The sequence below is a fragment of the Enhydra lutris genome, unplaced genomic scaffold (assembly GCF_002288905.1).
Source record: "Enhydra lutris kenyoni isolate GAN:26980312 unplaced genomic scaffold, ASM228890v2 scaffoldscaffold7, whole genome shotgun sequence".
NCBI lineage: Eukaryota > Metazoa > Chordata > Mammalia > Carnivora > Mustelidae > Enhydra > Enhydra lutris.
In genome coordinates this window covers 33,042,557-33,114,645 of record NW_019154091.1, presented here as the reverse complement: position 1 = coordinate 33,114,645, position 72,089 = coordinate 33,042,557, and positions in this window count along the sequence as shown.

Here is a 72,089-nt window from a genome sequence, read left to right as displayed (position 1 = left end):
TTCTCCATACCATGTTTTTAATGTCAATAGTTTAGGAAGCAATATATCCCAAATGTAGAGAGCAAGGAGTTCTGGGAGTAATCCCCAGGGTGTTTACTACAGTCCCAGTAAATGAACTTTTAAAATTTTACAGTACCAGTACTTTGCAAGCTAATTTTTCAAATTAATTAGCCAATACCATTTGTGGAAAACAATGGTTATAGAATTTCTCAAATTATTGTAATTGTTATTTTTTGCATTACCTAAGATAGCGCTGTAAGACTTCTGCACGGGGGGACCTCATAACGAGATTCACTGGTACTCTCATTTTTATAAACATGGAATCTTGGGCTTAAATATTAAATAGGTTCACATAAAATTTAATCAAGGCCTCATAACGAACCCTTAGCAAATCCAGAGTTAAATCTGATATATTTTGATTACCAAACTGAAATTCTGGCAACCACATAACGTTGCTTTGACTTTTCCGTCTATTTTTAGAATAAAAGCTCTTCAAAAGCAGTCACTGACGTGTGCCAGTCATGCTGACTGAAACCTGGACTGTACTCGCAGTTTCTAGCAACCATGTTTCTATTCTTATATTTTTCTGTAGTTTCGTACTTTAGGACATTCAAGCTCTTCAAATGTGAATTACTTACATTTTTATCTGCTGGTTCCCAATAAAAATAATAAAGAAACCAACCTCTCACCTAAAGTTTTACTCTAAGCTTTCCTTAAGACATCAAGATTATTGCTGTGGGGAGGAGGTACATGCCAGCCACACGCACAGCTATAAACCTGAAGAGAAGGTTCAGATGCACCCCTACCCAGCCCAGATGGAGAAACACCCATCTCTTCGCACTGCCTTAAATGACGCTCATGTAGAAAAGCACAAAATTAGCCATGTAACATTGTTTGTTTATATATATGTATGTACACACACACACATATTCCCCCCACAAATGGCAAAAAGCTCCCCATTTGGAACTATACTATTATTTTCTCCCTCTGATTCATAAAAATCTGTTCTGCTATCTCCTATATCCCCCTCAGTAATAACGAGTACAATGAAGCAGTCAGGCCTCAATTTTCATCAAACCTAGAACAACAGATAAAAGTAAGTCCAATTACTTCTAACTATGAAAAGGCAATCCAGGCTGGGGTAAGTTTACCTATTTTTAAATGCTCCCCTGCACCCCTCTCACCACCAGCTAATCATTTCAATTTTATCCAAAACATTTTTTTTTTTAAAGATTTTATTTATTTATTTGACAGAAATCACAAGTAGGCAGAGAGGCAGACAGAGAGAGAGGGGGAAGCAGGCTCCCTGCCGAGCAGAGCGCCCGATGCGGGGCTTGATCCCAGGACCCTGGGATCATGACCCAAGCCGAAGGCAGAGGCCTTAACCCACTGAGCCACCCAGGCGCCCCCGAAACATTCTTCTTAGCCAAAGCTGCATAAGGGCAAGTAGAATTAGACATCTTATTATTATTAGATCTCTTATTTAGGATGTCAACTCCTAAGACAGTCAAGAACTTTGATAGAGAAGAAATATGGACAACTACAAAGTTCTGGGACTTAAGAGCCTAATTATTAAAAATTTCCTTCTGTCATTTTTCCTCAAGCAAAGACGTTGTTCGCTCTGTTTTCTTGAGCCCAGAGGTGGAGACTATAGAGATTACATCTTACTTTTCTTTATATATACCTACTCCCACTCCCCATGGTAGGTCAAAGAATGAGTACATGCTCAATGAAAATCTGCTGAAGGCATGAATGACCCAAGGGAAAAAAATGTCATAAAACTAGGATGTGCCTTTCTCCCAGCAGAGGCCCTGGGACAGTCTAGACCCACAAACGCAATGTGCCCCCCCTCCCTCCTTCATTCCATACCATCTGCTTCCTGTCCCCCTGTCCCATTACTGGAAGGCTACCGACAGCCTTCTGATGGTGAAACCCAAGTCCTAAACGTGATTTCAGCCTCATCCTCCATGCTCTGTCAGTACTGTCCAATACCGTGGAACATCCCCATTTGAAACTTCTCTTAACTTCTGTGATGCTAAATTACACAAAGTCCTTCTTCTGTGTCTTCTGCCTCATCCTTTATGTCCTCCACTGGCTTCTCTTCCTCGTTTCATCACCTCAAGACAGTCCCACCTAAGAGTGTGTCATGTCCTTGTCACTGGACACTACCTTCCTCGAGTACTCTTATCCATCCTCAAAACCTCAGGGATCACTCTACTTGCGATGACTCTAAAATCTCTCTTTCTAGTCCTTATTACTCTCGCAGCCTCCAGATCTGATTTCTGGGGGGTCCTCAATCTCTCCACCATCTGGATAATGTACTATTACCTCAAACTCAGCAAGGTGATTCTGAACTCATCATCATTCCATTCTCATTAATTAAACCAACACAACCTCCTGGCCTCTATTCCAACCAAAGTCCCCAGACCCAAGCTTAAAACCCCAGGATCATTTTTGACTCTTCCTCTCCTTCACCTACAGCCAGTCAATCACCTACTCCCATACATTTTGCCTCTATTTGCCTCTCTCAGCTGCCTGTTTTTTCACCTTGCCAATCTGTTAGACACGACCTTACTCTCATTTGTGCCTGTTTCTTCCGTTGAGCGTTTTCATTTTTTTGTCTTATTTCCAACTGATTCCACCTGGGATTCTGAGTCAACTTGACAACTGTATACTCCCCACAAACATACGGCATCTGTCCCTTCCCCCTTGCCGTGGACCGTACTGTTCCCTCTGTGGTATACGCCTTTCTACCCTCTGTGGGTTGTTATCCTGCCCACTAAGGGTACATTTCAAATAGAACCTTTTCCATGAAGCTTTGCCTGATTTCTCTAACCAAACATGGTATATTTTCCTTTGAAATCCATAATTTGTATTGTTGTTTTTCCCATCTCTCTTCCGACATCATATGCTGCCTTAAAGAACGTGTACTTCTCATGCCACCCCCTATTAATCTAAAGGCTTTTTTTTTTTTTTTTTAAGATTTTACTTATTTGTCAAAGAGAGAGAGAGAGTGTTCACACAAGCAGGGGGTGAGGGAGGCAGATGAAGAGCTCCTTCCCCCTGAGCAAGGAGCTCGATACGGGACTCAGTCCCAAGACCCTGGGATCATGACCAAAAAATCAAGAGTCAGACGCCTAACGGACTAAGCCACCCAGGCATCCCTAATATAAAGGCTTTTTAAAGGCAGGAATCATAACTTTATTTAAATTCACTTTCTCTGTAGAAGCTTTGGAAACAATCAAAATACAATATTTGTATATGTTTGTATATCTGTATTTAGTCTTTCCTCTTCTTGTTCCCAAAACAATTTGTATTCATGCACTAAATATTTGTTGAAATAATTTTAAAGACCTGTTGCTTTTCTGCTTACACTCTATTTCCAATTACTTTACTCTTTCCCACAATAGTAATCCTTCTTTAATGCTGCTATGTACTTATTCATTATAATATTTTTAATTAAATTAACCTAAAAGCAGTTTTCGTTCCCAATCTTTTTTCTTTTTTTTTTTTTTAAGATTTTATTTATTTATTTGTCAGAGAGAGAGGGAGAGAGAGCGAGCACAGGCAGACAGAGCGGCAGGCAGAGGCAGAGGAAGAAGCAGGTTCCCTGACGAGCAAGGAGCCCGATGTGGGACTCGATCCCAGGACGCTGGGATCATGACCTGAGCCGAAGGCAGCTGCTTAACCAACTGAGCCACCCAGGCGTCCCCCCAATCTTTTTTCTCTACTTCTCCTTTCTGAATCCTCTATATCAGAAGTTCTTAACCCCAGCACTACTGATATTTTTGACCAGATAATCCTTACTGGAGAGTGGGAAGAGGGTCTGCCCTTTATACCACTAAACATTTAGCTGCATCTCCGGCCAGTACTCACTCACTAGGTGCAACAGCACGCCCAGTTTTGACAACCAATAGTGTTTCTAAATATTGCTAAACATACCCTGGAGGGGGGCGGATGGGGGGAGGAGGATTCTCTGTGGTTGAGAATCACCAGTCTCTTGGGGCGCCTGGGTGGCTCAGTCGTTAAGTGTCTGCCTTCAGCTCAGGTCATGGTCCCAGGGTCCTGGGGCTCCAGGTCATGGTCCCAGGGTCCTGGGATCAAGCCCCGCATCGGGCTCCCTGCTCAGCGGGAAGCCTGCTTCTCCCTCTCCCCTCCCCCTGCTTGTGTTCCATCTCTCACTGTGTCTCTCACTGTCAAATAAATAAATAAAATCTTTTTTAAAAAGAGAGAGAGAGAGAGAGAGAGAGAGAGGAAACCAGCAATCTCAACCAGTACTATCATATAAAAATATAATCAAAGTTCTAAATGCAAACTGTATACGCAATTCCAAATATTCTAGGAGCTACATTTAAAAATGAAAATGAACAGGGTGCCCGAGTGGCTCAGTCCATTAAGTGTCCGACTCCTGATTTTGTCTCGGAGGGTCATGATCTCAGGGTTGGGAGATCAAGATCCAAGTTGGGCTCTGCTCTGTGCGTGGATCCTGCTTAATATCCTCCCTCTCCTTCTCCCACACCCAAATGTCCTTCGCTCTTTCTCTCCCTCTCTCTCTCCCTCTCAGAAAATAAATAAAGATTTTTTAAAAAATGAGAGAAACAGATTTAATTTGCTTTCATGATACATCTTACTTAACCCAACACATTCAAAATACTATCACTGTAACATTTAATTAATATTAAAAAGTTATTGATAAAACATTCAATGTTCTTTTTTCTTACTAGACTTCAAGACGCAATATGTCTTTTATATTTGCAGCGCATTTTAGTTCAGACTAGTCATACTTCATTTACTTCACAGCCATATTTGGCTAGTGACTAGTGTGTGAGCTCAGATCTAGACAGTTTTCTCTACACTGAGAACTCATTTTTCAAGAACAAAGAAATCTTCTCTTTGCTTGCCTCCTAATTATTCATAGCTATAATTGACTATAGCATAGTTCAGGATCCATCATAAACTCAGAAAATTTCAAAGGAGACAGATGCTGGGGGACCTGGGGAAGGAAAGTAGATGTGAAAAAAGAAAAGGAAAATCAGGAAATGACTGTAAGAGAATTCTACTCCACTAATCTCAGAATTTGATCATTAGGGCACAGAGAGATGCCAGTTTCTTTGTGTCTTCCACACCCCAAATTCCCAGCCCAGAAGTAATATCTTTATTATTATATAACATACATCTCTGCTCTATACAAGATGCTCTCAGAGTGCTTGTGAAAACCTGTTCATTAAGTATTGATCTCTCTCCTTTCCCCCAGGTCATGCATTACAGAAGTGGGAAACTTATTCCAAATCTTCTCATCCCAACCCCTTCACTCTACAAATAAAGAAACAAGGGTGTATACAGGCCTAGAAATTGACCTGAGATCTCAGAGCTCATTAATGGGAGTGTAAGACAGAACCCAAGTTCACAGCCCTCGTTCTTCACCCTTCCCCCACCCTCTCCTAGATGTGCAGTTTTTAATGAGTGACTTCACCTCTTAGACCATTGGTTTCATTACATCTGCAAAGGAAACAGTGATATTTACTTTGCCTGTTTTTGTGAGCATTACCTCAAATGAATTAATATATGCAAAAATATCAGGCACAGTGTTCTTATGATCCTAAGTACTTGTTGAATCCAAAAAGGATCGCCCATAATAGAATCAGAAGGTAAGAAGCCACTTGGAGATTAATTTTAATCCATTCTTACCCTTCAGGAGTATTATGCCTAATCTATCAAGGCTGATGAAAATTTAAATTGTTCTTTAACAGCTTTAAGAAAAGGTTTTAAGACCTCTCTCAACAATACATTCCAATGAGGGACAACTCTTAACATCTGGAAGTCTTCCTAGATGCCTACATTTTTCAGTCAGTGTTTCAAGAACCAAAAAGGAGCTTAATCATTAGCTTCAATCCACCTGGTCAAAGGAATCCTGCCAAAGGACACCAGTCAGCCCTGGAGGAAGAGTCCCCTAGTACCTGACGGGGTCAGGGTCATAACCTGCTTCCTTCTCTGAAACTTACCATGAAAGGATTGATCTCTATTCCCTAAATACTCTGCCTTTACTTGGTTTCCTAATAGGAAGTTTTACTGTGCCAGTATACATAGAACCAAATTTCCTCTCTCTTAATACAAAGATAAACCCAGTCACTCATGGAAAAGGGAGCTTGACTCCTTTAAATATCTGAAAAGCATGATTAAATTGTCCCTCAGCCGCCCTCCCTCAGAAATTTTAAATATTAACTTTCCAGGTCTGCAGAAAGGTGGGCACATGAATAACACCTTATACCAATACTCCGTTGTGTTTTGGTCCAATTTGAATTTGGTTGCAGTCCTCATCTGGCTACAAGGAAAGAAGGCCCCCTTTCCCTCCACACAGTTTCAGAAAGCTCCGGTTCCCGAGCAGGCTCTTTCATCTAAAGACATCCCTTTGAATTCTATACTTCCTGCCTAAGCCTTCCCTCAGCAGGGTGTTCTGAAGGAGGGCTTGCAGTTTGGAATTCAGGCCCTCCAGTTAGGGAACAAAGTCTGAATGTGCCTGTCCTTCAGGACACAATGAAACAGCCAGCTGTTTGCTTAGACATTTGTCTGAGTAGTATTTTATCAGGCTATTATTAGTTTTAATGTTGTAATTAGATGTGCAAATGTACCCTGAGGTATGTTTGGAATGGGAACATCCTACAAATCTGAATGGACAATGATGAACACAGCTGCATCGCTGCCAGTGATTAGGCATTTAAATAAGTGCTCATGGTGTGTCTGCTGGAAAATGCGACCCCATGGAGCGGAGAGGTTAGCAATGACGTGAGGCTGCCAAGGGGACGTCAAAATATCATAAAAACAAGCAAGAGCGAATAAATTGGATACCACTTGGAAACTGGAAACTAACTTCCCTAACTACCTTGTCTAAAATAGCTCACCTCTCTCACCCCGACACGTTATATACAAGTGGGTTCCTCGCCTGCCAATAGAAGGTAAGTTCTAAGCCAGCAGGGACAAGGTTAGAGCCTCAGCACAAGTACAGTGCCCCCGTTCTCCACAGAGGAGAGCCTCAAAAAATATTTAAATAAATAAAAATAAAGCATTTGCTGAAGAAATAAGTGGATAGAAATAAATAAGTGACAACATACACTGACAAAAGCTGGAGTAAATGACTTCTCTTCATGTTAGATTTTCATAAAAATCATTTAATGTTTAAATATGTAGGAATGATATCAAATTCCACTCCAGCACTAGAACTGGAGGCTGGGTTGGCTAAGTGACTTGTCCAAAGGCTATAACTAATTGGCCTGGACTCAGCCTAAAAATTAAGAAGCCAAACTTGTACTTGAACTTTATAGTTCTAACAGAGTAATCATCATGAGAACAGACGAGTGTTCTCTCCTGCTTACCTTATATTCTACTAAATGAGTATAATCACAATAATAGAGAATAAGGATGTCAGCCCTTCTGTACCTTCACAGCACTCATTGGTGGCATCATAATTAAATTTTTTTCCATAAACTGCTAGCCTATAAATCCATGGACCCCAATATCTTTTCTACTTATCATTTCAAGTCCTAAAGCCTTGACTTCTTTCAACAAGATATCCTAGTTATCTCCCTACCACCTTCTGCCCTATCTTTCTTAACCCCACAAGAGTATGATCCCAAAGATATAAACACACAAAATAAACATTATATCTATTTCTGGAGGCACAGAAACCCTATAGTCTTTAATAAGCATGTAAGCCAGTTTGGTGGAGAACAGGAACACACAGTTAAATACTGTACCAATGTTCTATGAATAAGAATAAAATATCCTAATGCTGATGCTATACCAAATAATGTCATCGTCCTTTGGAGACTCGGAAGCCAATTCTGGCACTGCCTGGAGGGCACTATTCTGAACCTCGACTCTCTATACATCGCTGTAGAAAGAAAATATGATTATTTGAGCTCTCGGATGCTGAATAAATGGAACTTTATAGCATTCTGACAAAGAGGAATTATGATGTTCTTCATATGAAGCAAAAGCAAATATAAAGAAAATGAGCTATATTTCAAACAAAAACAGGCAAAATAGATACTTATCATTTCTTTATACATAAAAGACTAAATCTAGGTCCTAAATTATTAAAGTATAATTGTATTTACCATGGGTTATGACCAGAAAATTCTACTCAAACTTTTGTCCTTAAGCAAAATGTTAAAATTGACAAATTTTATGTCATATTAGATTTCTGCCTGGTAGTGGGATTTTGTCCTACACTCTAGCATATTTGATCTAGATTGCTGAACATCAGGTCATCTACAACTTCATGTGGGTTTTTCTTTAAATAACTTTTCAAAGAGGGGATTTAATATGACTAAAGCTACTTATGCAATATCCTCAATATACTGAAATTGGCAAAAGCTACTTATCAACTTTAAATATTCAAGTTTATGAGAAACATAAACTCATCAACACAATTCACATTGACCATCTTGTATCTGTCACTATTGTGTGACTACCCAGTACGAACCTAGCTAATTAAAGACTAATCAATGACTTTTTTAAAGCTTCCTACATTGTTTTAAAAGCAGAAGGACTGGGGCGCCTGGTGGCTCAGTGGGTTAGGCCTCTGCCTTTGGCCCAGGTCATGATCTCAGGGTCCTGGGATTGAGCCCCACGTCAGGCTCTTTGCTCAACAGGGAGCCTGTATCCCCCCCCTCTCTGCCTGCCTCTCTGCCTACTTGTGATCTCTGTCAAATAAATAAATGAAATCTTAAAAAATATATATAAAAAAAAAAGCAGAAGGACTTCTAAGGAGAGTACCTACAGAAAGCTAACAATGGAAACAGGGAAGAAATACAGCAGAGGCATTAAAAGAAGCAAAAATAAGGACATGGGGAGAGGCTCCTGAAGGTTGTTCAGATCATTCTTGTGATCCAGCTCTATGCCCACCTTCACATTCCATGAGACATCTCTGAGTCCTTATGATAAATTTTCTCTTTTTCTTTTTTTAACACCTTTTTTTAAAAGATTTTATTTATTTATTGACAGAGAGAGAGAGATCACAAGTAGGCAGAAAGGCAGATAGAGAGAGCAGGAGAAGCAGGCTCCCCGCCGAGCAGAGAGCTCGATGTAGGGCTCTATCCCAGGACCCCGAGATCATGACCTGAGCCGAAGGCAAAGGCTTAACCCACTGAGACACCCAGGTGCCCCAATTCTCTCTCTTTAAGATTTCATTCCAGTTGGTGTCTATGGCTTGGGATAAATACCTTTAGCTATTAAAAGAGTATACGCCCTTCTTAGAGTTTTAAAATGTCCATTAATATAAAGCATCCGAGAATGCCCACAGTATTTCAGAAACTTCGTACACCAGTAAAACTTTTTTTCATAATATCTACTAACAACCTTTGAGCTAGTGCCTCATAGAATCTATTTTGAAAACCAATGACGTGGGGCTCCTGGGTGGCTCAGTCAGTTAAGTGTCTGCCTTGGGCTCAGGTCACAATACCAGTGTCCTGGAACCAAGCCCCATAACAGGCTCCCTGCTGAGTGGGGAGTCTGCTTCTCCCTCTGCCCCTCACCTCACTTATGCTCTCTCACTCTTGTCTCTCTCTCAAATAAATAAATAAAATCTTTTAAAAAAGAAAAACGATGACATATACATTAGTATAAACTTGTATAATGTGTTTTCTCAACTAAGGCTTTTCAAATTAAACCTCAAACTATGGCTGTAAAAGGGAAGGTTTGAGAAAGAAATCCCAGAAATAATATCACACAGGCATCTGCTTATTCCATCTCAGCAAAGGCAAATTCTGTATAAATCAAAAGGGCATTTCTCCCCTCAGAATTAGTTCAATTACCACAAACACATATTTTAACTTAGATGATCCATTATTGATTTTTAAAAATATGATCAATCATGGGGCGCCTGGGTGGCTCAGTGGGTTAAGCCACTGCCTTCAGCTCAGGTCATGATCTCAGGGTCCTGGGATCGAGTCCCGCATCAGGCTCTCTGCTCAGCAGGTAGCCTGCTTGCCTCTCTCTCTCTCTCTCTCTCTCTCTTTCTCTGCCTGCCTGTCTACTTGTGATCTCTCTCTGTCAAATAAATAAATAAAATCTTTTAAAAAAAATATGATCAATCAACACTTTAACATAGCATGACTCTATACTTGCTTCAGATCAATATTCACATATATCCTGAAGTCCTAGGCAAGGCCTTAATATGCACAACAGTAACATAATCAAACTCATCTCCAAATCTCTATAAATATGTAACAAGAAAAAGCCACAAACCACATACACATACATACGCTCTTGGCCTTTATCCCTAAAACAATTTTACAATGAAAAATCGAGGTCTTGAAAACTTAAAAAGTCATAAACAACCTTACTGAAAATCAAGAGTTAGATAAGATTTACATTTGGGTCAGGTGGGACATTTTATTTTTAACTGTTTGGGATGTTCCCCCAAAGCACAACTGTTAAACACCATCACAATTCAATTACTGCCCAAACACCATGCTTATTCTCAGACATCTGAAAACATGTTCAGATAAAAGGAAGCAGGCCCTGGGTCTTTTTTACATGCCACATTCTACCAGGCATGGGCAGAAAAAAATAAATTCTAAATAGTGACTCTTCTATTATAAGCATATAAAACGAAAATAAATTTGATTCAGACAGGCTAAAAGGCAGTCAGGCTAGCCACACAGTCAGTAGGAATTTGAGATCTAACACTGGAAAAGAATTCTGCACAGCTGGGCTCTCTAACTCTATTTAAGCTATAGCCAACACGGGTGCTAGTCAAAAGTCAATTAAGGCTGAGAGCTCCATTTCCAAAAAAGCATTGCAACACTGGTTCTGGACCAGTAGTTGGAATTCAAAGGAGTCTCATAAAAATGATTATCATTTCATAAAGATAGCTATTCAGAATCCTAGGAGCATGAAATATTATGGAGAAACTTCTTTCTAGATAACTGAAGGCTTGCTCCTTCCTTTAAGCACTAAAACATCTTACCAATTTTCCAAAAAGGATCCTTCTAGAACATACTGACCCTTGGAGGCCTTCTAAATGAGAGTGCTGAAAAACCTGATATGAACTCCTAGCGACTCACTATGAATGACAATTAGTATCAATGGCCTTTGGTGTAAAATGATGTTTTAATTTAGCTACCTGGCCCCTGGTTGTGGTTTCAGGTTTATGTTTGCTTTTTTTTTTCCCCCTTAAGATTTATTTTCTTTATTTCAGAGAGAGCAGTGGGGCAAGGGGGAGTACTGGGAGGTACAGACGAAGAGGGAGAGAGAGTCTCAAGCAGACTCCCTGCTGATCACAGAGCCCATGACCTGAGCTGAAATTAAGAGCCAGACGCTTAACCAACTGAGCCACCCAAGTGCCCCGTTGGCTTTCATTGAGCTTTCCTCCTCTGCTCAGTTTACTTAACCAGCTATTTGTTTCTCCCCACTCTCCAGCTGTTTGCCCACTGCAAAGCCCCTCCTCCCTCCTTTCTGACAGACAGCCTCTTGCACCGCCCTAACTTTAGAAACCCGCGAGAGCAAACAGGTAAGAGCAAAGCAGGCTAACTCAAGGCCCAGGTTAAAATCCATGATTTTTATGGCATCTGTGAGCCTTTTTCACATGTTCTCTGGCTATTAGCCAAGTTCCAGATAATTGCAAAGTAATTACAGCCAAGGTGGATTCTAGCCCACACACTGTCCCTCTCCAGCAAGGTGTAATGCATGAGCTCCAATAGTGCATGGCGAGTCCCTACCTCAGCAAGCTGAAATAATTCTTAACTCATATAACTAGAGAAAGGACCTGCCTCAACCTCAGACATAAAATACACCCTAACTTGTGCTCCTCAGTCTGTCAATAACATTTTCAAATGACCTTTCTGGGTTTTGCCCTAGACTCCATTCCACAAAGTCAGAAATCCCTATTTTCAATTGCTCTTGTAGAAACAAGTCACAATCTCAGTAAGCGAACAGACAATTTGAAGAGAATGCTCTTTGTACCTCAATTCAGATGTCCTTTCACAGGACACCCCAAAAGTTCTCAGCCCACCTGTCATTTTCATGTTGAAACTGAGATGAAAACATGGACTCCAACTCCATCACCACTGCCTGCATGACCTTGAGCAGGTAATGGGACCACTTCATCCCTAAGGCTTCCTCAGCTGTGAAATGGAGACACCAGATTGATAGAGCTAATAAAATACCTCAACAAGATAATGTTTGGAAAGAGGTGGCCCTCAAATGTGTTCAGTAAAGATTAGTTATTGTGATGGTTAATTTTATGTGTCAGCTTGGCTTGGCCATGGGGCCCAGATATGTGGTCAAACAATATTCTGGATATTTCTATGAAGTTGTTTTTTTGACTGATAAACTAATAAATTGGTGGACTTTGAGTAAAGCAGGCTACCCTCCACAATGTGTGTGGGCCTCATCCAATCAGTTGAAGATCTTTAGAGAACAAAGACTGACCTCCCCCAAGCAAAAGGAAGTTCTGCCAGCAGACTTCCTTTGGGCTCAAACTGTGGTTCTTCCCTGTCTGGAGCCTGCCAGGCAACAATGGACTCACCACACTTCCAAAATTTCACAACCCAATTCCTTAAAATCTCTCCTTCCCCCTACCAATCAATCAACCTCTCTCTCTCTCTCTCTCTCCATATATGGAAAACCCTGACAAATACAGTTGCTATTATGATAGGTATAATCACCCTGATTATTATGTTATTAAACCAAACATACTGGATATCCTCCAGTTTCAACTCTAAAGGAGATCAAAAGAAAAGCACAATGTCCTCAAACTTCTACAAATCGAAAAAGGATGAGATAATCCTCAGCAAACCCAGATTGCCCCAGAGGAGTTCACCTAGTATAGGAGCATGCCTTGGTACCAGAATATCACTTTAAACGCATTTGCAAATAAATCTAACAACTTTAATATTTCTGTCTCTTTTTTACAAGAAATTTTAAAGAGGAAAAGCCACAGCAAAAGATTTTTCAATTGGTAAATTAATCATTTTATGGTTTACTGTTGTACTTATGTGACACTGTAAGCCCCTTAAGAACACATACAATGCCTATATCTTTCTAGCAAAAAATGTTGCTAGAAATGTTGACGTGATTATTCACTTAGTGCCTACTGATTTTGCAGGCATATGCTTCTATGACCTAGGTTTTGCTCAAGAAACCATCATAAAATGAAACCCCTTTGTCTATGAAAGGTAATCAAATAAACTGGCTTCATGTCTTTGAAGTATGAAATTTTTCACAATCTCTTTTCATATTTTTTCTTTAGCAGAGGGTCAGAGGATATCTCAAAACCCTGTAATTTCATTCTATTGCAACTCGCAGGATATAAATATCTTTATTTCTCTGCCAGGCATTTCATTTCTTTACTTGTTCATTTCTCATGTGTCCTAAATTTCTAGTCTCCTACTTAGTTTTTGGCTTTAAGTACCTTTACTTCTTTAATCATCAGAAACACAACTCTGTGAGAGAGCAGGTTGTGAGTGCTCAGGAGTCCAGGACTGAGGCCAAGTTAATGGTGAAAGCAATTAGGAAGGTACCAGGCTGGAAGACTGAAGTGTCCCAGACAGTTCTGATGGGCAGAGGTGTGTCATACTATGAATCATGGGAGTGAGAGAAGTCAGAGCAACGGAGCAGAGACAGAGTGAAGACAGGGTTAGACTCTAAGTATGAGTGAGAAGGAAAGGATCAGTGTCCAGGGCACAACCTGGACAGGAACAGAATACATCTTTCAGGCAAGTTGCAAGGAAACAGGCAGAGAAGAGCCTCGCATGGGACAAATGGACTTGTCCACATGACAGCACGATTTGGAATGACAAAGGATCCCAGGGCAGAGCCATCTGCCTGCTGTCTTGGCTTTAAATGGCCTTGCTAGAACAGGGAGATAAAGGCTAGCAGGTGTGTGCTGTTCCAGGACAGAGGCCAAGGCTGGCTCGGCAGGTGCCAATGAGTGCAGCTGAGAGTGAGGTCCTCTGGGGAGCTCTGGCAGTTCCATTGCCATCCCTGAAATTGATAAAGCAAAGATTCTTCCTTTGGCTTTCATCCTCTTAAAAGCCAAGAATTACGTATTCATTTTTATTACATAGAGTTATCTCCTGGAGCCGGCAGAAAGGAGGAATGGCTCACCCCTGGAAAAAGTCCCAAAAGCTGCAAGGAGAACCTGGAAAGAATCTGAAAATCTTTCCACTTTCCTTAAAACCATTACTGTTCAATACCCAAATATCTTCTTTCCTTTCAAAGAACAAGAGACTGATCCCAAGCTCTTAATCAAAAGCAAATTATAACAGCCCCTCTTAAAGATACAACTAAAAGGGCTGAGACACAAAGTTAGAGATTTTTGTTTACTCAAAGATCAAACAGGAAGGCATAGCCCAGAGCAAAAGGAGGGAGCAGGTGACATCTGGCTTCCTGTCACTTAGCTTTTCTTTTATGTGCCCCATCGCTCATTCTCACAGTGGAGGCATCACCCTCTTACTCTCTCACCCCTTTCCCCAACAACCAAGAATCATGATGCTCTCTCCCTATGATGCTTTCTCCCTACTCACTACTAGTTAAGGCCAAACAAAACATCCAGAATCCAGAAAAGAGGTATGGGTTGTTTTGTTGTTGTCACAACCCCGGGATCATTGACCTAAGCCAAAATCAAGAAGAATCAGACGCTTCATTGACTGAACCACCCAAGCACCACCAGAATAGAGTTTCTAGGGACACCTGGATGGCTCAGACCTGCCTTTGGCTCAGGTCAGGATCCCAGGTCCTGGGATCAAGCCCTACATTGGCGGGGGAGGGGGGATCCCTTGCTCAGTGGGGAGTCTGCTTCTCCCTCTGCCTGCCGCTCCCTCTGTTTGTGCTGTCCATCTGTCTGTCTCTCTGTAAAATAAATAAATAAAATCTTTTAAAAAAAGCTTCTAAAGTCACAAGCCTATTACTGTAAGGCTGAGCATGTTATTCCTTAGGTACGTCTGCAATATCTGCATTTCCAGAAGACATAAGACTTGAAGTTAGAGGGGAAAAAAAAAGCAAAGAATAATCTCTAATGTGGAATTTCAAACAGTGAATAGATAAGCTATTTGGAGGGAATTCAAAGGCATTTCTCAGCCTGAAATGAAACAACTTATTTAGGGCCCACTCCACCCACGGGTAAGACTGACCCTGTGAGAACCCTTTATAATACAGCAATGAGTTTTTAATCTTAAGGGATTTGCCCTTAAATTCTGAAGAGTCAACTCTAAAAGAACTGGAAATTTCCCCCAGAGCTATTTCTGTCAGTTCGTTCCTGAGGGGTTGTGGGTTGGGGGGGTGGTGTGGAGGGGTGGTAGGGCATTTCTTCCACCAGTTAAATAATCTCTGCTGAAGGAAACCATGTTGCATTCTTTTAAGAAATGTAATCCAAAGAACTTTTCTCCTAAATTTCACATGCAAATTGCTCCCATCTTGAGAGAACCAGGATTTGTAGATACTAAAGAAGTAAATCAGAATTTAAGCTGCTTGGATTTACCCCTGATCGATCTGGTATTATTCCTCAGGGAAACCACTCAACCATTTTCTTGCTCAGTTCACCTTCCATAGAAAATTAAAGTGATTAAAATTTTTTTTCATACAGATTTTTCTAAGTGGCTGTACATTTCCCTTGAAAATCTTTGAAATAAAAAGCTACTGTGAAAATCTAGTAAAACTGTTATCATAATCATAATGACTATAAAATTCCCGTTGATTCCTAGGATGTGTTATGTATCACGACTGCTCTTTATCTCATTCTGCTGTGTGCAAGCTGACACTAGCTACTTCTAATTCTCCTCTAGTGACTGTCATAATGTTTGTTTTAGAATTTAAACAGATTCCAATCCAGAGTCATGTAATATACTATTCTGCAGAAAAAATTTTAAAACTCAAAGAATTCAACAACAAAATCTACGCCCTAAAGGCATATTGTTAAACACATTTTGCATTGTATTAATCCCAAAGGAGATACTGAGGTGTTCAGCACCATATAATTCTGGGTACTTAGTATGTGCTAAGTGTTTTCTGTATGTTAGTTCATTTAATCTCATAATAGCCAGATGAGAAAGAAATCATAATTATCTCCATTTTAACTATTCATAAAACTGAGGCACGGAGGCATTCAGAGACTGGCCTCTACGATCATACAGTTAACAAATGGCAGAGGCAGGATTTGAACGAAAGTGGACCATCGCCAGGGTCCATGCTCTCAACCCGACTTTAGCTCTGCCAAATGGAGAACATCAAACAGCATGGAGGGGACCGAATTTAAAATCTTATTTCAGGGGAAAAAATCAAGATGTGTCTAACTACACTGGCAAGAGTGAGTGATTTTATTCTCAGGTTTGTTTTTTGTTTTTTTTTAATAAGCAAGAAAAACACTGTTGATTCTGCACCAAGGGACAAAGAGAGGAATAAGGATAAGGATGGGGAGGGAGAAAGTGAGCAACAGAGAAAGACAGAGAACCTACATCAACTTTTGCATGGTTTTGAGGAAGCAGGGAAATCCTGATCACTCTACCGCTTAGATCCCAAATAAGAGAGTTCCTGTCTTCTTTGAGACCATTTTCTTTCTGCTGTGCTGGTCTTCCAACCCCACAGCAAGTCTGTTACAGGTTGCAGCTTTCCGGTAAGGGCCACTGTGAATGTCATCCTTGTATTTTAGTTCCCTGAAGGGAAAGGGAGGCACCTGCACACGTCTGGGTCCAGGACGGCAAACCCTACACTGCGAGTAGGCTGCTGAGGAAGCCAGTGTGAGACTAAGAGGATTCTGAGCACACTGAGGAATCAGTCTCACGTTTCATGCACCGTTGTAGCTACATTAAGGGAAAGGGTAAGATGATGTCTCTAGTGGTGGTGGGGTCAGTCTGGACCACTCTGTTTGGAGGCTGGGCTCGCACATGTGACCTTCGCACAAGGTGAGGGCTTTGACCGTGATCACCAACACCATCAAACGCTGGTGGCTGTCGACACTTCAATCACAGCCAAGACAGCCATCAGAGCTGCACCACTGAGGGGGTGACTGTGCTCACACTGGCCAGCCTGAGTAGGTAGGCTCCTTAGAAGGTGGACATTCAACCGAAACACAGACAACCAACTTTGCAATTCTAGGATACACATTTTGCTTCTGAAGTGTGCCCCTGTGGTGAGGTTGTCTTTACTAAGCTCTTCAGGGAGAAAAACGGTCCACAGAGAAGACATGCAGGTAGGGGGCAGCTGCCATTTTATTTCCTGATAAGACTGGGGGGAAAAAAACAACTTGAGCCCCCTCTAGTTGAACTCCCCCTCCCAAAGGTGGTCAGCCTCATAAAAGCCGGGAACTCTTCACCTCCTATCACAGGAGAAGGGGTAGGAAGGAATGCAGGACGGTGGTATGAAGAGCGGGGGCTGCGGAGAGGGGCTGTCTCCTCCAAGGCTGCACCACTTTGAGAAAATCCAAGAACGGAATCTCCATGATGGAATCTCATGTGAAGAAACGATGTTGTTGTACCCAATTCACAGCCATCTGGTCTACCCCAGATTCTGAATACCACCTAACTCTCTAGCAAGGGTTTTTGGTTTACCACTAACTCTTACCTGACTGAATTTCATGCGTATTTTAATAATTTTGAGCCCTGAGTTGTATTTTTAATTATTTATTTAAATTCAATTTAATTAACATATAGCATATTATTAGTTTCAGAGGTAGAATTTAGTGATTCATCAGATGTGCATAACACCCAGTGCTCATTACATCACATGCTCTCCTAACTGCCTATCACCCAGGTGCCTCATCCCCCCACCCACCTCCCCTCTAGCAACCCTCAGTTTGTTTCCTAGAATTAAGAGTCTCTCATGGTTTGTTTCCCCCTCAGTGTTCATCTTTTTTATCCTGTTCATCTGTTTATCTGTTTTGTTTCTTAAATTCCACGAATGAGTGAAATCATGTGGTATTTGTCTTTCTCTGACATTTCACTTAGCGTAATACCCTCTAGGTTCCATCCATGTCATTGCAAATGTGAGCCCTGGATTTTAAATCTTACTGTACGTTTATATAAGACATAAAAAATTCTGGTACAACCAAATACAGAGTTTTCTGACCTATGTTCAACATCTTAAGCTGTTGGTAAACTCTTTCATCACTTTAAATTAGATTTAAAATATCTTTATTTTTAATTCAAAGCAATGTTCAAACACAAAGTACAAAAACAACCCCTAAACTTAAGGGAATCTATCTAAAACATTTCAAAACACAAACCAATTACACAAAATAAATTTACACGTAAGTATGGAACATAATTAAAGTTTACTTAGAACCACAGTAGCAGGATCCTTCACTATAGGAAATAATGCTTGAGTGGAAATGTAAATTCCCTCATCTTACTTTAAAAGAGGAAAAGGGAAAAACACATCATTATCCTAAACAGTCATTTTCAGAATTTTAATTATATTATCCCACTCTTTATGGCATGTAAAATAAGAAGACTAAAAAATTACTAGGCTGTTAAATTTGCATTTACCTAATCAAATTGACATTGTGTTGGACTTTCTGATCTGTTGAATGTAAGTTTTTATCTATTCGATACACAATTACCATTTACTGCAGAAGTGTTTTAATGAAAGTAGCATCTTAAAGGCTTTAAACATATCAGTAAAATCAAAGATGTTTTAGGAGCTCAATAAAATCACAAGTTCTGGTAGTTTTAATTAGATCTATTAAATTCCTATCATTGCTCAGGTACAAGTTCCTATTTTCCTGTTTAAAAAGGATATTACAAACATATATAAATAATGGCAATTAAATTTTGTGTCTATTTTGTTAACTTAAAAATATGTTGTTGTTGTTGTTTTTTAAAGATTTTTTTTTATTTATTTATTTGACAGAGAGAGAGATCACAAGTAGGCAGAGAGGCAGTCAGAGAGAGAGGAGGAAGCAGGCTCCCCGCTAAGCAGAGAGCCCGATGCGGGCCTCGATCCCAGGACTCTGGGACCATGACCTGAGCCGAAGGCAGAGGCTTTAACCCACTGAGCCACCCAGGCGCCCAAAATATGTTTTTATTGTAAAAATATTGGGACACACTGAAAAGTGTTTTTTGAAAAATTCATCCACAATCCAATTACAAAATAACTGTCAATATTTTCATGCACCTTTTTTTCTGCTTATTTTTCATACCATTAAGGTCAGTACATTTACAATTTAGTATCTTACTTTTTATACCTAACAATTAAAAATGTTATGGAAAATCTCTTTTTAAAAATTATTGGGGGAAGAAATTTTGTTCCCTGCTGTGTCCTTGGCACAGGGTGTCCTGAAGACAGTGGCTGGCACATTATAGGCAACCAATGGTTATTTGTTAAATAAGTGAATCAATAAATGATTTATCCTACCATTTGCTACCCCTGACTATAGTGCTACACATTTCAGTTGTTTCCCATTTTACCCTATTCTGGGTAATGCCACATATCTTGGTACACAAAGATTTTTCAGTATTTAGGATTATTAAGATCAAATTTCAGGAGCTGATCACTGACTGGATCAAGGTTTGTATCAACAATTTTCAGACTTCTTCTTTCATCACATTGCTTTCTCCAAAGCAGTACCTTTGCAGCAGCTGTTTCAGCACTCTTTGAAAAAGCTGTCCTGCCCTCACCTTGAAAATAGTGAGTGATCTCATGATGGTTTTATGCAGGACTTTAATTACTAATATTGACTATTTCTCCAAATATATAGCAGACATCTGTGCTTCCTATTCTCTGAGTTGTTTAGTCACACCATTTATCAATGTACTCATTCACTCTGTATCTACATATTATTCCATTCCCTGGTTATGCTTTCCCTTTATTCTTCTTTTGGGGAAAAAGTTGGGTCTGGTAACTCTTTCTTATTAACATCAAAAATATATTGTCAGATTCACACACAGACGCACACACAGACACACACAAATTTGATAAGGCTTTTAAACTACGATTGCTTATAACACAATATATACACACTATAGAAAAATTAGAAAATATAAGCAAAAAGAAAGTAAAGATCACAGATAGGCACTATTCACAATTTGTTACATACCTTTCCAAATTTTGCTTTATATGATACCATTTTTAAAAGAACAAATGTGGAATCATTGGTGCAAACTGTTTTGTAATTATTTTTTACTTAACTCTTTCATAAACAACCTTCTACATTATCAAATACCCTTGATGGTACTATTAATGCCAACAGAATACTATGGTAAATAAGAACATGGACTTTAGACACATACAGGTATGAGTTCAAATGTTGCCTCCAAAATCCTAACTATACTACAAGACTAACTTCTTTAAGTTAGTCTTTAAGCCCTTCGCTCATTGGTACAAAGAGGATAACAATACCTATTTCAGATGAACTGTTGTCTAAATTAAATGAAATAATATAACTTACAAAGCAATTTAATGGTATGGTGATAACAGGTACTTAATAAGCACTATCAAATTAAGGAGGGATGGATTAAAAGGTTACTTTGTTTTAATTTGCATTTCTTTATTTTTGATACTTGAATTTGTACTTTTGCGTGTGTATATGCATGTGTGTGTGCGCGTGTGTGTATGTGTGTGCTTGTGTGTGTGTGAGAGAGACAGAGAGAAAGTGACAGAGAGAGAGAAAGAGTGGTGCTATGACCACCCTTCACATCTTTTTCCTGTTTTTATTAGGGTGATTTTTTTTCCTTACTGCTTTGCATTCATTCATTCACTCATTCATTCCTTTATTCAACAATGACTTTAAAAATTATGTGCACATTTTACTAAGGATAATAAATTTGTGTCTTTTAATTTGCAAATGTCTCCCTACTTTACTATTTGCCTCTTAATTTTGTTTATAGTAGGTTCTGACGTATAGAAATATTAAATTTTCATGCAACTCATTCTCCTTTCTATTTTTTGTAACATGCTCAGAAATTCCTTTTCTGCCCTAAGGGGATCCTTTATCATCTGGAGTAGAAAGAGAATAAAGCCCTGTTAAATAAGTCTTGGGCCTGAAAGAAAGAGAAACAAAATAATTGGCTTAATGTAGAACCAGGTTTATACAATGTTCATTTTACACTATAATTTGTTTTTTAAGGGCAGACCGAACTTACTATATTTGTGTTTCTGGCAACTAGTACAACATATGACACACAGTGAGTTCTCAACAAATGCTGAATTTGCTCATTTAGAGAGAAAAGAGCAATCAGTAAGGGCAAACTCAGTAACCAAACATCAAAATTGAGAAGACAGCTTTTAATCAGAGTGACACTACAGAACTACACAGAAAACATCATGAAAGTTCAAAATCAAATATTCTACAGCACTGATATTCTTCTGTGGTTGAGGGAATAACACTTGCTCTTAACGGTTTTTTCCAAGCCCCAAATATCTCTACCTACTGTGTTGGGTAGCCTTTCTCTAAGTGTGTTCTGAACTATACCCACCAAGATGCTCCAACAGCAAGTGTCCCAGTCCATCAAATTTGGCAACCAATGCACACAGCTTTACCCCTTCTCCTCAGCTCACCCCCACACCAGAGGCACAATGGACTTTTGCAGAAATAAACACTCTGAGAAATTTCTGCCGGTACTAGTTTCCAAAGAACACGAAGAGGAAACTAATTTCAGAGTTAGTCTGGGGTGCTCAGACAGGAAGGAGGGAACCAGGGAAACATTGGGTTCTATCTAATAAGAAGCTAAAATCAGTATTCTGGGATTCCGGAAGATCCTGGACAACACACCCACTTAAAACCCAGGAAAAGACCAAGGACTAGAGGAGGCACAGACCAGGCAGGAGTCCTTCAGGGATACTGGCAGGACTCAGGCCACGCGGTGGTGTGGGCAAGAAGGAAGCATCATGTAACAGGGACCCTGGAAGAGCCTAAAGATGGAATGAAGGGATCTGGCAGTAATGTCAAGCCAGTCACCAAGAGCTGGGCTGGACCACACCATGGGGTGGGATTCCTATGAAGGCCAATCATTTGCTTCCCAGGCAGGCTGGTTATTCAACATCCATTTACTAGGGGCGGGGCCAATACACTCTACAGAGAGATTTTTAAAGACCTCCACTCTAGGGTCTGTCTACTGTGGTAGGAGTTATGTGTGAAGGCTTGAGCTAACTTGCACTATGCTCCTTATTTATTCCAGTGAGGTACTACATCCATTTAGACTTGTACCTTTGCAGCAGATCCCTTACACCTCCCATCCCTACCACAGAGCACCAAGTGAGCAGAGCCCTCAGCACTGATTTCAGTAACAAACCAAGTTCCCCCAGGCAGCGGTTCCCCTGGAAGACTAGACCTGCGCTAGAAAATGAACAAAGCAGAGTCAGTCAACAGTGGAAAGGCAGGCCCTTCAGAGTAGCTATAAATAATGCAGGGTTGGGGGTAGAAGAGGCCTGAGCTGGCAAAAGGCATCCCCTCAGCTCCCAGGTTAGGCTGGACACAACCTCAAGCCAAAGAGCATCTCTGCAGGGGTTTTTTGCTTGGTTTTGTTCTGTGTTTATCTGTAAGTCATTAACTGAAGTGTTGAAACAAAATCCAAGTCATCGTATCTTTGTAGGTTCCCTACACTGAAAGATGATACTCTGGTTGGTACGCTTATTTTATCGCCTTGGTTTAACATGTATCAAAAGCCTTACACCGAACAAAGCTATTGTTCAAATGAAGTCACTGTCAGGAATAGAACTGAAAAATTGTGATTCAAGAGCTTGATGTCTCTCTGAACCACCTATCAACCACAGAATAAACAGAGGCAGGTGATTTTATAATCAATCCTTTTATCCAGATATGTATAATTCCACAGTGACTTTGGGGCCCTTAAATCTGATTCAGATTAGCCTAGTTAAGTTTCTAGGCTATGCTGATAATTGTTTTTTCAAATATTTGTAATCAATTGTTAACATTAGCAAGTATTTATTTTAGCATGAGAAATCTGTGAACATTTGTGAACTCTTCTCCTCCTGAGATACAGGGATCTCCAGACATCCTGGAACCCCCACCTTCTAAAACAATCCCCGGCTAACTGCCTCTCGCACAATAACCTGGAAAGCTCAACTTCTCTTGTATGTGATCTTGCAATTAGTATATTCACCTAGATTTCACATTCTAAATATAGCTGCCATCACAGTTCTATATATAGACAACAGTTACTTCTACAGAAACTCTTAAAATCTACTATCACCATGCCAAGTAGGTATTATTACGGGTCCTTTTACAAAAGAAGAAACTGAGAGGTCAAAGAGTTTGCCTAAAGCTGAGGAGCCATTCAAGGTGGGAGTTAGCATTTAAATCCATTTCTGATTCTAGAAGCTCACATCTCTAATTATCCTGCAGCAAAATCAAGTTGCCCAAATTGCTTTTCCATAATAGAAAGCATTATTCTGATCACCTAATGTTTTTCCCACATCTGCTGCGTACATTCCAAACCTGACAAGATAAGGAATCCATGGGGGGCCTTTGATTCATTCAGTCTTCCTTAGGTTAAACTCCAGGAGGAGTAGGGGTTTAGATCAATCAATCGTTTGCTGAACACATGAGATTTTTCATACCAGGCATTATAAAAAAAATCTTGGAGTATCAGAATTTATTGTTATTTTGATATTTCAACGTTGGGGGAGAAGGGAGGAAACCAAGCAGATACCTTGGGAATTTAGGAAGAAATAGAAAATGGGTCTTAGAACGACAGAGAAGCACTGATGAGCAGTCAAATGACAGTTTACATGAAATAGGAGCCTGGGAAAATTAGTTGCTAAAGAGATGCTTTGGGGGGGGCGGGGGGGGGGGGGGGGACTATTGCATTAAACCAATGGCCTTAATCTAAGTATGATTCATGATTATGCTGAAATTTGAGATTATCTACCATGCAATCAACTGTATCTAAAGAAAAAAATGTAGTTAAGAATGCATGTATATATGAAACACAGCCTTAGAACAAAGAACAATGCTATATAATAACATTATAAATGTTTTCCTAAAAAATATATAAGCACTCCCTAATAGGGTTGCCATCTAACTACGCAGCCTTTAGGTTTCAGTAGTAAACAAGGAAGTTGATTAAGTACTACTTACTGTATTTGATATTAAGAAAAAACAAATGGCATAATAAATTATTCAATTAAAGGCCATTCTTTTTAAAGGCCATTTTTTATTTCATTCCATTAGAGGGCAATGAATTGGCTTAGGAAAAAACTGGGCAAATATACTAATCTTCATTTTAGCGGCATGTTATTACACACTAGTAAAACCAACTGGACTCATCTAGGGCCAGAAAGAGGCTGTTAAAAGGATGTTGCCTTCAGTACTTTCTTAAGAATCAACAACAACAACAAAAATAGTATAGATAAGAAAATGTGTAAACTATTCATATTTATTTTAAAAAACCATCTTCTCTTTGGCACAACTTCTTCAAATGCCATACATAACAAAAACAAAAGTTTTGCTCTGTTTTGTTTACTAAAAGCAACTGTAAGATATAATTCAGTGGTATGACCTGGAACTAAATTCTAATATACTCTACTCTAGGTCTATCTCTTTCCCAACATGATTTTTCATAATGCCAATCCATTAGTTCCCTTTATTCATTCAACAGATATTAAGTATCCACCCAGTGCCTTGCACCATAGTAGGCAGTATGGACAGTAGGCAGTATGGACACAAATAAGAAGACAACCACACAGGTGATGATACAACAACCATTGTATTTCAAAATATCAAGAAAAAGATTTTCACTGTAAAACATTCCTCTATCATTTCTGTTTTAAAACCATCTACTATATCATCAACAGGGGCATATTTAAGCAGAAAATATTTGTAGCCTTAGACGTGAAAGGGCACTTTTCAAGGGCCAGCCCACAGATTGCCAATGACAGAAGAGAAGCTCCCTGGTCATCTGCCAGCTATCTTTCTCGGGGTAGGAGTAGTCTCTTTAGGTCTTCAATTCTTCTTCAACTCCACAGGGGAGACCAGGAATAACATGGTACCAAATGGTTCCCGGTTCTTCTTCCCCTAGAGTCAAAATCCTTAAGTTCAAACCTAAGCCCCGAAAAGCAATGGAAAACCTACATGTGAACACAACTACTCTATCATCTGAAAATCATTTATCTTGCTGTCAATTCACGAGAACCTACTATGAGCCAAGCACTCTTCTGTGTGTTAGGGATACAGCAGTAACCAAACAGACAAAAATCCCTGCCTTCTGGGTGGCTTCCATTAACAATAAACAATAGAAATATACAGTATACAAATAAATAAGCCCAATGAATAGTATGTCATATCATCCTATGGAAAAAATTAAAGCAAGAAAGAAGGCGTGTTGAGGAGGTTGCAATTTCAAATAAGGTAGTAAGGGAAGGCCTCACTAGGAAAATGACCTTACACAAAGACTTGAAAAAGGTGAGAGAGGAAGTCGTACAAGCAGAGGGAAGAGCAGGTGCAAAGAAAGACCCTGAGACGGGAACAAATTGGGTGTTTCTAAGGCCAGTGTGACTGCAATAGATTAGAGGAGGGGGCTGGAACAGGGCAATAAGGACAAATGGGTAACAGAGACTATGCAGAGCCTGGTTATGGAGGGCCTTCTCCCTCGATTCTCACTCTGGGTGAGACAGGGTGCCATTAAAGTTTTTTGAGCAGATCTGACACATTTTGAAAGTATCACTCTGGCTGTTTGGCAGTGACTTGCTAGAAGAACAAAGGACAAGGGGGCAAACAGAAATCCAGTTAGGAGGAAAATGCAATGATCTAGGTAAACACAGGTGATGGTGGCTAACTGAGTTGGACATGGTAGAGGTAGGTGATGATGATCACATTATAGACACGTCCCGTGGGTGGAGTCAACAGGATGTTCTTACACACTAGATGTGAAGTATGAAGAGGTAGAGAAATCCAGGAGATACCTGAGGCTTTGCCCGGAGCAGGCAGCAAGATGGACCTGCCATGTATAAAATGAGCAAAAACCAGAGAGTCTGAAGGAGAATGTCAGAAGCTTGATTTTGGACATTTTAGGTGTAAGATGCCTGCCTGTGAGACATTCGAATGGAGATGTTGAGAGTCAAGGGAATCTGGAAGCCTGGGGTTAAGAGAAAGGAATAGGTTGAAGATGCAAATTGGGGAAGTGCCAGCATCATCAATGAGACTGGATAAAAGCACAAAAGAACAGGAGGTACAAGGGCCAGATGCTGGTGCACTCCACTATTTAGACATCAAGGACCTGAGGGAAAAAAACAGTAAAAGAGACCAAAAAGGAGGAGCTAAGGAGGGAAGAGGAAAAGTAGGACAATGTGAAAGTCCAACAACCCCGTGAATAAAGTGTTTCCAGAATGGGAGTAGTTCATTATCTCAGATTCTGCTGACTGGCCCAGTGATACATGATTGAGAATTGGCTACTAGATGTAACAATATGGAGGTCATTGTTTATCTTGGTAGAAGATGGCGTAGGGCACAAAAACTGGCTTGGACTCGGTTCAAGAGAGAATAAAGAACTATTACAGAGTGAAAATAGGGACATCTCTCAAGGGATTTTGCTATTAAGAGGAGGAGAAAATTGTAGTGGTAACTGGAGGGACTGAGAGGGAAAAGAGGGAAAAGAACATCATGGATCTATGCAGAGTGACAATAATCCAGCAGAGGAGGACACCGATGACACTGGAGAGAGGGGAGAAAATGCTAGAGCCATGTCCTGGAGAGCGTAAGAAGGAATGGGATCCTGAGCACCAGGAGAGACCTGGCCTTGCACAGGAGCAGAGAGTTCGACCATAGTAACAGGAGTGAAGACGGAATATATGAGCAGAGACACAGACAGAAATTCTCTTCTAATTGTTTCTATTTTCTAAGTGAAATGGGAATAGGAAGCAAAGTTTTCAGCAGAGGGTGAGAATGGAAGAGGAGGTGTTGAAGGCTCAAGGAAACAGGGAAGAGTGGGAGGTATTAGTCATCTAGGAGGGCAGCAGCATGAATGAACTGACCAAGAAAGTGCAGCCTGATAAGCCAGCAATGTGATCAGTGATTCCACTGGGGATCAGTGATTCCAAAACTCAAGAGAAACCAGTCAGCTTGACGCCATGCTTCTCTCCAAGCACATTAATGGGCACAGGAAGAAACCAGAGTGGTAGCAAGTGGACCAGGAGGAGCTCTACAAAATGAGAGAGGGATGAGGAAACGAAGAATCCACCTAAGAGACTGCTTATATGATGGAAGAGGAATTTAAGTTAGAAAGAAGGTAGATGAAGACATGGGAGGCACGTGGCTAGTACATCTAAGGAGGGGAGAGTCAACAGGTTTTAGGCTCTCCTGGGATTGAAGGTCACTAGAGTTCAGGGTAACAGGAAGACAAGTGCCATGTGGACAGCAGAAGGCCTGAAAATGAAGTAATGGGGGGTGGCAGTCACAGTTCATGACACATTTCAGGGCAGCTAGTCTCAAACATACTGGTCTCAGGATGGCTTTACATTCTGAGAAATGAGTGAGGGTCCCAAAAAGTTACTGGTTACGTGAGTTATGTCCACTAGTACTTACCTATCACTCTTAAAACAGTAAAGTTTAAAACAAAAGAGTATGCAAGCATGCATTCCAGGCAGCTTCTGGAAAAGAACACTGTACACTCCCAAGACAAGGAAACTAAAAAGGTAAACAACGTCTTCATATTATCATGGAAACAGACCTCACAGACCGTCTAAAAGTGTCTTCCAGACCCCAGAGGCCACTGGACCTCATTCTGGTAACAGCGAGGGCCACTGAAGACGTGGCACCAGGAGCAGGAAACTGAGGTACCGTGGTGGCTACAACCCCTGAAAGAGAGAAAGACAGGACGGAGAAACCAAGAAACCAGAGGGACGATTTATAGGAATAGTGAACTCACAAGAACTGTGACAGAAAGAGTACGGTACAAGTGGCAGAGAGCCAGGAAGGAAATCGGCCACACACGGCAGGGAAGTGCCAAGAGAAGGGAGAAGCGGCTTGTAGAGGGCAATGGCATGAGATTCAAAAGGAGGCATTTTTAGAAAGGGAGGAAAGACAACAGCCGGGAAATAGCAAAGAAGAATAAAAAAGACCTCCTAACCTCTTCCAGCAGAAGGTGAAAGAATACAAAGGAAGAAATGCCCTGACGGCAAGCCACAGGTCAGACCCAGCAAGTGAAGGGGAAGTTCACGGAGAAGACTGAGGATATAAAGGGTTTTGCTGATGATAAACAAGGAGTTCCAGGGAGTGCAATAGAACAGGAGGTAAGGGATCCAAAAATGGGCCACACAGCATCTGTTCCACTTACTACTGCCATGTCACAAATGACCCTGAAACTTAGCTGCTTTTTAAGAACCATTTAATTATGCTAATAGCGTCTGCAAGTCTGGAATTCGGACACGACACAAAGAGAATGGCCTGTATTGATTCCATGATGGTCTGGGGCCCCCGCTAGGAAGATTTGAAGGCCAGAGCACTCAATGACTGTGGGCTCAAATTTCCCAAAGGCTCATTTACGCACCTGTCCAGGGCCTACGCTGGGAAGACTGAGGACCAGGACTGCCAGCCAGAGCACCTACATGTGGCCTCTCCAACAGAACCCATTTCCTCATCAGAAGCAGGAGAGCCAGCCAGTAGCTCAGGGCTCCAAACATAAGTGTTCCAGCCAACAAGGGGGCAGCTGCATTGTCTGCTGAACCCCAGCCTCAGCAGGCACATGGCATCCAGTCCAGGGGACCCTGCTGGTTAAAGCAGCCACATGCCTGCCCAGATTCAAATGGAGGGGACACAGATACTCAGTGGGAAACCTGTCAAAAACCTGGGAGGCTGTATTTTAAACCATCTTCTAAGTACATCTTCTGTCCCAAAGGAGCAGTTTCTAGACGCTGAAAGAGGAAATGTACAGGAACGTGATATAAACCATGGACTAATTTTCTCTTCCTGCGTGTTATGGACTGAATGTTTGTGTCCCTATGTTGAAGCCCTTACCACCAGCATGGCTGTACCTGGAGATAGGCCTCTAAGGAATTAATCAAGGTTAAATGGCATCATGAGAGTGGGGCCCAAATCCCACAGGATTAGTGTCCCTATATGAAGACAGTCTTCTCCACCCCTTCCACCTCCACACCCATGCATACTCCAAGGAAAGGCTATGTGAGCACACATGGCGAGAAGACACTGTTGGCAACCCAAGGACAGAGCTGCCACAGGAAACTGACATGACACCTTGATCAAGGACTTCCAGCCTCCAGAACAGTGAGAAAATAAATTTCTCTTGTTTAAGCCACTCAGTCTGTGGTATTTTATGAAATCCGAAGAAGACTAGGACACCGTCTCCCTTCCTTTTTCAGTATGATGTGTAGAGACTGAAAGGGTAGGGTTTTGAGTAAATGAAGTCATTGAATGGAGAACCCAGTTCACACCCAATAATATCATGTACTGTTGATGAGAAAACAAGACTACTCTTCATTGGTAGGGCTTTTACACACACGCACATCATATCAGTTCAAGTTCACGAACAAAGCCAGATGAGGTACTTTCTCAACAGATACAGTAACACTACAGGTGTCTGATTCTAGCCTGGCAAATTTTCATTCTCCTAACTAAAATTATAGGGGGGAAAAAGTGAAACATTAACAAAAAAACTAAACTTATATTGCCTTGTTCAGGGTTTTCATTTAATGAAAATGTGCTCTGCACATACTAGAAAATTATACATTTAAAAAGAAACACTTGAATTCATCTGAGAAATCTAATTTTAGATGCCATTCGCTTTTGGGCCACAATCTTGACACTTCTGAAGTGGGCAGGGTAGAAATCCTTCTGACTGTTGAAGTGTGACTTCACAAGTATGGTAGCATACTCTGCTCAGTCTTTGTCATAGAATTTATGAATATCAGTAATAAGAGTTATAAATACTTGATGCTAGAAGATATCAAGAAGGAAAACTATTCACAGATTATATATCCCAATAAACAAACCAATAAATACTACTGTATTATCTGAATATTCACCTATGTTATTTTCTACCATTTTATTGTTGTTTAATGTACTAACACATAAAATCTATATTCCTTAACTTTCTCTCAAGTGATGAACTGTACCAAAAAAACACACAGACTGCTTATTTATGCTGTCAAACTCTGTATCAAATTTGCATATTGTCTGTTATATTCGACAACTGCGAAAACAAAATGAACACTTAGTAAAATAATGATTCTAACATCAATTCACACAAGAAGTCTTAAGAATATAGGGATCTTTTTAAAACATCTTTACTCAAAATACAAGGTAAACCTTTAAAACACATCAGTATCTAACAGTTAATGCACATTGCAATTATGCAGTCGTGAGAAGAAATATGTCAATTCTCATGTTCACACATTTGCTGATGCAACATAAAAGATGGATTTCTAGTAAATAGTAATAGTAAAGCTATTAAGCTATTAAGTGAGAGAGGTGTGCATACCAGGGAGACCAAGAGAAGGTACTGGTCAAAATGACTCTCCAGCTTCAAGCTACATCATCTCTGGGCTGCTTTGTTTCTTTCTTCTGTGACATTCAGATCTTAGGGAAAGACGCCCATCTGAAATGGGAACAAGACTCTTCACTGTGATCTATCACTCATTCACCCTTCTGACTCTTATCCCTTCTAGTTTTAAGTTTTCAAGTCACTGAAGCCACTCCAGACAGCTGGTACAGCAGAAAATGGAAGAAAAAAAAAAAAAAACACACAGGAAGGGGCAGAGGAACAAATGATCAGATATAAGTGTCCAGTACTCTGCAAGGGCTCCACACTCCCTGACAAGTACAAAAGGAAAGAATGTCTAACACCTGTGAAGCTTTGTGGGCGTTGGTGCACATTTTGACCAATGACCCTCATCACCCAGCATGATGGTTATTTAGCACAGGCAGCACTCAACACGCTTAACATCAGAACAATACAGTGGTGGTATCCACAGAAGGTGCTGTAGGACAGGGGCAGATGAAGGTGCCTCCCGAGATCCCACAAACTCCATCATGATTCAAGGAAAAGAGTTAAGTGCTTACTGGCTCCCAGGAGGGACGCAGAAATCCTTGCAGGACTGGAACCTAGAAAAGGCCTAGTTTTGACAAGAAGGTCACAGGCTACAAGGATCTCACAAGTAGAGACAATGGCAAGGTCCAGGAAGTCCAAATCAGCTGCCAGGATGACATTCAAAGACGAAACAGGAACAGTCTCATTTCAGTGGAGACCAGGGCACAACGCCCAGTCACTAAGCGTGCCAAGTCCAGAGCAGTGGACGCAGTGAGGGTCACACAATGAATAAAGAGAAGGAGGGAAGAGAAAACCCTTGAGAAATGAGAGCAATGACCAAAGAGTTTTTAAACTGAAGACTTATTAATTAATAAGACCAGATGTCTTCCATCTTCAATATGAATGGGATCTCAAAGGCAAGGTGGGAGCCACTATAGAAAATAAATCATTTCGGGACGCCTGGGTGGCTCAGTTGGTTAAGCAGCTGCCTTCGGCTCAGGTCATGATCCCAGCGTCCTGGGATCGAGTCCCACATAGGGCTCCTTGCTCAGCAGGGAGCCTGCTTCTCCCTCTGCCTCTGCCTGCCATTCTGTCTGCCTGTGCTTGCTCTCTCTCCCTCTCTCTCTCTCTGACAAATAAATAAATAAAATCTTTAAAAAAAAAAAAAGAAAGAAAATAAATCATTTCATTTGTATATCTTAAAACTAGTGTGCACATTTTAACACACACACCTCTCTTCCATCCTTCTGAACCTTCCTCCCTACCCCCAACTACATAAACATATTCAAAACCAGTACTCTTCAAAGAGTGGTCTGTGGTCAGGGTCAATCAGGAAACTGTTTATTACTTGTCCATGGTTACATAAATACTGAAAATGAAGACAGGTGTTCAGAAATTCATATAGAAACATGGGATTGCCTCAACATCCAAGTCTAGGATTAATGAGCTCATTTGTCTATAAACGGGGTAGGGACAAATACAGGTGTGGCCAGACTCAGACGACTCCAGTGAGACACAGTACTCTCACTGGGCTATATAGGACCACATATCAGACTGGGATAAAAAGAGCCCTTCACCAGGTGTAGTGTAAGAAGCACTAATGTAGGGAGTGCCTGGATGGCTCAGGGGAATCAAGTCTATGATTCTTGGCTTCAGCTCACGTCGTGATTTCAGGGTCATGAGATTAGCTCTGTCCGTTTCCCCCTTCGCCCTTCCACCCACTTGAGCGCAGGCACTCTCTCTCTCAAATAAACAAATAAATCTTAAAAGAAGAAGAAGAAGAAGAAGCAGCAACACTAAAGTAGATCAGCACGCAGCCTAACATTGCTACTAACTGCATTGCCAATACTGGGTTTTGTATTTAGGATTACTTTGATGCAAAACAGACCAATAAGAATGTAGGACTTCACATGTAAATGATGTGTTCATGCCCAGGAAAGACCAAGTGACAACAGATTGTTAAAATCAAGGTTCCAAAGGAGTTCAGCCAGGAAAAAAAGAAAAAAAGAAAAAGAAAAAAAGTGACAATATAACTTTCCAAAGCAACCCGGGACAGTTTGCTTTCCACAGCGGCAAGGACCACATTCACACTCCAAGAGCGAATTTAGTTTCAGGCAAATAATATCCAGTCACATAAAAATGTCATTAATTTGAAAGTTATTGATTTTTCACTAGTTTTGTTTGTATTTCATCTGTAAAATCTGTTTTGGTTCTGTGGTTGTACCAGAGCTATAAGCATCAGGAGTTTAGACCCAGTTTTATGTTAGTACATATTTAAGTGGCAAAATAAAAATGAACTCAGCAGTAAAGACCTGCAAGACATTTTTTTCTCCCGTAAAAAGGTTCCATACATGATTTCAACGTGAGAAGTAATGGTCCCTTGGACACTGGGTTGAGATCAGAAGCCGGGACTGGAGGGAGGCAGAAACCCAACAACAGGGCACAGGTGGCCTGGTCCACCTGGCGTCTGAGCCGGATTATCAGGGAAGAGGCTGTCTTGACTGTGCAGCTTTGTAGGTGTTGTCATTTAGTTGCATCATTTGAGTTGTTTTGTAACAAATGGAAGCCTAATGGAGAAACCTCATAACAGCCCAACTTCATTTTGGAAGACTGAATTAAGATTTTTTTAAAGATACTTTTTTATTTTTAGGTAATCTCTATATCCAACTTGGGGCTCGAATTTCCAACCCTAAGATCAAAAGTCATATACTCTACCAACTAAACCAACAAGGTGCCCTGAAAATTAGATTTTTACTTTTTACTTCTCCCCTTTGTAATATAACAGCTTTTACCCCATAACATAACCCCAGGGGGTCGGTATGCCAAGAATCATCCTAGTTTCAGAGATGAGAAAAAGGAGGTTCAGAGGGGAGTCTGTGGCTCGGCCAAACAACCAGGAATATGGCTAAGAGAAGACCTGAACCCCAGTTTTCTAATTTTGAGTCCCATATAAGAAGAATTTTTAAACTTTATTCACAGAGTACTTAGCTGTTTTCAGAAAACAATACTAAAAACTCCACCCAATTCTATTATGAGGGAAAACATTTCCACAACATGACTACCACATTTCTCTTTCAATTAAAAAAAAAAAAACCACTTAAAATTCCATATTAGTTATAGAAGGTTAATGCACAGAATTATTTTTCCTTTAGAATTAGACAGTATATGAATTTTACATAATTAAAAAAAAAAAAAAACTAGTGCACATTAAGCTATCACCATGGTCCAATCACTTTAGTGGCCCTCTATTTTCACATTGTTCTATCAGATCATGTTTACATTTTTTCCCCTACATAAAATTGGTGAAGACAATATAAAGGCAATATGAGGTAGAAAGAATACCAGTCTCTGTATCAAGGCACTGGGTTTTATGATACGACTCTGACTCTAACTGCGACCTAAAGCAGAGACCTACATGGCCCCTCACCACCACCACCCCCCCACCCCCTGCCGCCACATTTCCCACATTCACCTGTGTACCAAGTCCTCCTCCTGAGGACATCCGCATGGCCTGGAACAGGGCATAGCGTCCCAGTGACCCCACCCCTCCAGTGCTTCCCTTTTTTAATATTTTCTCCTTGCCTCTAGGGTGACCCTTCCAAGATATAAATCTGATCCCTTCACTTTTTTATCAGAAAACCTTCATTTAACCCAACGCCTGATGGAGACAATAGGATCTCTTCAATCTGACATATGAAGTCCTTCCAAATCTGGCCCTCTCTGGTCTCATCTTCTCCACCTAGCCTCCCCACCTCATGGGGAAATGCATGTTCATATCCTACACTCCATATGTATGGTCCTATTCTACACCTCAGCCCCTTAAGAAACCAATAGTGGTTCCTGGCATATTTTATTCTACAATGCTTTGGAGCACACCACACCCATTGCCTGAAATTTCTACCCTCACATCCCCACCTAACCTTCTATGTTCCTCTCCTTCCTTCAAGTCTTTTAACACTTCCTCTGTACCACCTCCTCAGACAGTTAATCCCTCTTCTCTGCTCCCCCGGCACTAATCTTTACAGAAGAGAGGCTGTACTGAGTTATTTGTCAGATCCATGACTCTCTAAGTGTACATAATAATAATCTCCTTGAACATGGGAACCATGATTTTCTCATCCCCAGTACCCAACATGGCAGTTAGTGGTTAATAAAAGTTTGCTAAATGTATGAAAAAAGTGGCTTTAAGAGTTTCTTCATCTTCATGTCAGCCAGACTAGAATGTATCAATGACCTCGCCTCCATAACGTTCTGTGTTTTAGTACGGCTTTTCACAAAACACTGGACTTTTGTTTTTTTTTTTTTTACTGGTTTATGAAGTTTTTAAAGAATAAAAATTCATCATTTCATCAGCAGGACACCTTGAGGCATTAAGTTTACAGATCTATATCAAGATATCATAAAAATAATGAGTTGCTCTTACCGAGCCCGGAACTATATCAAAGGTACTGTCATAAATTCCACATTTGTTAATTTCACTGAATCCTCCTGTAAGGCCGATGTGATTTGTCCTCATCTTCAAGAAGAGAATACAAGAGCTTAGAGGACTTAAGAGACCACAGAGCTAGGGAGTGCTGAAGGGATTTAAACCCACTGCTGCTTGACTTCCAGTACCTTGTTGTCCACCACGGTGCTGGGTGGAGCTAAGGAACCCAGCCCAGCGGGGATACTAACCCCATCTTCACATTCTTTTCAACACCTGATTTGCTGCCTAAAGTTTAATCACTGTCGAAATGAGAGGCAGTAAGACAGTCAATCAGGTGCACTTTAATTGGCAAATATATTCAAAGAACATTAACTTTCCCATAAAACTGACAGTACCCCTTGGTCACTGACATGCCTAAACAAGTAGGTTTCTTGACTAAGGAAATTCTTACTGGTAGGTGTTTATATTTATATTTAGACAAACTTTGAATTTATAAAGAAATATAATTTTTTTTTAAGATTTTATTTATTTGATAGAGAAAGACACAGGGAGAGAGGGAACACAAGCAGGGGGAGTGGGAGAGGGAGAAGAAGGCTTCCTGCCCATCAGGGATCATGAAGCCTGGGATCATGACCTGAGCTGAAGGCAGACGCTTATCGAATGAGCACCCAGGCCCCCCAACAAATACACTTTAATAAAAGATAAAACAAGAGATTCAAACCCAGCTTTTGCTTTTGCATTTGAATGTCGTTCTGTTAGACATGTTACTTTGTATCACTATTACTTTTGTATTTTGTATTACTAAACTACCATTATAATTTGACTGAAAATAAGCTGATCGGATCCTAAGTGCCTTAAGGCATCAGCCATCCTGCAACATTTAATATAACAGTTTTTAAAACAATGATATTCAATTCTAAATATCCTTTACCAGCTTAAGTTGATACTTCTTTTTCTTGGTGAAAAAAACCAATCAGGTTACTGCAGAAAAAAGTATTATCTCAAGTCCCTTTGTTTGGCTACTGAGCCTTCTGATAGATAGCTAGGCTGAGAGTTCAGATGGATGGCTTTAATTAAATAAAATATTGGCAAAAAAGCAAATGCACAATGGCTATTAACAATACAGTAGTTTCCCAGTTTGTCGCAGGGAGGAAAAATAACTAATTCTTGTTAATTCTTGCCTTCATGGCAAATACTCTTTGGAAAGAAGGAAAACTATGGAATTATCACATCTTTGGTGGAAAAGCCATTCTCTTAAATGATTATTTTTAAGTGGAGTCAAATAATTCTCCTCAAAAATATGTTGATACCTTAATCCTTATTGTTAGAGTTAATAAACCTACCTGGTCAGTTTGTCAAAAGCCCAAAATATACTTTGGAAGTTTTGTCTCACTATATATAACTAAAAACCCTTTTGATGAATTCTTGATGAAAGATTTAGTGTCAGTTTATTCGGTCCAAAAAAATGCATGTTTTATCTGTGTGTGTGTGTGTGTGTGTGTGTGTGTGTGTGTGTCTGTAGATAATTATGCTAAAAATTTCATCTCAAGAAATGTAACTTAACTTCTTTTTTTGCATTATTTCTTTAGAAACTGGTACCCTAAGTCTTGGTTTTTTAACTTTAGGCACTTTTTTTTTTCATTCTATGAGCATCAGTTGCTTCATCTGTCAGGGGAAATAATAATACCTACCTTACAGGCATGTGGTAAGGTTTATACCAAATAATGCATGTGAAGTGTGCAACACCATGCCCAACGCATAGCAGACTCTCCATGCATTTTGACTTCTTCTCTTTTCCCCACAGCACTCCCCAGTCAAATGTCAAATTTCAAACTGAAATTTTTGATAAGTAGGTTGTATAGAATAGAGTCACCAGATCTCCTTGAGGTGCGGAAAATGAAATGGACCAAAGATATAATACAGGCACACTTCTTAAACCACCTGTGCTTTCTCATAGGTACTTCATAAAAACTAAATTCTTTGTATCTAAAGAGATCCAAATATTCTCAGTTAACAGAATGGAAGCAAAACCCCAGACATGATAATTTCTCCAGAAGTCCAAAGGGAAGTTCTCAAGTTTACTTGAATGCCTCCAAAACTCAAGAACAGAAACACGAATAGAAAGGGAGCTATACAAAATGCATACATTTTCCCCTGGTGAATACACATACACACACACACACACACACACACACACACACACACACAAATATTTACTAACCAAAGCCACAGAAATCAGAAGGGAAGCTACAAGGCAAAGGAAGCATCCTTAATTACTGAGACTTTCCTTAACAGCTGTATTTCTATTACATATGATAAACTAATAAGCAGATTAAAACAACTAATACATTACTTAATTTAATTCAAGTGGTATATTAAACAGTTTTCAGAATCATTTCTCTTCTCCTAAAACATTTACCCAGAAGCGTATTAGGTGACTTCTCAATGGATTGGGTTTATCAGCTCCAGCAGAAAATGGGGGGGGGGGGGGAGATAAATGTGTCCTGAATTTTAATAGTATGTCATTGTATGTGGGTGAATCTTAACAGGTCATTGTGGAAGTGACTGCATTAACTGCAACAACCTATGTGTTACAGTTGCTCTGCTCAGCACTGCAGGCAGTAGCAACAGTTCATTCAATATCATCTTGACAGAAGCCTTCGAGATGAGCCCAAGTTATGAACGGTGTGTAGGTATGGCAAGAAATGATACAACCCTCTCTTTGTATGCGATAATACTAAGAAGGCAGTTTCCCTAAATCTTAGCGTTGAGATTAACATTTTTTTTTAAAAGAATAATGCTAAGAAATACTTGTTCAAATATGTGGTCCTTAATGAAGCTAGCAGTCTGTATTAATTTGCATTAAGTTTCAGGAAGAGATTTAGCTAAACAAAATCTACATGAAAAAATGTTATGCTAGAGTAGTCTCCATAATGGGTTTTAGAATGTTTAAATGGAAATTGCAGTGGGGGGGGGGGGGGGGGGGGGGAGGATGTGGAAAAAAGCAATGGTTATATGAGCACAACCAACCTTAGAATTTAATGATATTAGAAATTGGCATTTTGGCCAATGTTATCCCCAGACAAAATTTAAAACGTACTTATTCCCTCTATGTTCATTACTTTCCTGACCAACCTGATAGTTCAATATTTTTGTTTATATTTAACAAGAACTAATTCAAAACTGTTTGAATCATTTAAAGTTATAAATTCCAAGGGAAAAAAAAAACTAAATACAATCTGATTACAAATACAAATAGAAAACATTGCTCATTACAATAATATTCACCAAAAAAAAATTAGCCAATTACAAGAAGTGTCCTTTGACATATGCATTAAAGATCAAGCAGGCAGCTCAGTTAATTTAAAAATGTGTGTTTCTATGTGCATACACACACACACACACACACACACACACACACAATCAAAACACAAACAGCAGGTAGGAGATTTTAAAAGAAACAAACCACATATATTTGTACATTCCCAATAGATCAGGACCTCAAAAAGAAATGTGACAAATTGGAAACAACACTAATTAGAAAAGCATCACATGATATAAGCAAGAAGAAATCCTTAAGGTGTAAAAAGACACCAAGTAACAAACATCCCTGGTTCTCCTATTGGAAAAGATAAAGTAGAATACTCAATTTCTGACTCAGATTTTTATGTTCTGGAGGAAATTCAGTCTTATCTCCACCAAGCAGATTAGGTGATCATCTTTCAAAGTTACATATACTTCTAAAACACGTACAAGTACATTTTGTCGCAACCTCAAAATCTCAAAATCAACCTCAAAAATTTCAGCATTCAGATAAAACTTGTTGGCAGAACTGCAATTTTTTTTTAGCAAACAGATCCATTTAGCACCAAGTTCATTGTGACAGTTAGTTGATAGGACAGACCCTCCATGCTTGACAGAATGCTTCCATTTAGTGCTTTTACCTGGTTATAAATTATTGGTACCACCATTTGCAACTTTAAAGATATGATTTACTAAAGGGAAAAGCAGGGGCATTTCTAAAGCAAGGGTGCCTTTTGAGTGGGTAAACATAAGGTCACCAGCCAGAAAGAGTGCTAGAAAATGAATGCACATATCTTACAAGGAAGTGGTTAAAAAGGGATGAATTCCCTGAGTCATTAAACAGGATATAAACCAAAGACAGGTTGTGCCACCTAGAGAAAAACTGGAAATCGGTACATTGGCTCTTCAGCAGTAAGCATTATTTCAAAAGCCTGAAACTTTTGGCATGCCCAGTAACCAAACCACCCTCCATATCAGCCCGTCAAGCTGCTGAAATTTAAGCTCTGCCTTCTCCACACACCAGATTTGCCGCCTCCTGCTTCCCTCACTCACCCACCCACACAGCACCATTTAACCTCAGCACCGACTGTTGCCACAGCCCATGCGGACCCAGCATCCTGAAACACATCCAATTCTAAAGCGTTTTCCTCGAAGCCAGGGCCGGCAGGGGTGGGAGGAGCAGGGGAATAAAGCCTGATGGACCTTGCCAGCCAGGGTCCCTCTGGATGCTAGCCCAGACTCGGCGCACACCTCTTTGGCCCCGGGGATGAGGGCGGGGGGGGGGGGGGGGGGGGGGGGGGGGCGGTAATAGGAAATTCTGGTGCACTCGGTACATCATATCCAGGTTACCGAGCTGAACTCCCTGGCCAACCTCTGCACAATCCAAACAGCATGGAATGACCTCAACAGAATTAAGCCTTTTAAGTGCAAAGGGCCTTCAACTTTCCTCTCCTCGACTCACTGAGAAGCAACGTGCCCAGCACACTTTGTCAGGCAGAAGCACAAAAGGTCTACAAGCAACCTGGCACGCACAGCCGCCTTTACAAAAGAAAATAGACAGTAATTATGAAAAGCCCGCAGTCCTGCGGTATTAACTTGACAGCGGGGACTACGCTAGGGCATAACTCATCTCCTAGGCATCACTCCCGGCCCCAGACCCTCAGCCTAGGGACAGCATTCCCCTCCTCCCCTCCCCCTCCAGAGACCTGCGGCAGCGCCCACTTCCCGCCCCCAAGCTCTTCCTCCTCCTGCTCCTCCTCCGCACTCAATCTCCAGCAACTTTGGGCACCGTAGCACCATTGAAGCCCAGCCAGAGGCGGGGACACCGCGAAGGCGGCCGCGGGAGAAGGAAAGTTTGAAAAGTCACTTAAAACACTGCAGGACTCCCCGCCCCCCCAGCACCCACCCCATAGACAGGCGCGCGGGGCTCCACGTGCGAGCGGGCCCTGGAGAAGCTAGAGTACCCGCTACGTGCCACCCCCCAGCAAAATCTTTACCCAAGCGAAAAGTTCCCTGCTGCTGCCCCCTCCCTCTTTCCCCTTCTTCCCCCCCCCCCCCCCCCCCCCCCCCACCAAAGAAATCTCGTCCAGTTCGCAAGGCGCCGCCTCTCTCCGCCCGCCGCCCGGGAGGGCGCGGCGCCCCTCCCCCGTCGGCCGGTGAACAGGTCGGGGGGAGCTGGGGGAGAGGGAGGCACCGGGGGCGGCCCCTGGCCGGGACCCCCCTTCCCTGCCTTCCCCCGCCCCGTCGCCTCACTCACCTCTCTCCTGCTCTTCCGCCTGCAAGCAGATGGGGATATTCTTCTTCCAGCCCGGCATGGTGTCTGCTCCCTGCGCTCGCTCTCGGGCTCGCTCGCCCCCTCTCTCCGGGTCTCACCGCGCCTCCCCGCTCGCCCTCTCGGGCCGGCCGCGGCGCGCTCGGGGCTGCTCAGCGGGGCTGGGGCGCCGAGGCGGCTCCCGGGCACATCGAGGCGGCGCCGGGCGCCCCGCGCTCGCCTCAAACTCGCCGGCGGCTCCCGGTGGCGGCGGCCGGGCCGGGCCGGGCTGCCTGGGCTGCAGCAGCGGCCGCCGCGGCGTGGACGACAGGCCGTGCCGGGCCGGGGGCGGGGGCCGCGTGCAGGCCGAGAGCTGGGGACTGCGGAGCCCCCCCGGGAGGTGGGCGCCGGCGGGAGGAGTGGGCTCGCGCCGCCGCCTCCTGCCCCTCCTCCTTCTTCTTCCCCTTCCTTGTCTCTCCGCCGCCAGCAGGTGGGACTCGTAGCAGCCGCCGCCGCCGCCGCCGCACAAAGCTCCGCGGGCGGCAGGAGTGAGGCTGCGGGCTCCCCGGGCGCCTCTCGGCGGAGCCTCCCCCGAGACGCGCGCGAGGCTGAGCGGGCACGGAGGGGGCGCGCGCGCTCACACCCTCCGCGCTCCGGGCTGCCGGCCTGCGAGGCGCGCCCGGCCGGCCAGGTACCGAGCTGGCACCGAGCCGCGGGTGCGGAGCCCACGCCGCTCCGCCGCGGCCGCCACTCCTCCCTCCCAAAACCCCAACCCGCGGCTCCGGTGGCTTAGGCAACGACCTCGATGAAGTAGGGGGCAGTGTCCTTCTCTCTAGTCCCTCCTCCTCCTTGCCGCTCTCCCCCGCCCTGGCCGTCGCCCCCTCCCCCGAGTGGAGACTTTGCAGCCACGGATTCGCTAACTTCGCCCTCAACTAAGGGAAATAGCAACTTTCGGGATGGCCAGCGCCGGTTCCAGAAATACGTCTTCTGGTGGAGTGGGAAGGGCGTGAGTGGAGAACCTCTTTTGTTTTCAATGAAGCAAGGAGACCGTGGTTAAGTGAATATTTAATCTCTGTCTTCAAGTATGAGAAGGCTTTTATGATCAGGTTTTACGATTAGTTTCTTTCCCTTGTCATAGGCTCATAGAATATCCGTGGAAGAATGGGTATGGGGGAAGGGGACAGCTTTACTGTAGCCTGGAAGATTCTGCCCAGACATGGGGGCGCTTGCTTGTGATTTCGAAAGGATAATGCTAGGAAGGGCTCCTGACAGTCTTCCAAATGACACTTGGCAACTGTCTGCCCTGGGGGGTTATGACATCCATCTGCCTCAAAGCTGGGGGCCCGGCTAGATAATACCTATGTCCTCACCTCCTGAGTGCCTGGTGTGAACTGAAGAATTTCGCCCCTGAGGCTGTAACTACTGGTTTGTAGTTGTTGGGGACCAACCACCGCACTGTAATGACTCTCTCTGTCCTGCAGTTTATTTTGGCCTCGGAAGGAATTGCAGTTTCTCTCCCAAACTGAGGACATTGGTTCTTGCCAGCCCATTATCTCTCTTCTGTTGGAAACATAATTGCACAGCCGGAGAAATACACCAATTACAAAAAAAAAAAAAAAAAACCAGAAAGATAGGATTTTTTTTTTTTTTTCCCGTTGCCACTGCATAATCAGTCTTATCAGTCTGGGATGTTTGCTCCTGCCACTGTCACTTGGCTGGCTGGCCAGCTGTCATTCCAGGACTGTCCAGCTGCCATTCCAGAACTGTCCAGCTGCCAAAGACAAGTGGCATTCTCTCGCCTAAGGCAAGGAGAGGCCCAGGTCTAGAAGCTTCAAAGGTAAAGGAATTGAGGGCTGAAGGGAGGGCAGAGTCAAGTCATCCCAGCGGGTTATCAATAGAAATCCAGTCTGAGCTGCTCAAATCTTCTTTCCAGACTCTTTGAGAAGTAAAATCCAGAAAATCTATATAAATGTAGCACCTGTTATTCTTAAATGGTTCACCCTCCATCCTGAAATAAACAAGACTGCTTGATACTTTTGTCTTGACTTAATCTTATTTCAGGATCTGGTTCCACCAATCTTATGTAGAGAAAGGCATTTGTCATTGATTCCCTCAAAGGAACAGGGCAAACCCAGCTATAACCAGGATAGCTGGTATATGTATACAGGCAAAGATCTAGGTTTTGATGACATAGAAGTCACCACAACATTGGCTATACTTGCTTTTTGTTTTAATGGTATCTTATATAGCATTTTATATGTATGTGGTGGTTCTAATAGGCATAATCCAGACCTGTACACTAAGGTGTGGATTGAATCATGCTCATATAATTACATCACAGTCAGTGGTGCAGTTGTCCTAGGGTGAGTGAGAGATTATAGTTGATAAGGTATTCCAGCTCACAACTGTTAAAATGATAGTATTTTAACTCAGGGAGACAAAATTCCTATGATGTGTTAGACTTTGGGCTAAGGCTAGAGATACAAAAAGAAAATTATATTTTAGTAGTGGAAGATCAGTTTAGTAGAATATATTTCTACTGTACGTTGGAGTCAGATATTCTTTACAGATTCTACAACTGAGACTAGTTAAAAAAAAACAACAAAACAAAACAAAAAAAAAAAACCTCTTAAGGATGGATTCATGTCTATCCCACCTCAAAGTACTTGTAGTCCAAACAGTTGTTCATCAATATCCAGTGTCTGGTATCATCTTGATACGCACATGTAAGTCATCAGTGGGGCTCTAAGCTCTGTCAGGGGTGCATATGGCTTATCTCTTTGCATCCCCAGATCCAGGGACAGTAAGCGCTTTTCAGTGATGGTTGGTTGATGATGATGGTATTTAACCTTACTTGGGCTATGTCTAGCACATTATCCCACACCCCCTAATGAATCCTTTTCATGACACTATGAGATCACTTGCTAATATCAAACCAGGAAAAAAAAAAAAAAAAACCCTAAATCATTTAAAACTTAGTTCGATTGCCTGAAGTTCCATCTCATATTCCAAGCATTATATATAAAGATCTATTACAAGTAAACTGTAGTGCTATTTGGACATTTATGAGGAAGATATCTACCAGCCAGTAGGATATGAACTATAGTAATTTTTCCTCCTTCGTTAAATTTGAAAATCAATGCCTCTTAAAGACTGCAACTACAATGCAGTGTCTGTTTCTAGACAGCAATTCACTTACATGAAGAATTTGGGGGAGTGCGTGGCCGGCTCCAATCGTAGAGCATATGACTAATCTCCAGTCTTGAGTTCAAGCCCCACATTGGGTGTGGAGCCTACTTTAAAAAAAAGAATCTGTGCTCCTTTTGGAACATAAATTTTTCCAACCAAGTTATCTGTGCAGTTTGAATGGTTTTACAGTCTGGGTTTATTTTTTTCAAAAATTTTATCTATTTATTTATTGAGAGACACAGAAAGAAAATGCACACATGCCCAAGAAGAGGGGATGGGCAGAGGGAGAAAGAGGATCCCCAGCAGACTTCATACTGAGTGGGGAGGCCAACAAGGGGCTTGATCCCACAACCCTGAGATCATGACCTGAGCTGAAACCAAGAGCCAGATGGTCAAGTGACTGAGTCACCCAGGGTCCCAGAATTCAGTTTAATTTAATTGTTTAACTAGTTAATGTGCATAGTTGATGATACAGGCCATAGGACTCACTTCTAAAGATGGTCTCACTTTATCTACTCTTCTATTTATCATCTTCAAAATAAAATGAAGAAAAGACATGTTCTCTTACGACTAGTACCTCCCTCCCCTGATAGAAAAGGGGGGGAAAAAACCTGTAAACCCAAAACTTTAATTTTAGCATTTGATCACCTTTCAAGTTTAGGTAGATCCACCCAGGCCTTTAAAGAATTGAAAGTGTATGTGATAGAAAGAGGAGCTTCCCTTTCATTTCCTCTGCGCTCTGACAAGTGAGCTACCAGTCTCCTGGGCCTTCACTCTAACAGAGTGTTATGACTTCTTGGGACTGAATTTCATGAGTTTGAGGAGTCCCCTGGGAGATATAAAATCCCAGCTGTTATTTTGGATTTGCTCCAGGGCCTAAAAACATCCACAATATATTTCTTTTAATCGTGCATTGACTTTTACGAATACATACCCTGCATACTAAGCAGACACCTGAAAGTTTCAATCCCGCTACCAAAAACCAGCACTTCTTTTCTATTGCATGCAGTGAATTTGAAAACTCTTTCAACGCCTGATATGCACCTCTAGTGGGTACCCATGGAATCTTTTAGATGTTGTTAACTCACTTTTAGCAGCAAAAAAACCTTTTTGAACCTTTAAAATGAAAGAAGAAGCTTCCTTGGATGGTTTATCTTCTTGGGGGAAGAAAAGAGCAGAGAGCAAACAGAATGAATCCAAATGTTTTTTCCTTTAAAATCTTCAGTTAGGGGAACGTAACTGGGAGAAGAAGCTCTAACATGAATAATTTAAGTAAGGCATGTGTGAAAGCAAAAAAAAAAAAAGAGAGAGAGAGAGAGAGAGAGTGGTCATTGAAGAAAAAGAGAGTATATTTTTAAATAACAAAGTAGTTGGAGTCAGAGAGACAACAATGGTTTTTAATTTCAATTTGACTGTGCTACTAGGTGCCCAGGTACTTTGGTCAAACATTACTCCAGGCATTTTGGGTGTTCTTGGATAAGACTAACATGTATATCAGTAGACTGAGTAAAGCAGACTGTTCCCCCTAATGTGGGTGGCCCTCACCCAGCCCGTTGAAGGTCTGAATAGAACAAAAAAGCTGTCTCTGAGTCTCAGAGTGAGAGAGAATTCCTCCTGCCTGGCTGCCTTTGGACCAGGACATCAGCTTTTTCCTGCCTTTGGACTTAAACTGAAAAATCACCCCACTCTGTGTCTCAAGGCTATCAGCCTTCGAACAGGAACCCCGCCACTGGATCTCCTGGGTCTCAGGCCTTGGGACTCAGACTGGAACTGAAACAGCAGCTCTCCTCGGTGACCAGCCTTCTGACTGCAAATCATGGGGCTCATCAGCCTTGGAAATCACATGAGCCACGTGAATAGAACAAAGCTCTTCATACACACATGCCCTATTGGTTCTGTTTCTCCTAGAAACCTGACTAATACAGAGACCTATCCAAACCCTGCCTTCACCACACACTACCTTTGTAACTCTGGGCAATTTATTTAACCTAATCCTGTGTTCCCCTTGTTTGAGATGTAATACCTATATGGAGATATATGAGACAACATAAGTTAAGGGCCTTAGCACAATACCTGACCTGTGGTTAATTATAGTTGGAAAAAATATGAATGCTTTGGTTAAAAAAAAAAAAAAAGTTATGCAGAGCAAACTCTTGGGTTTCTGGAGTTGGACCTCAAAAAATATAAGAACTCCCTAAAACTGTATGCAACACTGTGTATGTATGTTTATGACTGTCCCCTTCCCATCCCCCCCTGCCGCCATGCACATACACTCTTGGGGATACAAGAAAGTCTACAGTCTTCATTAAGTTCTCAAAGGAATGCCTCATCCAAAAAGAGAAGAAAAGTCCCTGATAAGAATGAAAATAAGACTCCATAATATATCATTAATTTTTGGTTTTGCTAAATGAAAGTTTTAATCCAAAAGAGATTTACCTTCCTAAATTAGCTTTAGGATTACTGGCACTCAAAGTTCCAACTTACTCCTTCCCTTTGCATTCAGACTCTGCAAAGTCATCTATACTGCTGACACCCAAGTTTTCGACTCTGATTCATTCCTAAACTAACTGCAATTTCTTGCTGTAAAAGGCATTATCATCATTTCAGGCCCCTGGGGTGAAAATCTGAGGAACATTTTGACTCAATCCCAAATTCCCAATTGGTTACCAAGTTCTTTCAAATCTACCTTTGAAATTATTCTGGGATTTCTCTTCTTCTTTTCCATGAAACTCGCCTTGACTCATGCCTTTATTATCTCTCACCCAGGCAATACCAACAGCGTCCTCTGGATTCACTTCCTCAGCCTCTCCTTCCTCCAAACCACACCACTGTCAACCTCGTTGTCTTAGTAAAATGGTGACAAGTTATCTTTCTCCTGTCTCAAATCTTCCAATAATTCCTCATACCTACTTCATTTGTCCTCAGCTACAACTGCTCCCCACAAATGCCTACCCTTCCCTCCCTCACTCATTGAACTGTCCCAAGACCCCATTGAACTCCCTCTACCTGTCACTGTTTTCATACTCTAAACATATCATATGCTTCCAAATAGATAACTTCACTCATTAAACAAAAACAAGTTGAGTGCCTGAAGCTAGGAGAAATTGCCTTATAACTAATAGGTACTGTAGTCAGAATTTGAATCCAGGGGTGTTGGATTCTAGAGTATATCTTTCCGCCCCATGTGAAACTATCCACTTTTATTTCTATCCCAGACCCTACTGTTTCCATCATTCAAGGCCCATTCATATCCTCCCTCTTCTTTGCATCTTCCCAACACCCTCCATTACCATATCTTCTTGTTTATAGTATTTTATTGCAACTGATGTGTGAGTCTGATCTATCTTACTATACTCAAAGTTTTTATAGGAAAGCATGTGCTAAACAAGCCAATACTGAAGAAAAATATTTTAGGTTCAAATCCATCTGTCTGATCCTGAGCAATCAAATGCTTCTTCCTGCTTTGTTTCCTCATCTATAAAATACAGATATTAATAAGACCAATCTCATATCATTGTTGAGTGGATTAAATGTATTAGTGCACATCAAGCACTGAGACCAGTGCCTGGCACACAGGAAGACTAATAGATTTTATATATTATTTTCACATTATTTTATATATATATATATATATATATATATATATATACACACACACGTGTGTGTGTGTGTGTGTGTGTGTGTGTGTGTCACAGGCCCAAGAAGGTGTCATATGGTTCGTGGCATTGCCACAGGCATCAAGGATTGCATGTTTTAGTGTGTGTTCGATGGAGGCTTGCTGAAAGGATGCATATTAAGAACAGTTTTCATTTCTGAATAAATATCCAGTGATCATGAAGACATGGCCTACCTAGCTTATTTCACAAGGTTTGACAATGCTTCATAAGGTAACCTTTTAGGTCAGGATAGAGAGCAGTGATTTTTATTAGTAGTATTAATATTAGTATTATCAACAAGAGCAAAAATGACTAATTGAATAGAGTTCTAGACATAAATAAACATTTTGTCAAGAAATTAAATAGATGGTTCCTACCTTCATAAAAAAAGTTTTCTAATAATGAATTCAGGTTTGGCCCCTTGAGTATCTAAAAAATTAGAGCAGTGAAGTGATTAAGGAAGCTGACTTCGGAGGGAAAATTAAGGTAGCTAGCTACCTTTAGTATAGATTGGCTAAGCAATGACTAAGAGGTTTCTGGTTGAGACGATCAGTAAAGGTATAAATACTAAAAAGGGAAAGGAATTATTTATCATGTTGGCAGGTGATAAAATGAAGGAAGAGGGGTGCCTGGGTGGCTCAGTGGGTTAAAGCCTCTGCCTTGGGCTCGGGTCATGATCCCGGGGTCCTGGGATCGAGCCCCACATCGGGTTCTCCGCTCAGCAGGGAGCCTGCTTCCTCCTCTCTCTCTGCCTGCTTCTCTGCCTACTTGTGATCTCCGTCTGTCAAATAAATAAAAATTTTAAAAAAAATCTTAAAAAAAAAGGAAGAAATGAAACGGAAGTGTACGTTAGTCAAGAGGCAAGATTTAACCTATATGTACCATTGGTGAATAGTGAAAACCATTGGTTAGGTAACACTGTGTGCCCACTTGTACTGTTTAGCACACAGATTGATACAACCATTTTGGAAAGCAATTTGGCAATATATACGGAGTGCAAACTGCATATAATTTTACCTAGTTATGTTATTTTTAGAATTCTTAAGGAAATTATCAAAGACGTAGGCTAAGGTTTATACTTGAAGATGTTTGGCACATCTTTATTTATGATGGCAAAAAATTGAAAAGGTCCTAAATGTCCAATAATAAGGAACTGTTTTTATAAATTTACCAACTATTGTAAAGCCTTTAAATATCATGAATTTAAAAGACAAGGTAAATTCTCATGATGCAAAGTTCAGGGGGAAAAAGGAGTTCATTTGCAATATTTCATAGATTCTAAGATGCATAGTTTTTCATATTTTTACATATCTAAAATCATATTTCTTGTAGTTTCACATGTATTAAAACTTTCCGATGGGGGAACTCAACTTCAAAGCAAGTTCTGGAGACAACAGAATAGTTTCAAGAAATGCTGCATCACCAACACCTTAGTGGAGATAGAAGATAACTATGTAGAAAAACATACACATTGAAAAATCTGAGGGCGCCTGGGTGGCTCAGTGGGTTAAGGCCTCTGCCTTCGGCTCAGGTCATGATCCCAGGGTCCTGGGATCGAGCCCCGCATTGGGCTCTCTGCTCAGCAGGGAGCCTGCTTCCCTTCCTCTCTCTGCCTGTGATCTCTGTCAAATAAATAAATAAAATCTTTAAAAAAAAAGAAAAAAAAGAAAAATCTGAATCACAGAGTAAATCGTAAGTGTTGAAGTTTTAATATAAAAAAATTTTAGGAATGCCTAACCAATTAGTGTTACTTAATTTTTATTTATATAAACTCAACAGATTTGATAAACCTATGTTTAAAGAATTTCTTTCAACAAATATAAGATAATGATTCTAAATGGTTAAGCATTGTGTCATTTTTTTTCTTGTTTCCTAATGGTACATAAAATAATGTAGGTGTTAACATAGATGGTCTACTAGGTTAATGAAAAGCAATATATATATATATATATAATGAATCCAATATGTTTAGAAGGGAAGAGATACAACAAAATATGTTCTATCTGGGTATTAACATTATCTATGAACTTTGTTCTTGTTTTTTCATACATTTTTATATTTTTCAATATTCCTAAAAAGCAGTATTACATTTTTAATTGGAAATCTTAGTGAATATTATTTTTAAAAACAATAATGAAAACAAATGTTTGAAGACTTGAGATTTTTTTTCGCCAGCTACTCTGGAGTTAGAATATCTATCAACAATCATGAAGTAAAAGGCTGAGAAATTAAATTTGAGAAGTTTGAGTTCCATTTTTGCTTCCGCCAGCCTAGCTATTAGTGAGTGATTTGAGTTTTCTAGAATTTTCGCATTCCCATGTGGAAGAAATACATGATAATGCTCACTTGCCTACTTCAACATAACAGTAAGTGAATATCTGAGATGAAATAAATAGATTATATCATAATTGCAGGGAGTCCCAGCAAAGGGTATGAATGAAGCATTTTGTGAAGGCAAATCTCCCCCTTTAACTTATCACTAAGCAGCATTCATTTCTACATAGCTGTGGAGGCCAGCCCAGCCAATCTATCGAAATCCCAGGAACACCCTTAAAGCAGTTTCTGTCCAATGTACCAAAAGATTAAAAAAAAAAAAAAAAAAGTCCCTTTAGAATTTATAAGTTTATTTTTACAGCCTGAAACAGCATTGAACACAAAATGCCTGACACATATGTATTATGCATGTATGAACATTTGTTTATATTCTCTTTGACTTTAAAAAATCTGTTCAATGAGCCTTTTTATTCCACACTTATTATATATGATGTTTCATTAAGATCCATGGATAGAGTCACTCCTGGTTTATATTTACATTACTTAAGCACTATAGTGATATTTGCTATTGGTTATGTAAATGGAAAATAATTTACAAGATTTATGACCTGATTTTCCTTCTTGCACTCGGTGACTGGGTTGCCTCCTGATTTTTATTTATGCCCTGAATGATAAGCAGCACCTTCGATTTGCCCACCCACATAGTAGCTTCAGCTTTAAGAAACTTTGTGGCTGGGGGCGCCTGGGTGGCTCAGTGGGTTAAATCCTCTGCCTTCAGCTCAGGTCATGATCCCAGGGTCGTGGGATCGAGCCCCACATCCGGCTCTCCGCTTGGTAGGGAGTCTGCTTCCCCCTCTCTCTCTCTGCCTGCCTCTCTGCCTACTTGTGATCTCTCTCTCTGTCAAATAAATAATAAAATCTTTAAAAAAAAAAAAAAGAAACTTTGTGGCTGGAAATCAAGGTGGGGAGAAATAACCACACCTATTTCAGAATGACAATAGCTCTCTCCTCTTCAAAACCTTCAGCTTCCAAGAAGAAATACCAACCCACTTTCTGTAACCAGGAAGCAGGAAGTGCTTCCTAGAATCTAACCTCGCACTAGGAAACCAGAAAAGACCTGTACTCCAGAAGGCCTAGAGATGATTAACAGGTGGACGAAGGGATTACTTCAAGTTTTAATACGTAATGGACTAGATGATCAACGAGAACTGTGACCAACCACAGCCACCCTGAAATCTAACCGGAAGTAGGCCAAATTGCAAATTAGTCTGTCTAATGGTTGTGTGTGAGAGAAAGTGCCTCCTCCTTGTGAAGGAACTGTGGCAGATCCAGTCTCCTGAAAAGAGGAAATTATAAATCAATTAGTCTCCTCAAAACAGCCTCCCTATATTCACCAAGTATTTAAACGAGATTTACATTGTAACCCAATTGAAAAAGGAAACAAACAATAAAGAAGAAGAACAAATAAGCCCACACAGCCCCCACATGAAACACCGTGATGACATCGTCTTGAATCACAAAAGATGTCCTCATGCCCAAAACAAAGTGAATTTTGTCCAGCAATCAACATCACTGCCCTTTTACTCTAGCAAAGTACAGTCCATATTCTCCTAATGAAAAATGGGCTAGGATGTCCTATCAGCCTGTAATTTAGTCCTATTTTTAACTCATTTCACAATTCCAATGACTGTTTTAGTTTTTTATTTTCTTAGTCATAGTTGGAGCAGCCTAATAGAGATTGGACTCTGAGGCGGCCCACAGCCTTTCCAAATCCTGACCCTTCTCAACATCACCCTCATTTCCATCACTACTCATGGTTGTCATTTGTCAGAGAGCTGCCCACGTTGTCCCTTCAAGACAGAGACCCGCCCACCTCCTCTCCACCATCCTCACCCTGCACCTGACTCCATTTCTGTAATCTCTGCTTTCTCAGCAACACTTACTTAATCTGATAAAAAAGTCCACGCTGATGTCCTGTTGGTCCCCGTTTTGCGAATGAAAGCATGTTAGCTCCCTCACCTCCTTCCCTTCCAGGAATTTTTACCATGGCCTTGAAAAAAATGCCTTGTGTCCTAGAGGTAGTGTTAGCAGTGGGAACTGGAGATAAGATATGCACCTGTGGCAAAAAGTAGGACAGCCCCTTTTGTTATTTTTCAAATCACAACACAGAGGAATGGGGTCCCGGGGTAGTAGCTGATGTATTTGGTTATTATATTATGGATGATTCTGCAACAGTTCTGTTCGGAGCTGCTGCGGACTCGGTATTAGGTTAAACCCTAGAAAAATGCCATGTAAAGCGACTTGCATTTTCGTGTCTATAGTAAAGGTTAAAACATTTGAACTCTCTATTTAATTGGTATATATTTAAACTTTTCTTGCCATGGTAAAAGAAAGCCTTTTTGGCATTAAACTGCTGCTGTGTAGATCCTAAATGTCTGGAAAATTCATTAAAATAGCACTTTAATTTTGACAGAGTTGAACTACTGGGAAAATTAATTGATTGTTTCTCACTTGAGCTTTGGAGAAGCCATTAAGGTTTTTATGGTTTATGGAAAATTGAGAATTGAAGTACACTAAAATCAATATGCTATCTGATGTACAGAGAAAATGGCACTTCAGATGAAAGAAAGCATAAACAACTCCTCCGAGCCTTTTCTTTCTTTCTCCTGATTCGACAAGCGTATTTACATAGAGCTTCTATATTTACTTGTATTCAAAGTCCTTAGTCAGTCATTTCATTGTGATGCACATCGTGAGGAAAGAATAATGAGGTCTGGGAGATGAATCACTGCGTTTTAGAACCTATTCTTTCCTGGTAATTTCAAAAAAATATTAAGGACATAAAACTAAACCCCAAGCATATTGATCGAGGTCTGCGTATTTCGTAATGACTTTTAACAAGAAATTAGTAATTGGGCTTACATGTTAGGGGCAATGGAAAATACTTTTGTGTTATGTATTGCGCCTACAGGTATGCTGGAGAAAACCATCACGCCTTGTTGAAATAATGGACAGTGAATTAGGTCCTGGCTGATACCACCAGCAAGATTTAGGAGCCCATCCTGTCAGATTAAATGAGGCTAAAGAGATGGGGGGTGGGAAGGAAGAACTGGTAAGAGAAAAGTTCACAGTGCAATTTGCCTTTAGTCTTCTGAATATGTCCCCTCTGATATATACATCATTAATCCTGGGGAGATTTGGCTTTGTCCAGTTTTTGCAAACACTGACTGGATTGGGATTTTAAGAGTAGCCACTTGTGCATTTATTTTCTCCCACCACCTCTATTCCAGAAAGAGATATTTTCTTTTTTGAGCATTCATTCATTGCTGCTTCCAAGCTCTTATAGCCTCAGACTGACCCTTTCCTTCCTCGGGTGGTTAAAATCACTTCCAATTCACCATGCTCCTACACAGTTACATCCATGAAGCATGGGATATGGGGAGATCAGTAGGAGTGGGTTAGTGATAAAATATTTGCTAGCATAGGCCTTATCTCAGAAGCACTCAGTAAATAAAGCAGCCTTATATGGGTAGCGGGTGGGTTATCTTGGGAATCGCTGCATACTTGAAACCCGGGATGGGAGTCTAGTAAGAATTTACTCCAGAACAGGTATTTTTGGTAATTAAGTGATTGCATAAGGAAAAAAGAGTGTGCCCATTAAGTTTGCATTTGATACTTGATATCGTCACTCTTCACTTCCTGTAGTCTCAGACTTTATCCAAAGGAGTTAATCATTGTTTCCTTCCTTGGGAAATTAATAATTCCTAAGGAATGTGCCATGAATAGAAAACTCTTTAAAGTCTCCCTTTTAAATTATATTTTAAAGTTCTTTCTTCTGCAGCTTCATTAACAAAGTCTATGGAAAACTCATTAATTCATGAAGGAATAAGTGCCCACCCAAACCAGGGCAGGGTGCCAGTTCCCCTCTTGATTGTCAGGTTGGTATGCAGTTCTTTACCTGGTCTTTATGCTGCCAACTTGTGAGTGACTAATCCCTGCCTTCTTCTCCCACAGTCAATTTATCCTATTATATGTTCCCATGATAGACATCTCTGAACGTGTTCTAACAACTTGCTCAGAGGAAGGCTTTCAGTTGGAATGGAAGACTAGCAATTTTTCCTGCTTCAAGGGGCACTCATCAGAACACAATTTATTAAGCTAAATCTACTAAACCAAGAGTAAGAGTTTCTTGTTCATGATTATACTATACTTACAGATTTATTGAGATACCAAAAGGGAATTTTTTTTTTTCCCAAAAGACTCACTATAGCATGCATTCTTTGGAGGGGGGGCGGATTGTTAAAGAAAGTATAGTTGGGGTCAGGAGATTTAAATGTTACTACTGCTTTTCCACCTGTTCTGTTCAATGATCCCAATCATTTGACATATGTACCTCACAGTACACTTTTCTGAGCAATAATTCTTTTTTTCTGCCTCTAAATTTAATCCTACAGGCTGTGCGACCTGCAGTGTTATTCTGTTTTCTATTACTGAGATTACACTTCCCACTCCTAGAAAGAGAATCTTTGGGTCAAGTCGTGGTCTCATGAAGTCCACATTGAAATGTACCTGAGGTGTGCCACACATTAACTTATTAGTAGCAATCGTGACATAATCAGAGATTGATTCATGGCATTTTTCACCAACTAACAACCAGCTGAGCAGGTTAAAAATTGCCAGGAGACTAGGGAGACAGTAGAAACCAGACCTGGAATTGTTCTTCAGCAGGCAAATTTACAGCGAAGGGTTGGAGAAGGTTCCTGAAGAGGCAGCAGGGGGAAGCCGCCCAACAAGGGAATGTGGGATCAGCTAATATTGAAAGGGCCCCACGGAGACTAACCCCATTCCTCACAGTCCTTCTGAGGCTGCTGTTTTCTAATCCATTCTTTAAATAAAATGTTCAAAGTCTGCAGCAAAAAGGACAAAACTTTATCAGCTACAACTTTACAACATTTCTGTGTGTGTGTGTGTTTTTTTTAAGCTCTGTTTACAAGTTTGGAATTGCATCGAATTCTGATATCAATTTATCAGTAGACTGCCGGACTTTGAATCTGGTAAAAATCATCGGTATTTACGAGGCCCCAGATCATGTTGAAAAGTCTGCAGCCTGATCTTTCTTGGTACATTCAGATGTCACTGATGACTAGGCTTTATATTCATGGCTCCTTTAAAGTACAGATAATCACAAAGATGGAAAACACTTCAAACATGATCAGATAAATTTCAGGGACCACTCATAGCCACTTCACTCCTTCGCCGTATGAAATCATTTCCCACAACAGTCCGTCCTTTTTTTTGTTTGTTTGTTTGGAAAAACTTAAAGTTGAGAAATAGAACCATGTTAAATGTGTAAACATGGAGGAAAGAAAGCTTAGCGGTTAACAGCGTAGAATTCAACAGAACTGCATTGGAGTTCCAGCCCCCTCACTTACTATCTGTGTGAACCTGAGCAACTCTGTTGAGGCTCAGTTTCTCTGTCTGTAAAATGGGAATAATAATAGTACTTCATGGAACATTGTAAGTTCTACATAAGTTAGCTGCTACCCACTTTTTAAAAATTAAATACTGTTCTACCGGAAGTTACTTCTGTGATATAAATGTTTTATACATTATAATTATAGAGATAGTTACCACTAAAATTTCTAAACAGATAAATTATAATCAAGGAACCATATGACTACAAGGTATTTAGTGCTGGGGCAGGAGCTTTATGAATACAAAAGATATACAAGCCCTAGTCTTTTCCCTGAAGTCATAGACCTCAAAATTAGGGAGATAAGAGTAATTTAGGACTATGTAATTGTTAGTAAACTTATGCAGTATTAGTAAATAAAACATTATAGTATTTATTTAAAAGTTCAGTTTGGGTACATATTATCATGATATCACATCTAAGTCAGTCATGTAACATAGTCTCTAGTCTTCCAGTGCCTCAAGACAATGATATATAGTAATAAAATAGTAACCATTGAAATAAATTCAGAAGCTGCAGTGAAATAGTAACCCATTCAATTTTGCATTTCCCGATTTTACTTTCATTGCAATGGCGGGTACCGTTCTAACTTCTGCAATGGGTATTACACAGCTCTCTCCCTATAGTACAGTGAATACAGACTGAAAGTGGGGGGTGGGAGGGCTCTTTTCCAGGCTTTGTGTATCAGCTAAATCCTCATTGCTGGATGGAGACCCAAGGAGCATGGCCAGGATGGGGAATTTGATGCTGCTAGCCAATCAGGGTTCAAATGTGCAACTGGACCAGACGACATGCTCTATTCCTATAAAGTAGGCAACAAAAGATACTTTTGAAACCCCTCTTCCTTACACATCCCTCAGACTAAACATTGCTACACAATGATACTCAATATCTATTTAGAAATGATTGTGACTACATTAAAACAACAACAGATATCGGGAAAGGCGTCTTCTGGGCTTTACTGGCATCTAGAACCACCTGGGGATATCACGCTATTCCTAAAGTGAAGAGGGAAAGGAGGTGTTGGAACTCAGATGTGGACACCGGCTTGCTTTGATGCAAACATTTTCTGTTTTTACAAAATGAAGACTAGAATTGCCTGACTCCAGGAGGCACCGCCTGGGAGTTATTTATGTTTCCTGGTTCAAAAGTTTGTTTACTGTGCCTTTTTCTGATAATGATCTGAAAGTCAGTTTTACTTTAGAATGAATGGCAAGTCTAACTTGATTTTTTTATTAATTGAGCTGTGCTGCAAGAGGTCAGAAATGACCATATCACTGATCCATGGAAAAGCACAGAGCTGTTTTATGTAAAATCGCTAACCCTATCTCCAGTTTAAAGTAACCTTTCAGGAACACACACACACACAATATACACACCACTACACATTTTGCTTCTCTCCACACAAGAAGGTGGGCAGTTTGAAACAATCAATTCTTATCTAAATTAGGTCAGTCAATTTTTACACACCTTTTTTTTTTTTTTTTTAACTTTAACCAAGAGTGTGACAATCATTCCCAAGAGCAAACAGTTTATAATGAGTGCTAGCTCCTTGGGTTAGAACAGTGTTGGTTGGTGGGCAGTGGTTACAGAGTAACTCAAGTCTTCAGAAGAAATGCCACTAGAAGACTAAAACATGTTTTCAAGCCTGGCTGGATTTTATGTAACTATTTTGTGATCGTATCTTCCACAAATATGTCTTATCATCTTTAAGAGATTTCATATCCCAATAAGTCATACCTTACTTAGCTGTGAAAACTACTTCAAAATTATTGGCTATTGGAGTTTACTAACCCCCTGATGTAGGTAAAATATATTATCATTTTGGTTAAAATAAGAACAGTGAGACATTCAGAGTCTGTCTTATTTCTATTTGTTTTTTTTTTTAAGATTTTATTTTTTAAAGATTTTTTTATTTATTTGAAAGAGAGAACATGCGTGTGCAAGAGAGCATGGGTGGAATGGGCAAAGGGGGAGAATCTTGACGTGGACTCCCCACTGAGCGGGAAGCCCAATGTGAAGTCAGGGCTTAATCCCAAGACCGATCAGATCATGACCTGAGTGGAAACCACCAGTTGGTCGCTCAACCACTCAACCCACTGAGCCAACCAGGCACCATTTATTTCTATTTGAAGATTTTATTTATTTATTTGACAGAGAGAGACACAGTGAGAGAGGGAACACAATCAGGCTTCCTGGGGAGCAGTGAGTCTGATGTGTGGCTCGATCCCAGGACCCTGGGATCATGACCTGAGCCAAAGGCAGATGCTTAACGACTGAGCCACCCAGGGGCCCCTATTTCTATTTGAATACAACATTCAATATTTGTGGCTTAGTCTGACACACAGGCAAGAACAACATTTGGTTCATTTAATGTCACAAGTGTCTGCACAGCATAATTAAAATTGTATTTTAAAGCTATTGTAGGGGAGAATTTTGTTGAGGCTGGCTGTAGAATTCTTCCTTTGTATTCTCAAAATAATACCCCTTAATATTGTAATGGTTATTCTGGTATCATCTGAGGACACACACACACAAAATTTGAAGAGGTAATATTGCCCTAGGAGAGATCCATTAAAATGGCTGTCCCAAATACATTCTTTTGATTCCTATGTGTTATGTTTAAATATTTTCAGATTAATGTACGCATTTATTTATGTTCCTCCAGCCTTTCCCTAACAATAGATTGCATATCTAGGGAGGAATGTTGGTGAAGAGTGAGCTGCGACTTCATGCGTGAACTTGCCCTGAAATACTCAATATTAATGAGGATCTGTCTTTCTGAGAAAGTGAAAATACTTTCAAAAGTAAGGTTATTTTTTTTAACCATTAAATATGATTTTGGGGAGGCAGTTTTGAAAAAGTCGCTTCCTTTAGCTGCTATAAGGTAGAAAAAACAGGCTGAAGTTAAGGCTGTGACCATTCTGTCATATTACATGTTACAAATGATCATATTTATGTGAAAATATACTATGTCTGGTAAGTTTTTTTTCTCAGTGGCCTTAGTATTATATTTCAAATAAAAGAATGGATCAAAAAGGCCAAAAAATAAAAATCTTTTAAAAACTTAAAATTTCTTAAAAGAAAAAAAAAAACTGGGGGTCGGGGTGTGTCTGGCTGACTCAGTCAGTAGAACAACAACTCTCAATCTCCGGGTAGTGACATCAAGCCCCACGTTGGGCATGGAACCTACTTTTAAAATAATGATAAAAATAATAAAAACATAACATTTCTCTCTTCTAATTAAGGGTAGATTATTGAACCTACGTTTAATACAAAGAAAAATATCAAGTAGCTGTAATCTTACCCAGATTCATGTTTGCTTTTCTATTTCAGATCAAAATACTTCTGTATTCATGCTAAATCCTGGACTCGATATTAGTATTTTGCAGAATGGCTTGAAACTGAATCTAAAATGCAAATCATGTAGGCAAGCAATTTCATAAAATATGAGACTACCTTTTGCAAAAAATGTACAATAGTTGTGAGTTATGTTTGTTTTTCCTGTTACCTTTTATTATTAAAACTCTTTCATAAAGCTGGTATTTCTTCTATGCCCAGAAGGCAAGAGCTTGGCCCTCTGTTGAATTAGTTCATCTAAATGTCAACTGTTGTTTTTTTTGTAATAGAACAAGAATTTTGTCTTAATATTCTCATTTAGGACTACAACTATCTGACATTTAAGATCCTTTCCTACACTATGATTTCTGATAATTTTATTATAGCTTTCCTTAAAATTAATGGTAAAAATTTTTATCATGATTGTTAAGGATAATTCACTGTTATATTAGCTTAAGGCAGAATGTGAAAATATTTATGTCAACTATGGCTTTCTGTTGGGATTAATATAGATCCTAAGCAATCTCTAAAAAATTTTCCTAGCATCTTTGGGTTGCTGCCTGAGAAAAAGGAAGCATTGAAAATTTTATCTTCCAAAGATTGCATTCTTAAACTCAGGTCCTTTCTCTTTCCCCTTCCTCCCCTTTGTGTTGCCTGCCTCCCCTCCCCCACTTTAATATCTCTGAGTTGTGACACACGCCCAGCAAGACTGCATAATGACAAAAGGGAACACATCTTCGCTCACACGCTATATGTGATTTGTCGATGTACAGATGCACAGTTGCTTTTACATAAATTAGGTTTTGTAGTTTAACCCCTTGCTCTCATTCAAAAGCTCCCTCTCAAGGTTCTCTGCAGGGTTTGCTGGCTCACACTCTTCCCTTTGATCCCACATTTACTCAAGACTTTCTCACTGGCTCCCAGCCCTCACTGTTGAGTTCTAGTTTCAAAGTACTCTACCTGCAGTCACTCCTTGGGGTGATCTTCTCTTTAGTTTGCTCCTCCCCTGTCAGGTCTCCCCTGCTCCCTAGACCCATTTCCTTGCTTTCTGGGATTGTGGCCTCAGATAATTCTCCACAGTCCAGTCTGTTCTGCCTCAGTTCTTTCACGGTTTGGTTGTTGTTGTTGTTGACCGCTTTCCATAGCTGGATCACATTTCTGCCAACAGTCCTTCTCACAGAGTTTCCCAACTCAGATTAACATATAGCCCTTGCCTTTCCATGGTCTGTAGTGGAAAGAATTGATGAGGGAAAATTTGTTTGTTTTGTTTTAACACACTGCAGCTAATATATGCAGAAAGGACAATAATATCCAAGTATTACCATTGTGCAATCCCTAGTAAAATAAAGAATCTGGGCAATGACCATCAGTACCTTCTAAACCATGAAGTGAAAAACTAATGGGGAACTTTAAAGATTGGATCAAGTTGACAATACCAGAATACACTGATCGAGGTTAACATTACAAAAAGGAAAACAACCACACACTCTGTGCCTTCTCAGATTACACACACACACACACACACACACACACACACACACACACAATATAGACACAGCTCTCTTCTTCTTTCTTGGCTGCTTGAAGCTTGGCCACCATCATGAATGACACAGTAACTACCCAGACCAGGAAGTTCATGACCAACTGACTACTTCAGCAGAAACAAATGATCTTTGATATTCTTCACCCTGGAAAGGCAACAGTACCTAAGATAGAAATTCGGGAAAAATTAGCCAAAATGGACAAGACCATACCAGTTGTCATCTTTATATTTGGATTCAGAACCAATTTTGGTGGTGGCAAGACAACTGGCTTTGGTATGATTTATGATTCCTTGGATAATACAAAGAAAAATGAACGCATACATAGGCATGAGAAAAACAATACCTCAAGAAAACAGTGACAGAGCACAAGAACAAATGAAGAAAGTCAGGGAGACTGCAAAAGCCAATGATGGTGTCAGCAAGGAGTGAGCTAGACATTGGAGAACAGAAGGAGTAAATATTCTGCAGTGACTTTACCTGTAGTGGTTATGCAGATTTTCGGGAGAGGATTAATAAACTGAGAACATTTAGACACACACACACACACACACACACACACACACACACCACTAGGAAAGTATTCTTATAAAAAGTTGGAAGATATTCTTATCAAGGTCTCTAGATCTAACTGCCAATTTTATAGGAAACACAGGAGACAGGATATCACACAAAGGCAATCAGTAAAACCCAGAATGTGAAAAATTCCATGGGGAAAATCATCTGCTTTCTTCAATAAATTGCAAGAAAAACAAAAAGGAAAGGAGACATCTACATTACAAAAAACTTGAGAGACATACTGACATGTATACATTTTGCATCCTGATTTGAACAAAGCCAGGCAACTGTAAACAAATGATCTCTTAGGAAACAATCAGAGAAATAAATTCAAAGATTGGATATTTAATAATATTAGGGAACTTCTATTAACTTTTAGGCATAATAAGAGTAGTTTTTTTTTTTTTAGGAGAATCCTTATCTTTAAAAGATATATTACAAAACATTCGTGATAAAGTGATATAAACTCTCGGATTTGTATAAAAATAATCCAGGAGATGGAAGATCTGGCCAGGGTAAAGATGAAAGAGATTGGCCATGAATTGACATGTACTGAAACTGGTGATGGTAGTTCATCATTCCATTTTTATAATACTTTGGTATATGTTTAAAATTTTTCATAATAAAAAAGTTTTAAAAGATTCAGCAAACAATACATTTCTCTGCAGATGCAATAGGATCTCTAGTGTCAAGAGAGAAGCTTATTCTAGAAATTATAGTCTATCAAATCGAATCTATTCTGTAGGAGTGTAGTGATACTCTCAACCCACTTTCTTCTCCTTTTCCTCCAGAAAGCTTAGAAAAGATGATATTGTCTGTAAAACTGTAGATGTTGAGTGACTGGTGGGTGGAAAGAAAGGTGTTCACTAGGGAAGTAGCAGGTTTATCTGTTAATTTTGGAGGTCTCTGCTTTGTTCTTACCACGGTAGAAAGGAATGTGGTGATCCGGGCTCAAGGCAAATTGTGCAAATCCCCGACGAGTGCAAGTCCCCTTAAATGCCCAGTGCAACCCAGTGTGTGTCCTGGGGCTACCTCGGCAATGATCTGGGGAGCCACAGCCTTGAGGCTGGTAGTTCCTTGCTGGAGCTGGGAGGAGAGAGAAAGCCGCTGCTAAAGTAGCAGAGTTAGAGAAAACCGAGAACAAAGACCTAGGGAGGAAATCTGAGTCCAAATCAGGACGTTCAAGCCATGACAAGTCCAGTCCTAATTCTGGCTAAAAATTAAAGGCTGAAAACTAGGGAGGTTGGGTGTAAGATGCCACCACAAAGACTTGTCAAGCCTGGAAGGAGTAGGAAAGAGGTGTTGGAGCCTTTCGGTTACCAACCTAGTATGCAGAAGAGGCTCAGCCTTCAGGTTGAATTCGAGTGGAGACCAGGAGTCGGGAACACACCTTTCGGAGGGACAGGTTGATAAAGTAGATTTGGTGGAGAGGCTCTGGTCCATTGATTATGTGGTCTCCCAGGAGTCTAGTGTCACATGTAACTAATGCCAGGAAGGAGCTATCATTCAGTAGTAGCAGAAAAGGAATTAAACCCTAGTCTGAGTTCAAACAACCCGGTTGTTTCCCCATTGCACACACTGCCTCTCAGCTCATGGAAAAACCTGTGCATCCTGGAGAGACCTCCAAAGAGCAGCTCTGTTCTATCCGCTAGGTGTTGTTCTTGTATTGGCATCTCTTCCAACCCCTTAGTAGACAGCAGCCCCCTGCTTAGGCAGTAGTAGAGGAGAGAGCCAACAGGACATAAAAGGAGGAAGATGGAAGAACCAAGGTGAAAGCTTGGGACGCTAGAGGCAAACCCACCTGGATTGAATCCTGGTTTTCCTTCTTTTCAGATCACTAGCCTCTGGCAAGTTTCTTGTCCTTTAGTGCTTGCTTTATCATCTGGAAGATGAGCAGAGTATTATCTATTTCCAAGGATTGTTGTGAAAATGAAATTTAAAATGGACCATAAAATATAACATTAAAGTAGTCAAGAGCCCCTCTTTCCCTTTTAAAACTGTTTTTGACGCTTCAGGGGTCCTGGGATAAATGGAAACCAGACAGACTGTGGGACAGCAGAAACTCAGGAAGTTTTATTAGCCTGTGGCAGCCCTACATCAAGAAGTCACACACTCAACCTGTCCAAACTTGTTTGGGAAAGAGTTGCTTTTGTGAAAATTTTATGAGTCAAAATAGTACAGTACCTTGCCCAGTGTCTTGCCAGTAGCAGCCCATCCCTTCATCACAGAAGTAAAGGAAGGAGCTGGAAGGGAGTTTCCTGCTAGTGTCATTTTGTCCAAAAGATTTAGGTCTTTTTCTATTTCATGATTTTCAACACTGCCAATAGATTGGGCATGGGACCTCCACAAAGCAAGTAACCCAAGTGATGCATATCAAAAGGTTGATTCCCTTCGTCGGCAGGGCAAGGCTATCATCCTAAAGCAGTTAGCTAGAATATTGCATCAGGTAATGTGTAAGACGCTTTTTCAAAGAGATCCAAAAATACAGAGGATTAGGAGCACCTGGCTGGCTCAGTCAGTGGAGCGCACAACTCTTGATCTCACAGTTGTGAGTTCAAGCCCCACATTGGGTGCAGAGCTCACACACATACACACAAACAAAAATATAGAGGATTAGAGGACTGTAATGTGTGAGGAGTTTATTTCCCTCATACATTGTAATCCTTAAATGAGAAAGTCAGGTTGAGGAATAGCTCTGCTCTGCGTGGGCTACAGTATGCAAAAATAGTGGCAGATAATGGAGGAAGAGAATAGATTAAAAAATTTTTGCTTATGTGTTGTAAAAGTCTTTATCCTTTTTAATATTCTTTCTCAATATATAGCTATTGCTCACTAAATGTTAACTTCTTTCTTCTTTCCATATGGTTTATATCAAGTATGTTGGAGATGGCCAAATCTTTCACAGATCATTTTAATGAGAAAATTTTTTTTAAGATTTATGTATTTATTTTGAGAGAGAGACAGAGTATGTGATGGGGAGGGGCAGAGGGAGAGAGATAATCTCAAGCAGACTCCCACTGAGCATGGAGCCAGACATGACCACAAATTCATGACCTGAGCCAAAACCAGGAATCAGATGCTTAACTGACAGAGTCACCCAGGTGCGCATAATTAAATTTTAGTTAAATTTGCAAATAATGTTCCACTTTGACACTGTAAAGAAATAGCCCTATTTTTCACAAGAAAATTCTCTAGAATTGTTATGATTTTGACTCATGAGCTTTTATGCTTATTTTTAAAAGGATCATTTGACTAATGTTTAATAGAAAAAAACTTAATTTTGTATTTAATTTTTAATGTCTTACTAGGTTAGCTGTTGACAACTCTGAATTTTGGCTGATTTTTTTTAAAAAAGGCATCGATCATAAGGATACAAAGTTTAAGGAATGGGAAAGATAAATGTTTAACACAGGAACCCCTTTAACACTTTTTCAAGATCTTCTTTGATCCATAGCCATCTAATCAAGACCAAGTCTCCAGGAGAATGCTGTAATTTTGTTCATTTCAAGCTAAGTCATCAAAGATGTTTCTACTGTATTTGTCTCCATTTTATAAATCCTTTTGGGTTACCAGAAGACCATTATAGAACCTTTCCTAACATTAATCTTATAAAGCCATTCTTTGGCACAAATAATTAAAACTTTTCTTTTTCCTAGATTCATGGGACTTATTTTAGATCTGCTGAACAACTTTTATTACGATTTGATTGGGAGGGTTTATGCTACTAATCTTTAACTGGTGATAAAACCTTAACAAACATTTTTTTTCTGCTGTTTACATGATCCCAAAATACCCAAATGAATAAAGAAATTCATCGATTAGCTGGGCTTCTTGTTTTACACCCCCCCTCAACACACACACAGAGTAAAACCAGGTAAAGACTGTCATCTGGAACACTAAAATTTTCCCCCACCTCTAACCTGGTAGTTTATGCCTATAGACAGAGTTTTAGACAATAGGTAGAATGAAAAGCCAGACTGGAAGGATCACGCTCATTTTCTTGAATTCCAGGCAATATCCCAAGATTAAAATGAATTGTCCTCAGAGCTATGGGGAGTGGATATCTGAAATCACTCCTTTACAAGCTGCAGGAGGCTTGGGAACTATGAAATGGTAAAATGTCAGCTGGAAGGAAATTAAAGGTTTCAAATCCTGAACTTGACCTTAGAGAAAAGGTTGACTCTTGAGTAACCACAGGGGGAAACACAGCCACAATGGATCTAAGTGAAAATTATCTAGAGCACAAACCTCAGGGGCCCCCAAACCAGTAGAATGCTGATGTAAGAAAGAAGCCGATCAAACAGGTCTTGGTTCCAGTGCTGCTGGTTACTGGTCGCTTGTGTTCTCTGAAAGTCAAAGAGTCGATGGTGCAAGTGATTTAGCATCTGAGCCTTGGAGCCGGACTGTCTAGGGTCACAGAGCTGATCCTTTCCCTTACCAAAGGATGAACTTTGGGAATCTCAACCTCTCTAAGCCGCTTCTGTAAAATGGGACTAACGAAAGAACCTAACTCTGAGGAGTGTCGTAAAGACTCCCTGAGTGAGGGTTAATACACTTGGCACACAGTCAAGGCACAGCTGTAGAGCTCTGTTTATTATTACTCCTGTGAGCTGCTGAAAGGAGCATCTGTGAGAAAACATGTGAAATTTTTCGAAGACTGCAAATGGCCAAGCTAGATCAAGGTGTTGTTAGTCCATAAGTTCTCCCTCAGACCTGCCTCAGTAACTCACCAGGGCTGGATGAAATCTCAAACCGTAATGGGAATGAGTACTCCTTCTATGTCCAGCTAAGGACCTACAGCTTGTGTTTGCAGGAACTTGGAAAAGAAAGTCTTTTTGTTTTGTATGTGTCTGGTCAAGTAGAGACCTAACACTGCTGGCCGCCATGTCCTTACCTGGGTGATTGCCTCTTATTTAATAAAGTACAGGTCCATCCCTTGCCCCTGGACTTGAGAAATGCTGGGAAAGAGATGGTAATAGGAGTCAGACTCCTTCCTTCTTTATCCTGCTCTTGACAGCTCCCTTCTTAGGTTTTCTGGCCAGTAGATTCACCATACTTTAAGTTATCCCATAGGTTCACAATCTCCCTTCGTATATCAGACTGCCCTAGTCAGGAATTACAAGGTCCAGCTTTCTGCCTCTGCACAGATTGAATTTAGTGTTTGGAGAATTGGACCATTAATTGGGATGAGTTACCTTGAAATGAAATGTATTCTGCTGCTTGAGAAATATTCTTGGAAGAAAAAAAAATGATTAAATACTGCTAGGCCAATGCTCCTATGAGGTGCCTGGTTGGCTCAGTCAGTTAAATGTCTGCCTTTGGCTCAGGTCATGATCCTGGGGTCCTGGGGTCAAGCCCCTCTTTGGCACCCTGCTCAGGAAGACGTCTCCTTCTTCTACCTCTCCCTCTGAACTTCCCCCTCGCTCTTGCTCTCCCTCTCTCTCTCCGAAACAAATAAATACAAAATCTTTTTTAAAAAATGTTGCTGGGGCGCATTGGGTTAAATGCTCAGTGGGTTAAAGCCTCTGCCTTCGGCTCAGGTCATGATCCCAGGGTTCTAGGATCAAGTCCCGCACCGGGCTCTCTGCTCAGCGGGGAGCCTGCTTCCCTTCCTCTCTCTCTCTGCGTGCCTCTCTGCCTACTTGTGATCTCTATCAAATAAATTAAAAAAAAAAAATGTTGGGGCACCTGGGTGGCTCAGTGGGTTAAGCCTCTGCCTTCGGCTCAGGTCATCATCCCTGTCCTGGGATTGAGCCCTGCATCAGGGTCTCTGCTCAGCAGGGAGCCTGCTTCCCTCTCTCTGTCTGCCTCTCTGCCTACTTGTGATCTCTCTCTGTCAAATAAATAAATAAAATCTTAAAAAAAAAATGTTGCTAATACCTAAATTGCCTGTTTGCTGTGGGAGCATAGAACAGACTGAGAGAAGGGGCTTATCATTTGGGGAGATGTTTTGAGTTCCTTTATAAAAGATGTTATCAGAATCCTAGAACTTTTGCTAGCTGATAACAATCCTATCAGAAGCCCGACCTTTCCTCAAGGCCTGGTGTATCATCAACTTAGAGTCCAGAGAAAAAACCATCAGAAACAAGTTTTATGGATGAAATAACACAGGGAGCTCTATACGGTTAGCAAAATACATGGTATTTTGCAAAATAACTCTGAAGCCATGCTCCAGCTTCAGAAAAAAAGGAGATCAACTGTTAATAAGATTCTGTGATAGGATTTCTGAAAATCTGTGAGACAATGTCCCCTTTCCTTTAAAATGGATGACATTGGTATATACACTATGATGGATATCGTTAACATTTATTGGGTGACTCTCCAGTCAACAGAATAAAATTTACTCTCTCCATCTCCCTGCAAAACACACATCTTCGGGGCGCCTGGGTGGCTCAGTGGGTTAAGCCGCTGCCTTCGGCTCAGGTCATGATCTCAGAGTCCTGGGATCGAGCCCCGCATCGGGCTCTCTGCTATCTAGGGGAGCCTGCTTCCTCCCCTCTCTCTGCCTGCCTCTCTGCCTGCTTGTGATCTCTCTGTCAAATAAATAAATAAAATCTTAAAAGAAAAAAAAAAAAACAACAAAAAAAAACCAACACACATCTTCTTGCTGTGCCTGGGGGAGTCTCAGGAAAGGGGTATTTTGATCAGCCTAATCCTCAAAGAAAATCTGAAGCTGCCTTCATGGTCTTTCTCGCCACAAGTGAAAAACTGTCCAGCAGTGCACACCCTCTTAGCCCATTGACTAAATCACAGCAAAATGGCCCGAATCTTATATAATTCCTCTTCCTATAATCCTCTAAAAGGGGAAGAGATGGGGGGCAGGGGAATGCCAGGCTATGGCAGGGGCTATCCGCTTTCTATTCTTTAATCACCGCCTCCCCTAGCACCACGACACAGATGAGGATGGGAAGGTAGATAAAGCCTATTGATTGGAACTTGTCTGGTTCATTTGCAAAGCACTGGGAAAAGTACATTTGATTGTGAATTGCTACAATGAGAGGTGAGCGGTGCAGTCATTGTTCATGTTCGCTCTACGGCTCTTCCAGGCAGAGGTCAACATTGCCACATGAATGAGTGACTTAGCATTCCAAAACTGGGAGGTATCTCCTCTGCAATCAAAACTGGCTCTCTTTGAAGTAATCAAAACTAAGTGCCCAGCAGGAGCACGGCTGGAGAGGAGTTTGGTGGTGTAGTGTCGTGATTGCTATTCTTTCATCGTATTTGTGGTGGAAACTCTTCATTGGTACTGACCAAAACCCACTCTCCTCTTCTCTGGGCATAGCCCCATCCAACCCCAAGATTGCATTTCCCGATCTCCCTTGACACGAGGTGTGGCCACTGGACTAAATTCTCAAAAATAGAATGGAAGCTTGAGTGATGTGTATGGCACGTGCGTCATTTGCTTAAAATGAAATTGATGCTCTCAGCACTTCCCATGTGCCGGGGACTTATCTCTGACCTGGTGATGAGGACAGGGCTCTTTCTGGGGTCGCCCCGGGGAACAAGATAAGAGAAACACAAGCACCTGAAGGCAGGTGCAGAGCAGAGCCACCCAGGACCGGCACAGCTCACTCAGGACTGTCATGTGTGAGGACAACAAACTCCTATGTCCTCGAATCCTCTTTCTGGATCTCTTTGAAAAGGCCTCTGACACTTTATCCTGATGCAACATATAATGCAATACAACCTTCTAGAAAATATATGTATATTTATATTCATTTTCTGTAGCTACAGAACCAATTGTCATAAACTTAGTGCCATAAAACAAGAGAAATGTATTATGTCACACATCTTTAGGTCATGCTTGGGTAGGATCTCTGCTCAGGATCTCTCCAGGCTGAAATGAAGGTGTTGGCTGGGGTTGGTGTCTCATCGAAGCTTCGGGGTCCTCTTCCAAGCATGTGTGTTGTTGACAGAATGCATTTCCTTTCTGCTATAAACTGAGGTCTCTGTTTTCTTGCTGGCTGTTGGACAGTGACCCTCCCAGTTCCTAGAGCTGGCTATGGTTCCTTGCCATGTGGGCCCCATAGGTAGTTATAGATAATTGTCACTGTGGCTTTCAGGCCATTGGGAAAACTTCTCTCTGATTTCTCACTCAGACATTTGCAATCTGGAGAAAATTCCGCTACAGAAGGGGTTGCCTGATTAGGTCAGGCCCACCCTGATAACCTTCAGTTATCAAGGCTGTATTAGATAATACAATTACAGGAATGATACATCATCAAATTCATAAGTTCTGTCCAAACTCAGGAGGGTAATATATAGGGCTTGTACATCAAGGAGTAGGGCATTTTAAAATTCTGCCTACCACAATCATATTTAATATACATATATAATAACATGTATGTGATATGTAATAATATAACATAATATAATAATGATTACTTATAATGTAATATATACATTATATATTATAATATATTATACATATACATATACATATACATATACAATATAATACATAATATAATAATGATTACTAATTATGCTTACTATGTGTCAGGAACTTACAAACCAGCTTATGTGCATTTTATCATTTCATCCTCACAACAAACTTGTGAGAGAGAATATTGTATTCACCATTTCACAGATGATGGAAGGAACTGTGGTTTAGGATGGTTAAGTAACTTACCCAACATTACATAGCTAGTAAGCAGCAGAATCTACAATATACCCCATTCTGTTTCCAGACGACATACACTCTGGAAATGGACAGACCTGTTAAACTTGCTCCGAGTGCCCTTTAACTCTCCTTCATAGCACTTGTCACAATGCCAATTAAATAATTATTGTGGTATTGATTGGTTATGTCTGTCTCTCCAGATAGAGCATAAACTTCATCAAGGAAGTTGTATCTGTTTTGGAGTACATTCAGGGACATGTAACAGAAAACCTAAAAGCGGATTAAACAAATAGAGATTGACCTTCTTTGTCTGAAAAGAGGTACAGAGGTAATGGCTGCTGGTAATGTTCAAGAGGCTCAACAGTATTAGGACATCTCTGACTTTTTTGGTCTTTACTCCATGGGCTCAAAATGGCTGTTGCTGCTCCAGCCATCACATTCAAACTAAGGCTGGAAGAAAGGGAAAGAGAAGAAGATAATCACATCAGTCTCATTTCAGTGGGAAAGCAAACTTTCCATTCTTGAGCTTGGTCATAACTGGGTGCTTAGAACTCTAAACTGCAAGGGAGGCTGGGAAAACAAGGTTTTGCATAGTCTAAACTGGGGTAGAAAGGTGTAGTGTATATTTGGTAAGCAAAAAATCGTGTCTGCCATAGGCAGGGACTGAACTGGTCTTATTCATCATTTTATCTCCTGCACCCAGTTTAATGATTGGCACATAGTCTCTTAGTCACTGTTGAATGAATGTTTACTAAATAATGCGAGCAAAATGCTTAGCACAGTCTTAGCATACACTAGGTAATGGGTAAACGATGACCACTAGCAACTACATTGTTTAGAAATCCTAAGGGGGTGTGTGTGTGTGTGTGTGTGTGTGCGCGCGCGCCTGTGTGCATGAGCGTGTGTGTACACACACGCTCATGCACACACGTGCCAGATGGATGCTTTCCAACACTACTTTGGTTGATTAAGAATAAGAACCAACAGCTGAGGATTCTGCTAGGCGCATTAGAAAAAGAATGGCCCTGGATGGGGTGGGGGAATTGGGGAGTGTTGAATCTCCTTCTAGGCCTCCCGGTGCTTTAGAGGCTAAGACTGGCCCATAAGGGATTGCCAAGCGGCAATCCCTCAGCTGCTGCTGGGGCAGCTCAGTTTACACCGCTGGCTCCTGCAAAGAAGTGAAGGCTTCAAGCTTGCTTTCTTTTGGTAAAGAGAAAAAAAAATCCCCGCCTTCATGGTGGCAAGATTTCTCTGCCTGAAGGCAAGGCCAGGAAAGAACTTTAAGAGGTTTGTGCCTCCACCCTCTTCTTGGCAACTTTACAACAGCCTTGCTGGTCTTCAACCTAACTTCCTTTGCTCCCAGCCAGAGGCCAGGCAACAAGGTAAATGTAGATTGTCAGATGAAATGTACACCCCGTGCTCCGCTCGGCCTCCCAGAACCAGCAGGTGAGCACATTGCTGTGGCAACAGTGCAGAGAATGGCACCCAAGCTACCTCCCTCTTCCCTCCCCAGCTACTGTGTGATCTGGGGGACTAGATCAGCTTGCGGGGGGGTTGGAGAGTGGGGAGGACTGCTACCGTTACAAGGTACCAGGAGCCTGTGACTTCAAAAACAGAAATTTAGTATCTCCTGGTTCTGGTGGCTAGAAATCAGAGAACGAGGTGTCAGTAGAGTTGTTCCTTTCTGGGCTGTGAGCGAGACCCTGTTGCAGGCACCTCCCAGGCTTCTGGCATTTTGTTGGCAGTCTCTGGCATTCCTTGGCTTGTCTCCTTCCTTGGCTTGTAGAAGCATCACCCTGATCTCTGCCTTCATTTTCACATGGTGTTCTCCCTGTGGGCCTCTGTCCCTGGATCCAAATTTCCCCTTTCTATAAGGACACAGTCATACTGAATTAGGCCTATCCTAATGACCTCATCTTCACTTGATTGTCTGCAAAGGCTGTTTCCAAATAAGGTCGCATTCACTGGTACAGATATATGTCCCTTTGTTTAAACAAAGACAAATAGTGATCTCTGGGCCTCCTAAAATGCTGAAATAACTTGCAGGGTCTTGGGCAAGAATCAGGACCTATAAAGACAGTAATTCTACAGCCTGGAATTTTAGGATAACACTGACTCCGTGTAATGTTTTCAACGAAGACAAGTGGTTAAGCATACTTAAAGGATATTTATGTTTTGTGCCTTTGTAAAATTTCTCAAATACTTAGACAAGTTCGGACAAATTAATGATTATTATTATAATTCATGGCACACAGCCTCCACGTCCAGACACTACTGGAAGTTTAACCTTAGTAATACGGCAAAGTGGGTGTGAGTAGACTCATTTTATGGGTGAAGAAAGTGAGTCTCACAACAGAACGAGAACCTGCGGAGGGTCAGGCCCAGCTTGGAAGGTGGTAAATCCAGAAGACTAATCAATGTGTGTTTGATTCCCCAAACTGCGACAGCATGTTTCTGTTTCAGAAAATATGGTCCCCTTACATTAGTGGCTCAAATCATCTGTACAAATTATAATGGCCGAACATGAAAAAATGAATCGAGACAAACTCAACTTTTAATAAAAAGAGAAAATTGTGACCAGCAGTGCTGAAATGGCCCCTCATTGATTTACTAATATAATTCCATCAGATAGATCTACTAATATAATTCCATCAGATAGATCATGGTTAGATCTAAAGTGAGCAGGCAGGGGTATGTTTCTAATGTTGTTAAGAAAAATGTGGATTGCTGTTTAAGTAACTCTTCAAAATCTTTAGAAATCTTTTTACCCTTTGGGGGCACGGGCGGGTGAAAATTGAGGTAAACATTCAACTCTTGCCTATGTCACTACCAAGAACACTCCAGAAAGAGACAGGCATGGTTGAGAGTTTCCTAAGAGCAGAGTTTAAGAAGTGCCATTTGTTTAAATTTTTTGGTTTCAAGTCTTTATTTAAATTCCAGTCAGTTAACATACAGTATATGAGTTTCAGGTGTACACTATAGTGGTGCGTCACTTACATACAACACCCGGAGCTCTCGTGGC